General features: G+C 44.2%; 1 protein-coding gene across 3 annotated transcripts; it reads left to right on the top strand.

Annotated features, from left to right (window-relative positions):
* The first annotated feature begins 25,256 nt into the window (after positions 1–25,256).
* On the top strand, positions 25,257–67,333 carry CARD11 (caspase recruitment domain family member 11). Of its 3 annotated transcripts, none has more exons than XM_081338185.1 (25): positions 25,257–25,415; positions 37,161–37,376; positions 39,490–39,627; positions 40,677–40,999; positions 42,099–42,278; positions 43,854–44,006; positions 44,426–44,551; positions 44,880–45,074; positions 45,406–45,585; positions 46,089–46,140; positions 48,451–48,563; positions 50,455–50,555; positions 52,386–52,435; positions 53,011–53,122; positions 54,190–54,391; positions 54,751–54,877; positions 55,478–55,718; positions 56,266–56,353; positions 56,807–56,902; positions 57,050–57,182; positions 57,463–57,642; positions 59,737–59,861; positions 61,184–61,299; positions 65,370–66,319; positions 67,233–67,333. In XM_081338185.1, exons 2-24 carry the CDS (start codon positions 37,178–37,180, stop codon positions 65,572–65,574), a joined length of 3,435 nt encoding a protein of 1,144 aa, XP_081194311.1. In that variant the 5' UTR covers positions 25,257–25,415; positions 37,161–37,177; the 3' UTR covers positions 65,575–66,319; positions 67,233–67,333. The 3 variants fall into 3 exon arrangements, with proteins under 3 accessions (XP_081194311.1, XP_081194310.1, XP_081194312.1); XM_081338184.1 differs by having other exon boundaries at positions 40,674–40,999; XM_081338186.1 differs by lacking the exons at positions 25,257–25,415; positions 37,161–37,376 and adding an exon at positions 38,705–39,005 and having other exon boundaries at positions 40,674–40,999.
* Positions 67,334–71,371: the final 4,038 nt, after the last annotated feature.

Below are 71,371 nucleotides of genomic sequence, written 5' to 3'. Positions count from 1 at the left end.
TTCATGACCCATCCATTTCCTTCTAACACTAATGATGTTACCTAGTTGGGTACCTAGTTGGGTACCTAGTTGGGTACCTAGTTGTTACCTAGTTGAGGAGGAGAAGGACTTTGGGGTCCTTGATGCTCTCTGACCTCTGCTTTCTTGCAGACATTTCATGACCCAACTAAGTAACATCCTCAGTGCTACACAAGTACTAGCACTGAGGATGTTATGTAGTTTGGGTAAGGAAACGTCTACAAGAAAAACAGCCAAGCTCAGAGAGCGCCAAGGACCCCTCAGAGCAAGGAGGAGTTTATTAAATAAGAAGGCCTGCCCATCCCATTCTTCTAATCAGAGCTGATGGAAGCTGTCTTGTTCATTTACTTTTCCACTTTATAGAGTCACTCATCTCAACAAGGCAGGGAATAGAATCAAAATAAAATAAAAACAGTGACAGCCGTTGCAAAAGTTAAAAGATAAAGCAGCTGAGATAGTACAAACCAAAATCAACCAACATAATCAAGAAGTGGATTCCTGCATGTACTTGGAGTCCCAAGCCCGGGAACCGAACTAATGGTTTTGTACTGCTTTAAAATGTTGGTGCATTTAGACTAGTCTTTCCCAACCATAGCAAATTCCAGATGTTGGACTTCAACTCCCAGAATTCCGCAGCCCATAGGGCCCTGGATGAGAATTCTGGGTGTTGAACTCCACCCATTTAGAATTTGCCACCGTTGGGAAAAACTGACCTTGGTTCTCTCAGTGGTAATTTAACAAGGATGGGACAGGGAATCTAGCATTCTCTGAGCATTTAGGATCAATTACACCCATTGCTGGCCAAGAGCCATTGCGGGTGGGAGTTGTATTCTAGAACATCTGGAGATTTTGCAGCATTTGTCCAAGATTGAACGCCGGACTCTTTCCCAGCTCAGATACCTTTCTGCATGCTATGACAGTTCTCCCCAGATAAATAAGAAACCTCAGATTTTTTTTCAACATTGCCCAGGACCATAATAGAAATTTGATTTGATTAGACATTTCTTCAGTCATTTTTATTCTCTGCACTTCTAGGGATCCCCTGGCGGTGTTGCGGTGTCAAAATAAAGCAAATAAATAAAGGCCAGTAAGACTTCAGCAAATATAAATGGGTAGGATTTATTTTTTTTTAGTCTTCTTATGTCCCCTGATAGGACAAAGAAGCCTCGTCTGCTACCTACCTCTTCGAATAGACAGATAGACAGACAGGCAGATGATATAGATAGATGATAGATAGATAGATAGATAGATAGATAGATAGATAGATAGATAGATAGATAGATAGATAGATAGATAGATAGATAGATAGATAGATAGATAATAGGGATTATATGAGGTTTTGTCCTTTGTTTTTTTTCTTTTTTTAATTTAAATTTTGACAACATTTTTATCTAGTTTTGTTCTGTGTTCATTTTTTTTTCTTTTCGATTTTGGGTTTTAATCTTTTCAATAAATTAAACTAAAATAGCTAAAAACCAACAGAGAGAGAGAGAGACAGAGAGATTGGCTTTACTGACTCCGCTTTAATATCACCACCCTTAAGAGCTTTGTTTAAAAAAAGAAAAAGAAAGCTCAGATTTTTGCTAGAGATGTAAGAGACCCAAAGTATTAAATCTGAGGTGGGAATTTTGCCCATAGAGCTGGTTGTCATATGGCAGTTATACAATGCAACAGCACACATTCCAGCCTTGAACAGATGGTGTGAGTCTTACCCTGAATGAATCAGATATACCTGGCAATACCTTAACAAATGTGAGAGAGGTCTATGAATTTATTTATTGAGATGGATGGGGAATGTTTGCCGAGTCTTGCCGCGCCAAGAAAGTTTTTTCTCCTTGCATTGCATTAGAAGGAGGGGAGGGGAAAAAATCTAAGCAAGTGTGGAATTTATTTTGTGCAACACAATTGAAAACCTTTTTCAAAAGCACAGGTAGGTTGATCTTTCAGCTTCAGTTTCTTTGTGTTGATGATGAATGGATGAGAGAGAGAGAGAGAGAGAGAGAGACAGACAGACAGACAGACAGACAGAGACAGAGAGAGTAGGAGAAGAGGAGACAGTCTGGGGATGGAGTCAAGAGAGAACTCAGCTCAGAACTGTTACATGTATACAAACGTTCCAGGTCCAGCCCCGCCTCCCCCCAACTGGCTGAGGAATTCTGGGAGTTGAAGTCCACAGTCTTAAAGGTGCCAAGGTTGGATATATCTGATCTAAAGTCCTTCTTCAAAAACTCTTCCAGGATTCATATCAAATCCAATCTTCTTTTCTTTGCTGGCAATCCAATCTTCTTTTCTTTGCTGGCAGCTGGAAAGATACGTCCTTTATTCAAGCTAACAAGGTTCTAGACGTTTTCTCTCTCTCTCTCTCTCTCTCTCTCTCTCTCTCTCTCTCTCTCTCTCTCTCTCTCTCTCTCTCTCTCTCTCTCTCTCTCTGAAAGATGCTTTCCTGCAATTTAGCTGTAATATTCAGGTTAAATCCCAAGAATGCATGTACAGTAATTGTTCAGTGATTTGGGATGCTGAAACATCACTTTATCTACGCCGCTGGGTTCTTCTGCTAAAAATGATTTCTCAGCTCGGGCTTTGATAGGGTGGGCAGCCAATGACAATAACACAATTCACTGTCTGTCTTATCTGGTGGGAAGAATCTAATCTTTCTTTCATCAAGGGGGATTCATAAAGCAGGGAACCAGTGGACTGGGGGACTTGGGTGTGGAACAGATATTTTAAAAAGGAATCCAATTACCCTTGCAGACAACATGTGGCCCATCTCAATTCCATTTTCTGCAGACTCTTTTGGTGGGTAACATGAGAACTCTACATATGTTCTTCTGGTAGCTAACGAGCATTCCCTGTAGATTCTTTGAGCTTTCACTCTCATTACCCATGACCCTTGACCCCAAGTTGGTTTGAAGGGATAGAAGTTGGAGGTCCAAACAAGTTGGGTACGGCGAAAAGCCACATTTAGATTTAGTGTTTTGTTTGATCCTAGCCTCTACGGTTTAATCAACTAGGTTTAAACAAGTGACGGCTTAACATACAGGGTGAAGAGGCCTGGGATTCTTATCCTAGTTCTATAATCCCTTGACCATCATTGAATGGCGGTGATTTGCCAATCAGTAAATCATGGGGCTAGAAAAATTTCAATTCTTCTCCCCCAGTCAGAGTTTAACCCTCGACCTTCGGCATTACAACAGATTAGAGGATCTGATATCTTAAGTCTGCAGACACTAGAAGGCATCTCTCTCTCTCTTTCTCCAAGTAATGAGCAGTGTTCTCCTATCTCATAGCCATTCCTTTTGCTCCCTGGTTCCCAAAGCAACACTGGGTATGATGGAACACGAATTAAATTGCTTTATAATGAATGGTCCAAAGAGCAGATAAACTCTGCAGAATGGTGTTCAACAGACTTTATTGGTCAAGCTTCCTAGGCAGACTTACTTTTGCTGATAAGATCCTCCAACGTGGCACATCTGTCCATCCTGGCAGTGTAAAAGATTGAAGGTAAATTCACCCCATATTGTCTTGGAGCGAAGAAGCGTCCTTGCATGCATTCGTGAAGAGATGTAGAACAAAGACAAAACCCAGAAGTCCTGCCATAGAACTTAAAACTCCACCCACTTAACTAGGTAAGCATGGTATTCACCAAACTGTCAGACTACAATTCCCATGAGGCATCTCTTGAGGAAATAACGTTCAACCCTGTAAATGCTGAATGCACTAACACAGTTCTTACTTCCTAAACTAGATATAAAATGGAGCAGCTGAAAGTGTACTGGTCCAACCCACTGGGCCCTTTGAAGAACTCCAGATCTTATTCTATCTTCATTCTCCATCAACGTCACTGCTTTGGGTGTAGTAAAAGTCTCCATTTCACGTCGGAACATCAGAATAACAGAGTTTGAGGTCTTCTAGTCCAACCTTCTCCTTGAGCAGGAGATCCTATACTATTCCGATCAAATGACTGTCTAATCTCTTCTTAAAAACCTCCTTGGTGGCAAGCTGTTCTTCTGGTTAATTGTCCTCACTGTCAAGAAGTTTCTCCTTAGTTCTAGGTTGCTTCTCTCCTTGATTAGTTTCCACCCCTTGCTTCTTTTCCTGCCTTTTGGTGCTTTGGAGAATAGGTTGACCCTTGTCTTCTCGGTGACAACATATTTTCTATATATATTCAAAATATTCATACATTTCTTTTCCCTTCAGTGTCACCCTTAGCTTTGTTTCCTCTTGTTTACCCAAGCTTTCTTTTTTGCTTTCTTTCTTGCTTTCTTTCCTTCCTTCCTTCCTCCTTTCCTTCCCCTCCCTTTCTCCTTTCCTTTCCTTTCTTTTTTCCATGAGCAAATTGAGGAAGACTAGTCATTATGGATCTCAGAAATTGTAAAAGGTGAGGATTCTGTGGCTGAATACATTACCTTGGCAAAGTTACTAACGAGAAAATTGAACCTGTACCTTGTGAGCATTTGTCTACAACTGGCCAAACTCCCCTGCTCCAGCTTTACACAGGGAATCAGTCAAGAACAGAAGATCTAAATGAAGATCTTCTGTTCTTGACTGATTGGGGGACTGGAGGCTAAAACATATCGGGAACGGTTGCTGGAACTGGGTATGTGTAGTTTAATGAAGAGAAGGGTGAGGGGTGACATGATAGCAGCCTTCCAGTATCTCAGGGGCTGCCCCAAAGAAGAGGGAGTCAAGCTATTCTCCAAAGCACCAGAAGGCAGGACAAGAAGCAACGGATGGAAAGTAGTCAAGGAGAGAAGCAACCTGGAACTAAGGAGAAACTTCCTGACAGTTAGAACAATTAACCAGTGGAACAACCTGCCTCCAGAAGCGGTGAATGCTCCAACACTGGAAGTTTTTAAGAAGAGACTGACCAGCCACTTGTCTGAAATGGTATAGGGTTTCCTGCCTCAGCAAGGGGTTGGACTAGATGACCTCCAAGGTCCCTTCCAACTTCTTCTTCTTCTTCTTCTTCTTCTTCTTCTTCTTCTTCTTCTTCTTCTTCTTCTTCTTCTTCTTCTTCTTCTTCTTCTTCTTCTTCTTCCTATTATTATTATTATTATTATTATTATTATTATTATTATTATTATTATTATTATTATTATTATTATTATTATTATTATTATTATTATTATTATTATTATTAAGCAGAAACATGTCCAAAGCAAGAAATATTGCAAGAGTCCTCTCTTCCCTTTCAGCCTTGGCTCAATACGAGGCTAAGGCTGGTAAATTATTTATCCCCTGGTCATAAAGTGGGCCAAGAGTTGAGCTTCCGTGACTTATTTTTCAACACCTTGCAATGTGGAAAGTTAGTTTCCCTCACTTTCTGTTTTTGGAAAATCTCCACTGGGGTTTCAGAGAGAGACAAATATTGGTTTTATTTAGCATGTTTACGTTAAATGCTGCTGGTGCCCAAGTACATATTGGCAGAACTGGGCGTACTCTCAGACAGCTTTGTGCCTCCTGGAAGTGGAAAGGTTACATCGGCAAACACGATACGGATTCCTTCCTGTTAATTACCAACACCTGCTGTGGAAATCACTTTTCTTAAAAATCGAGCATTTTGGCACCCAGTTGGTGCCTGGCGGAACAGAGAGGTCTTAAGGCAGAGTTTCCCAAGAGTCGGGTATATGACGAGTCCAGTATTTTCCAAAGCACCAGAAGGCAGGACAAGAAACAACGGATGGAAACATATCAAGGAGAGAAGCAACCTAGAACTAAGGAGAAACTTCCTAACAGTGAGGACAATTAACCGGTGGAACAACCTGCCTCCAGAAGCGGTGAATGCTCCAACCCTGGAAGTTTTTAAGAAGAGACTGGACAGCCATTTGTCTGAAATGGTATAGGGTTTCCTGCCTGAGCAGGGGGTTGGACTAGATGACCTCCAAGGTCCCTTCCAGCTCTGCTCTGTGTGGAGACTTTCTCATGCAACATACAGCAGATGAGTTTAAAGCAAGATTTCCCAAACTTGGCAACTTTAAGACGGGTGGACATCAACTCCCAGAATTCTAAGCTAGCTGGGAATTCTGGGGCTTGAAGTCCACCCGTCTTAAAGTTGCCAAGGACCCTTTCCTTCTTGCTTAGAAGAGCAGGACAACTCTCGTAAGCTATTGTTGAGTCTTCATGGAGAGGAGGTCAAGGCTGTGGGCTAGTAAGAAGGCATTGTCAAAATGGGTGAGACGGATTGAGATGAAATGGATTTCAAGAATTCCAGAAATGGGATTGTTTCTCCTTTGGAATCCCTTTCCCTAATTCATGAGGAGAGTGGAGATCTTCCAATTTTCTAACAGGCTGCCTAGGATGGCAGCAAGCAGGCAAGTCTCTTTGCTGCTAAAGAGGAAGTTTACATGAAGGTCTTCAAGCCCATGTAATGGTCTTCAGAACCCTTGTCAATCTGGGATCCATCTACTTCACTTATGGGTAGTCCTCAACCATCCATTTAGCAACCATTTGAAGTTCCAAGGACAATCCCATTAAAGTGCTCCACCAACATCCAACTGGTGATGGCCTTCCTGCATTGGGATTCATTGTGTAGGTCCATGAATCACCATAAACCATGGCTTGTTTCAGCCCTACGTAAGACACTGTGGCTGAGTTCACACCTCTAGCAAGACCCAAATCAAGCTACGTTAGGATTTAACCCATCCTTTGCCTTCCTATGGCTGAATTAGATCTTCCTTTGCCCTTAGAAGCCCAGATGGATCATCAGTATGAAACACGTTGCTTAAAATAAATGTTTTCTGTATTTTACACTTTTTACATCTTTACAGCACTCTGGAATCCTCCGTCATTTTAAAGCACCATTGTGTTTGACAGCTAAGTGCATTAGTGCATGCTTTTATGGGAACTGGATTCCTCCCCCCCCCCTTTTTTTTAGTAAAGTAATTATTTTCTCCTGTACTTCCTAAGAATTATTCTGCAGATGTTAACATAATTCTATAGTTTCAGCCTGCACATATTTTCAGTCTGAGTTCGCCCTGAGGGCACAGACCTACCTTAAGAGTAGCACTGCATGGCTAAACAGGAAATACTGACTAAATGGAGTTAAAATAGCTCCAAAATAAATATGAAGGAAGGAACTGGGATCAGACCCAACAGAATGCCTTGGCAACTTAACACAAGTCCATAGCTAGACATTTGGCAATTTGGCAGATACCAATCTAGAGTTGTCTGCAGGATATGGGCACCAACTCATGATGGCAAGATTAAAGCTCCATCTGTGTGTGTGAGAGAGAGTGTTTCTACTTTGTCTTTGTGTGTTGCCTCGTCCCATCCTCCTACCTTGACCTTTTGACCCCTTCCTGCAGATATATTTGAGTCTGCAAATTTGAGCAGCCACTGACTCGTGTCCATATATAGCTCTAATCTCATCCTCCAGCTCGACATTTTCATTCCTATGGAACATTTTAAGGAGTTGCCCTGGAACGGTTCCAGCTCAAACTTTGGGGATGATTGATGGGAAAAGCTTAAAACAGGGATACATTTTCGGCAAGAAGTGGAAGCAAAGCAATTCTTCTCCATCCTCAGCCCATCTGCCTGAGCAAACATGATCGATCAGCGTGTTTCCTACACCACCCCAAACCCCATCAGATGGCACTGTTGGGCTGCTCACTATCGGGCAGTGTCAACGGCGCCGATTTCTACCACAAAAGCTAGATTGCAGCATTTTCCACCACCACCCCTGCGTAGAGCGCTAAAGCAAGGAGGCTGTTAAATAAACAATGACAACAAAGATGTCGGGACATCAGCTATGGGAATATTTGCAAACCTGCAAACCAACCAACTGCAGTTTTCTAACAGCCCTCCTGGAACTATTCACATCTATAGAGTTTCTGTGTGCTTGAGCACTTGTGCTGGCTAATGGACTTCCCAACCAGGATGTGCAGAGAAAACATGCTCTTTTTCTGCTTACGTGCAATCCAGGCCATGTAAAGTAGATCGAAGCTGTCCAAGCCCTGATTCCCCACCAGATCCCTCCTTAGAGCACGGTTTGCCAACCCCAGGTGACTTGAAGATCTGTGGACTTCGACTCCCAGAATTCTCCAACCAGCCGTGCTAGGTGATGTTAGAGGATTATGCCGTCAGGTTAGTATGTTAGCTAGGCAAAAATGGTGACTTACGATATGAAAGAGTGATTCCGTCGATACTAAAATTTTCATTGAATGAGAACCTGAGATTTATCTTGGGTCAAGGAATACAAGGAAGGAGAGTGGAAGGAAGGAAGGAAGGAAATGGGGAGATGGGGAGGAAGGAAAGTAGGAGAGCAGATGGATGGATGGATGGATGGATGGATGGATGGATGGATGGATGAAGGGATAAAATAAGAAATAAGGAAGGAGATAAGATGATGGGAAGGGAGGGAGGGAGGGAAGTAGGAGAGGATGGATGGAAGGAAGGAAGATGAAATGAGAGAAAGGAAGGAAGGGAAGGAAGGAAGGAAGGAAGGACTTCCCTACATTTAGTTAAAAGGTAAAGGTTCCCCCACACATGCGTGATAGTCATTTCCGACTCTAGTGGCCGGTGCTCATCTCTGTTTCAAAGCCGAAGAGCCAGCGCTTGTCCGAGGACGTCTCCGTGGTCATGTGGCCGGCATGTCTAGATGCCAAAGGCGCACGGAACGCTGTTACCTTCCCACCGGAGCGGTCCCTATTTTTCTACTTGCATTTTTACGTGCTTTCGAACTGCTAGGTTGGCAGAAGCTGGGACGCGTAACAGGCGCTCACTCTGCTACGCGGCACTCGGGATTCGACCCGCCAAACTGCCGACCTTCTGATCGACAATCTCAGCGTCCTAACCCACTGAGCCACCGCGTCCCTTACATTTAGTTATTCCCAGCTAAGTATTCCTTCACCCTATCTTCATCTCCCAGTCAGAATTAGATGAACTACTTATAGGGAGAGGGACATATTTCCTGATGTTTAATGTTTCATATTCTCTGTGTGGACATTTGCACAAGAAAACAGAGGAAAGAGGAAGATGATGCTGGATACAGTCAAAAACAACAGATGGTGTCTAGGTGTCTAGCAGGAGCCCCACTCCCTGCATTTTGGCTTCACTTGAAGATAAATTTCTGACTCCCCAGTGGACAATCTTGGTGGAGAAATAGAAATGAACCATTAATCCACTGCTAACGGTGACTTATTTCTCCTCAGCCAGCCCTGTTCCTTATTTATTATCTAGTCATTTCTTCTAATTTAAAGATCTTAAAACATTGTGGATGGACCTCTTGAAATATTCAAAAGCTTTTTAGAAGTATCAGTTTTGGAAGGAGTTGCAGTAAGTTGACCTGGATACGGCTGTGAAGGAGTCTACTCTGCGTGGGTTTGTGTGGTGTCCATTTCCTCCTCACTTCCAAGATTTATTAGCCTGTGGTGAAAGGATGAAAAAAAAATATTAGCAGCTGAACTGAGGCAGGTTGAAAGAGCACTGGGATTAATCAGGACCAAAGATCTGTCAAAGCTCTTTTTCTCTTGCTCTTTCTCTTCCTTCTCCTTCTCCTTCACCAGCAATCCTTCTTCTTCTCCACCACCATTCTTTCTCCTTCTCCTTATCTTTCTCCTTCTCTTTCTCCTCCTCCTCCACCATCATTCCTTGTCCTTCTCCTCCACCATCTTTTCTTCCCCTCCTCCTCCTCCTCCTCCACCATCATTCCTTCTCCTTCCCCTTCTACTCCATCATTCCTTCTACCTCTACTTCACCACCATTCTTCCTCCTTCTCCTGGTATCCTTACACCAGAGACTGAAAAATATACCAGCCCGGTCCAGTTGGAAGACATGTGCCTGGAATCTCAGGTGAAATTATTCATTTAACAACTGTGACAAAAAGGTCATAACATTGGGCATAATTTACTTAAAAACCACTTTGCTTAGCAGTGGAAATTCTGGTCCCAGTGGCGGTTATAAATTGAGGATTACCTTTATGGCATTAACCTAGCTCTTTGTTTCTTGTAATTGGTAGGTTGCTTTTTTTTTACCAGACTGGACCTCGTAGGATTTGCAAGTCCAAATATTTCATCGTGTAAGTTCATCGTCTAAGATGGCGCATTTTATATCGTTTTCCTACTTTGTAAAGCTCTACATCCTTTAATTGGGGACAACTTGCTTCTCAAGCCAAAGATTTTCAGCTAACGAATGTAGCTCGCTAATCACCAGCGTGCACCCATAACCAAGTGATGGGGACTGTCAAATGTCAGAGCTGCAAAGCCATGTTGTTTCGAAAAATATCCAGAGCGGAGATGAACAGAACTGACGACGCTTCTGTTTATTCAGGATTGTCTTTGAGCTGTGGTCTTAATGAGCTCCCTGAGTTTAAAACCACTGTGTCTGTGTGCGCGTACAGCTGCGTCTTAGTTAAATGTTTGGCTGGCATTACTTATCGAGGGCTTAAAAACTCAATCTAGCAAATTTCAAGCAGCAGGGGGTGAAAAAATGCACACGCCTCAGAGTGATAAAACCGGGGACGCTGAAAATATGTTTCTCAAAAAGTAATATAACAGATTCGGTGCTCAGTTGCATATCAAACAGGCCCAGCCTTCCAGCAACTATTGTCTCGTAATCTGATCTGGCATCGATTCACGACATACAGAAAGCAGCCATATTGGGAGGCAAGCGGGCTTGCTCCGGAATGGATGTTCTTCTCCGAAAGAATTCCTGCAGAGACTTCAGTCCCAGAGGCCCGAGGATGTTCCAAGACTCTGCAGGAACTGCGCACAGCTCCCTCAAAGCATCTCCAGATGGATCCAATTGTGACGGTTGGTGTCTGCAGAAGGGGACGTGGTGTGATGGACTACAGTGGACTTGCTGTTTCCCAGGAAGAAGGGAGCACACACCCCAGAAAAGGGGCTAAAATGAGAGAAAGCACAGCCCAGAGCTGGATAGGAGACAGAGAAAGAGAGTTAGCATAGCCACTTCCTATCATCTCCCAGGGTATATCCATTGGGGTGAGAGTAATAAGGATTGAGTCTGGCAAGATTCTGTCTACTGGATGGGAAATAAAGCAAACCAAGATCTGAACCTGGACTATCGCGAAGGTGCTTTTTCAAAAGGCGACTGGACTTTCTCCGTTTTTCCTTGGAGACATTCTGACGCTCATCCAAGAAGCTTATTCAGTTCAGAGCTGAAAACAAGAAAGTCCAGTCGCCTTTTGGAAAAAGCACCTTTGGGACATGAGCTGGACGACTGAACCTCTCCATAGACATTGAACTTTGACTAGATTGTTCTATGGCAGACATGTCAAACACAAGGCCCGGGGGCCAGATCCGGCCCGCGAAGTGGTTTCATGTGGCCCGCGAAGCCATCCTGGAAACAGTGAGGGAGTGGCCCCCACTGCCTTGGCCCTGGCCCAGAGACCCTCCTCCCGCCAGAGACCCCCAGATCTGTCCCACTCCTGCCCAGGCCCCCATAGGCACCTTTGATGCGAAGGATGTAGAGCTGGCCACGCCCACCCAGTAGGCCACACGCACTCTAGCCACGCCCACTCAGTAGGCCACGCCCACCCTGGCCACACCCACCCGGCCCCCTGAGGGCAACTACAATGCTGATGTGGCCCTCAATGAAATTGAGTTTGACACCCCTGTTCTATGTCATTCTTGGGCTGGGCCTGATCTCAATGGATTTATTTTGGAACGATATGTCTAACACGAGCCCAGGATGGTCTTCTGGGAAAGACGAAGAATCGGGACTGCATGTTAAACTCCAGTTAAGCTGATGCATTGCTCACGTCTATACGGAGGGATCTAGTCAACTAACAGTCATCGCTAAATCAGTGCGAGATAAGAGTTTACAGAATTCAAGAGGGATTGGACTTACTTTTGTGGGAATGTAATGACTCCAGGCTAATTCCTTTCTTGACTCCACCTGCAAGCTCTGTCTCTGCTTCTCCTCCATGGATCAAGATTTCTCCCCCCCCCTTCTGTTCCACCTCGAAAATGTCATGTAATAAAACAAGCCTTTTTTCCCTTACAGCAATGCTCACTTCAAACACTGTTAAACGGTCGCGCCCCCAAATAACCTTGCAGTTGTGACTTATTAAAGAATCCTTTGAACTATAAAGTAAGGCACCACTCACTCAAGCAGATGCTACCTTGGGGAAACGTCTAATGGAAAACCCTAAGAATGTCCCCATCATTTGGAGAGAATCTTATCACAAGGCAACTGCCCAAACTGCAAAAAAAGATGCACCAATGCAATCTTGGTTTACAAGCTCTGGTTTAGCTTAAGACCAATCTGACAAGGATCGGATGATTTGGGGGTTTTTTGGGGGTTTTGTTTTAGATAAAACCTCCTGCGCTATGTGTACAATTTAGTCCGGGGATAAAAGAGAGAACAACAGTCTGCAGGATGAATAAAATATGTGAATGCTCTATTCTAGGACAGTAAGGTTTTTTTTTCAGAGCACTTCGCAACATGACATGTAGCTACATGTTTTATTTAAATGGGCTTTTTAATGCCACATTGCGAAGTTTGATTGCGGCGATGTCGTTTATCCTGTGAGTAGCACAGTAAAAGTAATGGGAATTTTGACTCAGGATTTTCACGGTGCGGAATCTGATTCATGCAAAAATAACACAGAGTAATTCTGAGTTTTGTCCTTCATAACAACATGTTCAATGTCTCTGGCAAACCGCTCTCTCCATCTTTAGTTTCTCCTGAGGCTTGGCACAGCTGCCTCACAAAACCAGAGCAACAAAGCATCCCACAATCATGGGCCATGAAGCAGCAAACGGGCAAATAAAATTTGCAGAACACGCACGTTCGAAGAGGCAACGGACATCCTGCCAACATGGAAGGCAAAGAAGACTTCATCCATCAAAAGAGATCTGGGGTCTTCAGAGCACAGTGTGGGAAGCGGCTTCACAAATTGCCTGCATTTCTCAGCATGCCTTTGCAAGCGATTAACAGAATAACAGAGTTGGAAGGGAGCTTGGAGGGATTCTAGTCCACCCCCCCATTGTCCAATCTCTTCTTAAAATCCTCCAGTGTTGGAGCACCCACAACATCTGGAAGCCAGTGTCTATGGAGATGCTCAGTCATCCAGGTCAGACCTGAAGAAGCTTCTTGGATGAGAAACAAAATGTCTTCAAAGGAGAAAAAATAAAGTCCAGTTGCCTTTTGAAAAAGCCTTTGGGACATCTGGAGGCAAGCTGTTCCACTGATTAGTTGTTCTCCCTGTCAGGAAATTTCTCCTTAGTTCTAGGTTGCTTCTCTCCTTGATTGGTTTCCATTCATTGCTTCTTGTCCTGCCTTTGGGCGCTTTGGAGAATAGCTTGACTCCCTCTTCTTTGGGGCAGCCCCTGAGAGATTGGATCACTGCTATCATGTCCCGCCTCGTCCTTCTCTTCATTAAACTAGACATACCCAATTCCAGCAACTGTTCCTTATATGTTTTAGCCTCCAGTCCCCTGATCACCTTTGTTGCTCTACTCTGTTGACTCCTGCGTCATGGATGGGTATGTGGAGGGACCAGAAAAATCTGTCTGGGGCCGGGCCAGACTGAGACTGGGTCCAGGCACCAGTTGCAGACACCATCGGCCACACAGAGAATGCAGTTGATGTTCAGCCCCTCCAAGTGCTTAACCTTGCTTTATTAAGTAAGCTGCCCTTGGCAGCTTCCGCACAATATGTTAAGCCACAAATACTGATGTGTTCATCTGATCTGCGTTTGCAAAAGCCTGGCCCAGTGACATTTGCATTCAGTGCATTGTGTGAACGAAGGCGGTCTCAACAGGCATCGCCGTTTACGCGAAGTTGCACCCCCAGCTTCTTTTAAAGACTCAAAAGAAGAGAGAGCTATATATATATAAAAAAACAGCCTTCTCCCCACCACCACCACACACACACACCGTCCTTCTCTGTTGCAAAAGCCTCGGACATCCATCCTGTAGAACATCCACCTGTTGGCATTCAGGCCCCGAGGCGGGCTGGCTGCTGTGGATTAGCAAGCGGTCTAAGTGAAGGCGATAAAGAATAAATCAAGGATGCTGCATTGCCGGAATGGGCTCCGTTCATTTATTTCTGAGGAGTTTGAGTTTAGCGTTAATTATTCATCAGGTTTGCCGTGCATCGGGAAAATGTGCCGTGGTGGGTTCTGTAAAAGGAAGGAGGGTGCTCCAGTGGGAACCGGCATGTCGCGACACGGAGGGTGGGTGGGTGGCATCTTTGCAAGGGGGGAGGAGAAGGTTTTCTGGGGGGAGGGTGAGATTTCTATATGGGAAACTGTTAAACCACCACGGCATCCACCCTCAAGAAGAGCAGCTCTGTAGACAGGGCTAAAGCAGAAGGGGGGGAAAAACCTGACGTATAGTTGGCTGAATAAATTACAGTGGGGTGTGGATTCTTGCACCGCGTTAAGTCATAAGCCACAGTTTAAAGTAAGCATCTTGTTGTGCATGGAACAAGCAAACCACATTTTACCTTTGCGTATTGTGTGAATCTGCCCGGCCATATCTCCAGGGTTTTTATTTGTTTTTTTTCTATATGGGTTGCTAAAGGTGGAATTGGTGGACTGGCCAAAGAAACATCCCTGATTTAAAAAAAAAAATCCAAATATCAAAACGAAGCAAAATCTAGCTGAGATTTTTCATAGAAATAGTAGCCTTCACCTGACAGGAACGGGATACCTATCTACCTTCCTGATTAGGTGAATTGGTACCCCACAAGATTCTCAGGGGAAGGAAGGAAGGAAGGAAGGAAGGAAGGAAGGAAGGAAGGAAGGAAGGAAGGAAGGAAGGAAGGAAGGAAGGAAGGAAGGAGGAGGAGGGAGGGAGGGAGGGAGGAAGAAAGAAAGAAAGAAAGAAAGAAAGAAAGAAAGAAAGAAAGAAAGAAAGAGGGAGGGAGGGAGGAAGGAAGGAAGAAAGAAAGAGGGAGGGAGGGAGGGAGGGAGGGAGGGAGGGAGGAAGGAAGGAAGGAAGGAAGGAAGGGGGAGGGAGGGAGGGAGGGAGGGAGGGAGGAAGGAAGGAAGAAAGAAAGAAAGAAAGAAAGAAAGAAAGAAAGAAAGAAAGAAAGAAAGAAAGAAAGAAAGAAAGAAAGAAAGAGGGAGGGAGGGAGGGAGGGAGGGAGGGAGGGAGGAAGGAAGGAAGGGAGGGAGGGAGGAAGGGAGGGAGGAAGGAAGGAGAGAGGGAGGGAGAGAGGAAGGAAGGAAGGAAACTAAAAAGGTCGCACATTGCTTCAGTTCCTTCTGCACTCCAACTTCACTGAGATTTAACCAACTTCTTAGGCTTAGCCCAAGCTCGCCTCCTTATGGGTCAAAGAAGCCAACATTTTGGATTGCCGGAGTCCCATCCGAAAGCCCAGGTTCCAAGAAAAGCAGGCGCATCCTGTCTCTTTCCCGGAAAGGACCCAAAGGGGAGCCGCTGGACGATCCTGCCGAGGAAATGAAATTGTTTACCAGCCCAGAAATATTTATTATAGCTAGACGGGAGCGTAGGAGTTCATGCACGCCTCAGAAAGATGAGGGATGAGGTCTCAAAACGGATAGTTTTCTCTCTCCCTGTGCCTGGAAATCCTCAAATGCAGCGTTGGCACTTTGGGGTTTTACGACAGGTTTAAATCAGAGCTTTTTAATGGCCTTTTTTCAATCCAGAGGTGTTATTTTCCTCCAGGCGTCTTCTTCATGCTCTCCAGAATGGTTAACAATTGGAATGGGCAGTTTGGACTCGTTCGGATTGCTAAATTTCCTTTTTCCCCCAATCTGGATTCTCTTTCTTTATCAGTCCTTTTGTGTTTTTATTGGCTTTATGGTCGAATTAATGTCTGTTGGCCAAGGTGGGGTCTTCTTTCCCGTGATAAGGTTGCAATTTCTCTGCTGCTTCTGCTTTTACAACCCAAAGGGGGGAGGGAAGGATTGGAGGCGACTGGGGTCTCTCAGCCCCCCTCCCCAAAAAAAATATCCTTTTCCAAGGGTCAAAGGAAAGATCTGTCTGCTTTCAAAAAAGAAAAGAAAAGAAAAGAAGAAGAAGAATCAGTTCATTGATGCTTCCTGTCTTTTGGACTCTCAAGAAGAGGCAAAAATTCTATTTTCTACTGCCGGATTTCTCCTCCTGGAGACTCTTGTCCTGAAGTCCAAAAAAAACCTGCACTTAATTAGCAAACATATTTGCTTTGGCCTGGGACTCCCTTCCTGCTCCAGAATGACAAGGCTAAAAACTTTTTTTGCATTCCACACCGGTTAAAAAGAAAAAAGAACCAAAGCGGATACAAAGGCAGAGTTGGATTTATAAACTCCCAAACAAATGAACGGGATTAACAATTAACAGGACAGTCATTTCAAGAGGATTGGCTTCAATTTACGACGGCAATGGAGCTTGCCAGTTACAGTCATACGTCAAGACAGTCATAAAGCGGGTCCTTGTGTGACCAGCCTGATTTGATTTGTGACCAACCGGATGTTTATTTTATTTTTATTTTTATTTTAATTCCATTTATATCTCGCCCTTTTCCGAAGACTCAGGGCGGCTTACAAGCTTAGCAGTAGCCTTCATTCTATGTATATGCCTGCTTATTAGGGCTTTCACACACACCCCAAGCGGCATTATTACAAAGTCAGCTTATTGCCCCCAACAATCTGGGTCCTCATTTTACCTACCTCGGAAGGATGGAAGGCTGAGTCAACCTTGAGCCTGGTGGGACTCGAACCTGCACTAATTGCAGGCAGCTGGTGTTACTTAAGGAGGCATTAGCCCACTGCTCCACCAAGGCTCTTATCCACTTTGTTCGGTGGCAACTATTTGTCTGGTTTTGGCATTGTGACACTTGTGGCCAGGAGGCATCCTTGAGGATCATGCGAAGTGAGAAGAACCCAGCCAGGCGGACAGACCTCGTTAAGCTAACCATAATGGCTTAGCATAATGAATAGACCCAACTCGGAGAGAGCCTGGTCTGATTCATCGACTGCTTTTATTTACATTCAACCTTTGGAAGTCCACTGGATATCAAGTGAAACCATTTATTTCAGCCATAAGGGCAGAAGACAACAACAACAACAAAAGAAGCCCACAAGGTGGAAAAGGAGAAGAGAAAGGGAGAAAGAGAGAGAAGTGGGGGGGGGGAAGATAAAGTGAAAAAACAGGAGGGAAAGAGAGAGAGGGAAAAAGAAAGAGAGAGAAGGAAAGAGAAAGTGAAAGAGCTTGGGGGAGAGAGAGAGAGAGAGAGAGAGAGAGAGAGAGAGAGAGAGAGAAAGAAAGAGAGAGAGAGAGAGAGAGAGAGAGAGAGAGAGAGAGATCTGGCCTGTTTCAACTCTGCCCCCCCCAAAAAAAAAACGAGAGAGGGAAAAAAAAGAGTATGAAAGAGATGGAAGGAAGGGGGGAAAAAAGGCCTGGAGAAGTGTGATCACACATTGCCGTCCCTCTGAAGGCTTTTGCCTTTGCTTCTAGACATAGCTGTCACTTCATCCCAGGCTCAAGAAGGAAAAAGCCCCTGCCTACAGCTCTTCCCTTTTTCTCTCTTTCTCTTTTCTTTCTCTTCCTTTCTCTCACTTTATTTTTTCTTTCTTTAGCTCTTTTTCTCTGTGTGTGTGTGCCTCCCTCTCATCATCCCATTGTCTATTTCTCTATTATCTGTCTCTCTTTCTTTCTCTTTCTTTCTCTCCTTCTCTTTTACTTTCTTTCTCTTTTGTTCTTTTTTTTCTCTCTCTCTCACCTCTCTCTCTCTCTATCATCTCTCTCTTTCTATCTCTCTTTTTCTGTGTCTTATCTCTGTTCTCTCATCTCTCTCATTGTCTATCTCTCTATCATCTCTTTCTCTTTCTTTCTTTCTTTCTTTCTTTCTCTCTCTCTCTCTGTCTGCCTCCCTCTCATCATCCCATTGTCTATTTCTCTATTATCTGTCTCTCTTTCTCTCTCTTTCTTTCTCTCCCTCTCTTTCACTTTCTTTCTCTTTTGTTCTTTTTTCTCTCTCTCTCACCTCTCTCTCTCTCTCTATCATCTCTCTCTTTCTATCTCTCTTTTTCTGTGTCTTATCTCTGTTCTCTCATCTCTCTCATTGTCTATCTCTCTATCATCTCTTTCTCTTTCTTTCTTTCTTTCTTTCTTTCTTTCTTTCTTTCTTTCTTTCTTTCTCTCTCTCTCTCTGTCTGCCTCCCTCTCATCATCCCATTGTCTATTTCTCTATTATCTGTCTCTCTTTCTCTCTCTTTCTTTCTCTCCCTCTCTTTCACTTTCTTTCTCTTTTGTTCTTTTTTCTCTCTCTCTCACCTCTCTCTCTCTCTCTATCATCTCTCTCTTTCTATCTCTCTTTTTCTGTGTCTTATCTCTGTTCTCTCATCTCTCTCATTGTCTATCTCTCTATCATCTCTTTCTCTTTCTTTCTTTCTTTCTTTCTTTCTTTCTTTCTTTCTTTCTCTCTCTCTCTCTGTCTGCCTCCCTCTCATCATCCCATTGTCTATTTCTCTATTATCTCTCTCTTTCTCTCTCTTTCTTTCTCTCCCTCTCTTTCACTTTCTTTCTCTTTTGTTCTTTTCTCTCTCTCTCTCTCATCTCTCTCTCTTTCTCTATCATCTCTCTCTTTCTCTCTCTCTTTTTCTGTGTCTGTCTCTGTTCTCTCATCTCTCTCATTGTCTATCCCTCTATCATCTCTTTCTCTTTCTTTCTTTCTTTCTTTCTTTCTTTCTTTCTTTCTTTCTTTCTTTCTTTCTTTCTTTCTTTCTTTCTTTCTTTCTTTCTTTCTTTCTCTCTCTCTCTCTCATCCCTTGTTAACACTTTGCTAGCAAATCTTCCCACCCCGTCTCTGTTTTTTCTCCCTTTTAGTTCCTCAGGAAACGATAGCAATCATAGCTCATCAAAAATAATAATAACAATAGTCAAATAATAATTGGGTTTTACAGGAGGATCAAACATTTGGCCCCGGTAGTCCAGCTGTCTTCTCCGACAATCTTCCCTGTCAGAGTTGCCGTTTTTTTTTATTTATTTTGGGAGGCAGGAAAACCAGTTACTGTTATCTTTCCTTTTTTAAGAGACCTGGCCGAGTCTTTTTCCTTGTCCTTTTTCTCCCTATTTTTTGCGCACTAAACCCAGCATTTCCCTTATGAGGAAGAAATCAAGTTTGCTTTGCTCCAATTGCTGCTTATGTTTGTTTTGCTTCACGGTGCCAGGTTTTTTTCTAGTGGGTCTCCAATTTCCAGGAAGTGCCCAATTTATTTGGCGTTCTACATCTTGTGTATCTTTGGGGCCAATTCATTTTTATCCCGTTGGGATTCTGACTCCATTTAGGATTATTTTTTTTAAGGTTTCGCGCAAGTAAATATTTGTGCAAAGGTTTGCCTTCTTTAATATATGTTTTATTTACAGATAAACTAGATTTAGCACCCCCAGCTCCTCAGATCTGTACCAATTGCCGAAGTGTTCTCCGCAAACCAGAACGAGGGCCTTAATCTGGGTGCTGAGTTCAACTGACATGCATTTATTCATTTGAGTCGTTACATTGATTTGCCATCGTTTGACATAAACCGAAAGGCTCAAACCTCATTGTTTAAGTGAATCCCTGCAGTTGGTAAGCGAATCACATCGTCCTTAAGCGAATCCAGCTTCCCCCATTGTCTTCGCTGGTTAGAAGCCAGATGGGACAGTGGGAAATGGTGATCACGTGACCCCGGGATGCTGCAACCCTCTTAAATAGATGCTAAGTTGCCAATTGCCCAGATTTGGATCACGTGACCATGGGGATGTTGCAATGGCCGTAAATTCAAGGACTGCTTCCTAAGTTATCTTTTCCAGAGCCCTTGTAACTTCAAGCAGTTCAACAGACGGTTGAAATCGGGCACTGCCTGCATTTTAGAAAACCCAGCAAATGTGTTTTACATTAATGGGTTAATAAACATCAGCCTCATTCAGTTAAATATGTCTAGTCTAGTGCAAAGAAGGACCAAGGTGGGGGGGGACATGATAGCAGTATTCCAGTATTTGAGGGGCTGCCCCAAAGAAGAAGGGGGTTCAACCTCTTCTCCAAAGCACCAGAAGGCAGGACAAGAAACAATGGATGGAAACCAATCAAGGAGAGAAGCCACCCAGAAATAAGGAGAAATTTCCTAACAGTGAGGACAATTAACCAGTGGAAAGACTTGACTCCAGAAGTTGTGGGTGCTCCATCACTGGAGGTTTTCATGAAGAGACCGAACAAGCATTTACCTGAAATGGTACGGTGGGGGTTGCACTAGAAGACCTCCAAGTTCCCTTCCAACTCTGTTATTCTGAATTTCTGGAATTATGAGCACCCCAAATCCCCATCCAGAAACAAAGAATCCTTATTTCTGTTTCTCCCCCCCCCCACAAAAAAAATAATAGAGGATGGAAAGAAGATATGCAAATCCTTTATAACCAAGAATTAAACAGGCTGACACGGCGCCTGTCATCTGCAAATGTAACACTCTTTACACATAATTCTCTTTATGTCCAGACCGTATTTGAAAAAGGTTAGGAAGTTGATGGGGGGAAAACAATCCACATCCTTGAATTTCAAGACCCCAAAAGTCGGCCTCTTGTTTATCTTCTCTTTCATTTATACAGCAGGCTATGTTTGTCTGGCTTTCCCTTCAATTTGCAAACTGCAAATTTATCATTTTTCTTGGTCAGCTACATTAACTCTTGAGAGGACAAAGTCAGCATGCAAATTTTTCAAGCGAATAATTTTGGGAAGAGTGGGGTGCTTCATCTCTTCCTCCTTGATGGATTGAGAGGATTGAATAACAGAGTCAGAAGGGACCTTGGAGGTCTTCTATTCCAACCCCACCCACCCCGCTCAAGCAGGAGACATTATGCCATTTCACACAAATGGCTATTTAATCTCTTCATGAATACCTCCAGTGATGGAGCACCCACAACTTCTGGAGGCAGGTTGTTCCACTGATCAGTTGTCCTCACTGTCAGGAAATTTCTCCTTTGTTCCAGGTTGCTTCTCTCCTTGATGAGTTTCCATCCGTTGCTTCTTGTCTTGTCCTTCTTGTCCTGGTGCTTTGGACAATAGGGTGACCCCTCTCTTCTTTGTGGCAGCCCCTCAAGTGCTGAATTCAACTGTCATATTCCCCCCTAATCTTTCTCTTCACAAGACTAGACATACACAGTTCCTGCAACCTTACATCATAACAACAGAATGACAGAGTTGGGAAGGGACCATGGAGATCCTTTACCTCTTCCCAGTTCTTGCCAGGTCTAAGTCCTTCATGAGGTCCTTCATGACCATAATAGATGATGATCTCAGGCCTTCCAACCATGTAAACAAGCTGTATAACTCCCGACTCTGTGCTTTTCCCCACCCCCTCTTTTTAATTACATGGAAATCTGATTACATTGATCTTTATTTAGGAGTCATTAAAATGCCCCAGGTCCTTTGCTTCCTGCATTCTTTTTTCTTAATCTTCTTCTCTTCCGTTTAAGCTCAGATTTCCAGGTCTACTGAAAGAGACTTTGCGTAGATCGACCTGCAATATATCGAGAGGAGTTTTTCAGCGTCTCCATCTCTCCATTCAACCTTTCCTCTGCCCCTCCCCTCCCCTCCCCCCCCCCTTTCAGCTCAGGTCAATAATTTTAATAGAGGTGACCGTTTGGAAGGGGTTAAGCCTTGCTGTTTCAGTTTGTTAGTAAGCTTTGGGAAGTTTAATGGGCTGCCCTCTGAAGTGTATAATTGGTGCTGATGGCAGGAAGCCAACTAGTTGTATATATATATATATTTTTTAAAAAAAAAAGGAAGGAAAAAAAAACTACTTCAAGGCCAACATGTTTTCCTCTTTATTTTATTTTATATTTTATTTTATTTGAGCTTCACTCCTTTCCGCTACAGCCCCGGGAAACCGCACCAGCTGAGTTTCAAAATATATTCTGCTCTTAGCTGTTTTGTTTTGTTTTTCACTGCTCTTGTATTCCTTGGGACGCCTCTTCATTTGATAGGTGTCCAGGATGCTTTGGAAAAACACCAGGAGCTGACTATAGAAAAGTAAACCAGGATGTTTGTGCAATTCTTGCAGGGGAATAATAAATGGTTCCAAGCAGTGAGGATGAGGAGGTCCTTATCTCTGGGCAGCCATACTCAAAGGGGCCACCGGGGAGCAGCAGAGGCACAGAAAATGGGAGTCCATTGCTGCCCTCCAGTGGTTGTTCAGATGTTTGCAGCCTGGGATAGACACAGACTTCAGAAACCTAGAAGCAGCCTGGACAACAGGCTGAAGAAGATCCAAGAAACGGATGCAAACAGCCATTAGAAATTATAGTGATTTACTGTGCAATTCTCTCCACCATCCCTTAGATACTCCCAGTATCCCTTGTCATCGCGGCCACCGGCCAGTGATGGAGTGGCGGGGAACATTGGGAGTTGGGATCCCGGGGAAATGTGAAAGGTTGACAAAGGTTGCGATGAAAGAGCAAAGCGAGGGCACTCAATTTCCTCCCGATCAATTCTCTTTGCTATCTGCCGCGTGGGGAATCGGCCCAGCCAAAACAAGAGAATATTAAAGGCTGACAAAATCTTATCAACCATGTCAGTCCAGGACCTTAATCCTCTAGCCAACAGCTCTGAAAAACATCCAGCCAGCTTCTCGGGAACCACTCCAGGGGAAAGCAAATTGGCATGGCTGGCCTCACCAGGCCCGGTCTGCTTTGTGTTGCAAAGGTCATATCTGCAAAGCATTGTCAAAACATTACAAAGAGATGGGCGCTGCGAATAGTGGTTTGTTTCAAAGAACTGGGCCCAGAAAGCCAAACCGCCATTGTATTGCCATGAAGTCAAGGTAAAGACGGGGCTTCCCTAAAGTCCCATTCAAACCCACCCCCCTCCCTTTCTCCTTTAACACAAAGCTCTGGTGTTCTTTTGTCGAGAACAAAAGCTGGGAGATACAAATACTGTCGGGGAGCAGGGGGGGGAACTGATTAACTGGATGGCAAACACTGACAGGGTTGATCTCTAAGCAGCTGAGAAGTGGAATCAGGCACCGGGCAATCCGCTGAACTTATTCAAACAGCTAAAAGGTAGGAAACATAGAGGTAGTCCTTGACTTAGGACCAGAACTGAACCACAAGTTTCAGCTAAACATTCGTTGAATGAGTTTGGCCCCATTTTGCGACCTTTCTTGCCACAGTCGATAAGTGAATCACGGCAGTGAATACGTTAGTTATACGGTCGTTAAATGAATCTGGATTCCCCCGTTGTCAGAGGGTCTCAAAAGGGGATCATGTGACCCCCCACCAGGACTGTGCAACCGTCACAAATATGAGCCAGTTGCCAGGGCACCCGGATATTGATCACGTGACCCTGGGGATGGTGCAACGGTCCTAAGAATGGAAAAAAAAAACGGTCAGATGTGCTGTTGTAACTTCAAATGGTTACTCAACGAATTGCTTTACATCAGAGGCCACCTGTGTTTTGGTACGGAAGGGTAGCAGATGGCTTTGTTGGGATGACATTTTGTTGGTGCCAAGCGGGAGGCTGGGCTTGATGACCTCAAGGGCGCCTTTCAACTTTGCTGAGTGAGTAACTCCAAGCCATCAGCCACCATACCCCACCAATTCCCCACTGGCAGTTTTCACCCAGAAAATAGAGAAGAAGTGGTCCAAAGGACCAAATCTTATTAGAACATCAAGTGGGAGGGGGGGCGGTTTCTTGCTGGCTTCCCCAAAGATTTATTGACTTTGGCATCGTGGGAAATATGATTTTTGTTCTCGTTTCACATTTGTGTGGTTTTGTGCTGTCTGCCCTGCTAACTTCGTCAGCAGCAAACCGCTAATTAAATTCCATATTTATGATTGGAGAATAAAATCATTGGACCCGTTTGGAATAAATTTTTACAACTTTGCGCTCAGCCCGCTGACTCAGCAAGCGGAGACAATGCTTGACTTATAAGACTTCAGGGGAAACGTGAAGTGACAGGTCCAAAATCTCACCCTGTTTCTCTGCCATCTTCTTCTTCCCCGTCCCCCCACTTCTGGAAACCGACGATAAAGTGAGCATCCTCCTAGGTCCTCATTTAGTGACTACAGTTGGGACTGGCGTTAAGTGGTCACTAAGCAAAGCTGATTTGACTTCAACTTTCCTTTCCTTTACTACAACGATGAAAGTGGTCAGTCCAAGGATTAAGTCACCCAGTGACTTTTTCATCGCTACCGTCACTGCAGATGAGGCAGTCACTAAACAAAGGAGTGTGCTGTTATGCATAAGGTTCCGATACAGTCAGTCATCTCCATGGATTTGAAGCCTGTTGCTATTCCAAATAAAAATCATGCAGTTGGATTGCAAGCGCAACCCTCATCTTTTCTGAGAACCTTTTTATCATCAGAAATGAAAAAAAAGTCAGGTTTCTAGTCCTCATGATGATAAGAGAGCCGCAAAGAAGTGATTTGCAGCAAATATCTCACAATACAAAGCAGACTTTGAGAGCCAAGGAAGGGTGTGTGTGTGTGTGTCTCTCTTGTTAACATCTGATGCACTTCCTCTTTCTTTGTGATGAACAAAACACAGAGTGTGAAATATGCAAATAATAAACAAAAAACTGAGTGGAACTTTCTTGGGCAGAATTTTTGCTCAACTTCTGTTAGCATCCGATGTACGCTTGGAAACTTCTCATTCTGGGCAACAGGATGAGCCTCTTTTGCAAATGACTAGAGACCAATCAGGGACTGACTTTTAGGAGGCTCTGAAGTTGACCCACCGCTCAAGGACAGGGTTAGATAATGTTCCTTAATGTCCACCCAAGACTTGTGCAGAGAGCTCCTTTCCAGGGTAAACAGCAAAGTAGACATCAATCAAATTGTCCCATTCCCTCTCCCCATCAAAGTGTCTGCTGTCCCAGAGTCTTGCTTGGTTGGTCCTACCAGAAGACCTGCCAACGGGTTTCCGAGCCCTTTCATCATGGATCAGACGAAGGTTCTCAAAGCCTGAGTGGATTTAAGTTAGCTTGACCAATCCATCTGAGGTCTTCAACCTGTTCCTCCAAGTTTCTCCATTTAGTTTAAGATAGTCATCTTCCAGATGTCCTTCTTCTCAACCCACAACCCATTTGCAGCGGTTGGACCTTCCCCTTTGCTCCTTCTCCCTTAGAGGTGAGCAGAGGACTCCTACACAACACTTCCTTTCTGCTTCTCGCAGGAGGAACTGTGCTGAGAACCATCTCTGAGACGAAGAGAAGGGGAAGTGAGGCAGGCTGGGCCTTCCCTCCCTGCTATAAATAGGCCCCAGGTCTACGAAGGATCACGAGGTGGGTAGGCGGCTGTTTCCGGAATCATGCTGCATCGCTCTACGGTGCCCTGTGCCTTGGAGGGACACCCACAAGGCAGGAGGAAGGGCAGTAGTTGACAACTCTCACAGGAGAGATAAAGAGATCCGTGGAGCAGCTGGCAAAGGTGGTCTTCAACTGGTCCAGAAGCAGAAGCTGGTGGTCCTCAACTTACGGGACGCAGCAATCCCCAGACTTCCGGCAGAGTTTGAAGGTAGTGTCCTTGGGTTCTTGAGTTCCTCGAGTGGTTTCTCCCCAGTGGAGATTCTGGGGAAAACACTTGGTCCTCCCCACCCCTTTGTGTCTTGGTGAAGAGATGGGGTGACACAATCCTGGAGCCACTGAACACTGTCTGGATATTTTGAATTACCAACCAATAATTCTTTGACCTTGGGCATGTGTGCGGGGGGAAATGGGAATCAAAGTCACAAGTCCTCCTCTTCAGTCTTAGCAAGATGGGAAGTCCTTCAAACCTCCCCATGAAAGGCTGGAGAGATCTTGCTGATGTTGAAAGCTCAGCCCTTTTCCTGTCCAACAGGGATCCATTGCTCTCCATGAATCCGGTCCATTGGTGAGTAGTCACGGCCATAGACAAGGCGATCTTCCTTGGCAAAGAAACTGGGGTGGGCAGTCTTTATTAAGGTGACTTCTTAATGCAGACAGAAAGTCTCCTTCCAAAGAGTTGGTTGGGTCCAGGTCAAGGAATTAGGCAGGAGCAGGTCAAAATGTGCTGCCCTTTTCATATTAATTTCATCCACCTGCAGTCCCTTTTATTCAGTGTAGTTAATAGCTTGCTCTTCCTGTGCTTCACTTGTTTCCTTCACTTGCTTGATAAAATGCAATTGGGCCACAACTTTCAAAGTGGCTGTGATAGATGGAGATGGCACTTAAGAGGTTTGGGGTCTCCTGTAAGCTTTGGAGACCCCAAGCTGTTGACCTCTGCAGGAAAGATGGAGGGACACCACCCTTGAGGTTCTTGAGATGAATTTCTTCAAAGGGGTGTGTGTTTGTGACCTGGAATTGCAATGTGTACAATTCCTAAGGCACCTTTGATTTTTCTGAACATTACCAAGCTTTCTAGTTCTTGTTAGTCTGACTCCTAGTTGTGAGCTGGTTAGCTGACTTCACGAAGGGTTGACTTGCCTCCTTACCCCTTGACATTCCCATTTTAGCGGTGTGGAGTCCCCAAAGAGCTGCAGGATACAAGATGAGACCTGGGATATGCATGGATGTCTGCGGAGATTCTCAGTCATCCAGGTCATGGGTATCCCAAAGGTGCTTTTCCAAAAGGCAACTGGGCTTTGTTTTTCCTTGAAGGTGGACAACTGAAATCAGAACTGAAGACGCTTCTTGGAGGAGAAGCCAAAAATGCCTTCAAGGAAAAACGAAATCCAGTTGCCTTTTTGAAAAAAGCACCTTTGGGATATGCATGGGTGTAGTCCTCCAGATTGGAATACCTACGTCGGCCAGACGGACTTACTTACTCCAAGTGCCTCGGAAGGACACGAAAGTTTGTTTCTCCTACACGAAACAGACAGTGACATTATAAGTGGCTTGTGAGGTTTTTTTTTTTAAAAAAAGTATTTTAATTTATTAAATTTATATGCCACCCCTCTCACGAATTTCCCAAGAATTTCCCAAGAAAATAAGCTAAGAAATTAGCTGTGAGAAAGCAAAACCTCACCACCTCGGCATCTGGCAGAAAAACTCGGAGGACGAGAGGGGAAATTAATTAGTTCTGGAGTCTTGCTTCCATACCGAACAGTGTCCCTTTGGTTATTTTGTCAGAAAAATCCTTGCAGATTTCAAAAGCAATTTTTTCTCTATACCCTTTTCACCATTAGCATAATTCCCACTCACCCCCATCCTTTTGTATGACAACAGCAAGGTTGTGTGTATGTTTACATGTGCATAGATTAAAGCTCTTATTAAATGTAAACCTTTCATCTTCCTGTTTGCAACTCCTGAAGTCACTTTAAATTGAGGCACTCCATCTCTGCAGTGAGTTATTAAAATTATTATCCCATCAGTTTAATTTGCGTGCCCTGAGCTAATTTTAATCTTGAAAATACCCAGATCAGATCTGAAATCTTGATTCTCTTTATCTCTCTGCCTGAGTGTGCATTCTCATGTTATATTTTTCCCAGATGCTACTTTCCATCTTGCAATGTTTTTGACTTGGCTTCAGTTGAGTTGACTTGAGTTGACTTGAGTTGACGTGAGCTAAGTTGAATTGATCTGAGTTGATCTGACTGTCCATCAATACTAGCCATGACTTTGCTATGGCTAAACCAGTGTTTCTCAACCTTATGCCCTTTAAGATGGGTGGACCTCAACTCTCAAGGCTGGCTGGGGAATTCTGGGAGTTGAAGTCCAACCGTCTCAACAGGGACCAAGGTTGAGAAACACAGAGCTAAACTATTTTTCATTTTTTTTATTTTAATTCCATTTATATCCCGCCCTTCTCCGAAGACTCAGGGCGGCTTACAAGCTTAGCAGTAGCCTTCATTCTATGTATATGCCTGCTTATTAGGGCTTTCACACACACCCCCAAGCGGCATTATTACAAAGTCATCTTAATTGCCCCCAACAATCTGGGTCCTCATTTTACCTACCTCGGAAGGATGGAAGGCTGAGTCAACCTTGAGCCTGGTGGGACTTGAACCTGCACTAATTGCAGGCAGCTGGTGTTACTTAAGGAGGCATTAGCCCACTGCTCCACCAAGGCTCTACAGCTCCCAGCCATCACAGACAATGGCAAAGGATGCTAAAAGTGGTAGCTCAGCAAGATAGTGAGAGACACAGGTTCCCACAGTATGAGGTGCACATTCAACCAGTGTGGTCATAAACCATCATTCATGTTTAGAAGAGTTCTGTCTTAACTGGGCCAGGCTGAATTGAGGTTGAGTGACCCAGAGTTAAAACCACTTTTTTCCCCAGGCAAATCTGGGGATTTCAACTTGAATCTTAAGTAAAGAGAAGGCAGCGTTTTGTCACAGTGGAAGTCTTAGACTCAGGCGCTATGGCGGTGCCCTGTCAGTTGGCAGAGCCTTCTCATCACGGCAGGTGAAGGAATAGTCTGAAAATAGGACTTTCCAGTTGCATTATTGCTCGCTGCAGATTAGCAGAGAGGAAGCTGAGAGCAGAAAAAGGCTGGATCCATTTCCTCCTCTGTGCCGCACAATTTTCACCGAAGCCATTTTTTTTTCATTGCCTCTCTTCCTGTGGGCAAGGTGACAATTCTCCCTCTTCGGAAGGAAGTTAAACGTTAGGCCAGTTTTACAGGTGGGACTTAATCCTTTAGGATGGACAAAACCCTCTGAAGTCTATTGAACCCCTTTCCGGATCACGGCAGGAATTCTTTCCCTTTATTTTTACATGTCCTTTTCAAGTTTGCTTAATGTCTGGCGGGTTTATTTGGGGCACCGTTGTGCTATTAGGGAAGGGCAAGCTGCCCGGAGCACAAACCATGGAAAGTGGTGTCTGTTCGGAAAATGCCCGCACCAACACACATGGAGAGCTTTGATAGACATTATCCGCAGGGCTGTAAAGTGTTAAAACAACAACAACAACCCTAAAAGCTCCTTTGTGTTCAGCTCAATTCCCGGTCATTCATTAAGAGATGTATCCTAGTTTTCATAAGAATAGGGCCGAAGTGGCTTTTGCTCCTATTTTCCCAGTGGCTGTGATGTCCCCTAAGGTGGCCTGGCATTTCCACCTGCAAATACAAACCCGGTTTGATTCTTCTTGGCTTCTGAACCTTGGCAAGGTTAGAAATGTACTGCCATCTGCAGAGTCGGTGAAACAGGCTTGTTAGAATAGAATAGAATAGAATAGAATAGAATAGAATAGAATAGAATAGAATAGAATAGAATAGAATAGAATAGAATAGAATAGAATAGAATAGAATAGAATAGAATAGAATAGAATAGAATAATGGGAATAGAATAGAATAGAATAGAATAGAATAGAATAGAATAGAATAGAATAGAATAGAATAGAATAGAATAGAATGGAATGGAATGGAATGGAATGGAATGGAATGGAATGGAATGGAATGGAATGGAATGGAATGGAACGGAACGGAACGGAACGGAACGGAACGGAACAGAACAGAATAGAATAGAATAATGGGAATGGAATGGAATGGAATGGAATGGAATGGAATAGAATAGAATAGAATAGAATAGAATAGAATAGAATAGAATAGAATAGAATAGAATAGAATAGAATAGAATAGAATAGAATAGAATAGAATAGAATAGAATAGAATAATGGGAATAGAATAGAATAGAATAGAATAGAATAGAATAGAATAGAATAGAATAGAATAGAATAGAATAGAATAGAATAGAATAGAATGGAATGGAATGGAATGGAATGGAATGGAATGGAATGGAATGGAATGGAATGGAATGGAACGGAACGGAACGGAACGGAACGGAACAGAACAGAATAGAATAGAATAATGGGAATGGAATGGAATGGAATGGAATGGAATGGAATAGAATAGAATAGAATAGAATAGAATAGAATAGAATAGAATAGAATAGAATAGAATAGAATAGAATAGAATAGAATAGAATAGAATAGAATAATGGGAATAGAATAGAATAGAATAGAATAGAATAGAATAGAATAGAATAGAATAGAATAGAATAGAATAGAATGGAATGGAATGGAATGGAATGGAATGGAATGGAATGGAATGGAATGGAATGGAATGGAACGGAACAGAACAGAATAGAATAGAATAGAATAATGGGAATGGAATGGAATGGAATGGAATGGAATGGAATGGAATGGAATGGAATAGAATAGAATAGAATAGAATAGAATAGAATAGAATAGAATAGAATAGAATAGAATAGAATAGAATAGAATAGAATAGAATAGAATAGAATAGAATAGAATAGAATAGAATAGAGCTGGAAGGGACCTTGGAGGTCTTCTAGTCCAGCCCCCTGCTCAAGCAGGAGAACCTATACCATCCCAGACAGGTGAATATCCAGTCTCTTCTTATAAATCTCCAGTGATGGAGTGCCCACCATTTCTGGAGGGAATCTGTTCCACTGGTTGATTGTCCTCACTGTCAGGAAGTTTCTCCTTAATTCCAGGTTGCTTCTCTCCTTGATCAGCTTCCAACCATTGTTTCTCGTCTTCCCTCTGGTGCTTTGGAGAACAACCTGGCCCCCTCTGCCTTGTGGCAGCCCCTCAGATACTGGAATAACTGTTATCATGTCTCTCCTATTTCTTCTTTTCTTTAGACTAGCCAAACCCAAGTCCCGCAGCCGTTCTTCGTATGTTTTAGTCTCCGGGACTTTGATCATCTTAGGTTTTATAGTTTGCTGCCCTGCCATAAACCAAAACATACCTGCCTAAAGCATGAATTATGGCTGTATCTTTTCTTCCCAGGGATTGTAGCGGTGCCTATAGATTCAGAGCAGTTCTTTGGAAGCAGCATGTGCAGAAGCTGGGATGATCTCCTATATAGTAGTCCTCGGCTTACAACAGTTTGCTTAGTGGCCATCCATAGTTACAACGGCCATGAAAAAGGTGACTTGTGACCATTTTTCACACTTGTAACCGTTGCAGCATCCCCCATGGTCACGTGATTTATATTCGGATGATAGAGAATTGACTCATAGTTATGACGGTCACAGCATCCTGGGGGAGGGGTCACGTGGTCCCTTTTTGTGACCTTCTGACAAGCAAAGTCAAGGGGGACTTAACAACCGTGTTATCAACTTGATAACCGCACTGATTTGCGTAACAAACGTGGCCAAAAAAAGTGGGCCAAAACTCGCTTAAGAAATGTCTCACTGAGCAGCAGAAATGTGGGGCTACGTTGTGGTCGTAAAGCGAGGACTACCTGTATAGGCAGTGATGTGGGCATGGGTGGTGTGTGCTGCTCGTGTGCCCGGTGAATGGGATCCGTTGAGAATCGGACGATTAATGTCAGAAAGGAAATCCCTTTGCTAGTCACACTCAAAATCCAGGGCCGGCCCTCAGCTCTGGATTTTAGATTTTCTTGAGAAAATAAACAGGGGCACTTTCACTTCCCAAATATAAATTTAACTGCTCTTCTCACAACTGAAGAAGAAGGGAGCGTCAGCTGCTGCGTGGCTGAAATCTGAGGCAAAGTTGTTGTCCACCGTGTCTGAAATGTCTCATCTGTATTCCCGGGATGAAACGTTGGAGTTTGGTGCTTTTGTTTACAACAGCTCACACTGTCTTCCCTTCAAAGGTGGAACTTTCCGTATAGGGGTGAGGGGGGGTGGTGTCCTTGCGTTCATGAAGAATAGCCTCTCCAAGTAGATACCCTCCTCACGGTTTGTTGGCTGGCTGATGTGCAGATCTGGAGTATCCAGGCTGGACAAGGTTACCTCAGCCTTCCAGTCTTCCTTCCCTCCCTCCCTCCCTCTTTTCCTTCCTTCCTTCCTTCCCTCCCTCCCTTTCCCTTCCTTCCTTCCTTCCTTGCCTCTTTTCTTTCCTTCCTTCCCTCTTTTCCTCCCTCCCTTCCTTCCTCCCTCCCTCTCTCCCTTTTTTCCCTCCTTCCTTCCTTCCTCCCTCCCTCTCTCCCTTTTTTCCTTCCTTCCTTCCTTCCCTCCCTCCCTCCCTCTTTCCTTCCTTCCCTCTTTTCCTCCCTCCCTCTCTCTCTCCCTTTTTTCCCTCCTTCCTTCCTTCCTCTCCCTCTCTCCCTTTTTCCTTCCTTCCTTCCTTCCTTCCTTCCTTCCTTCCTCCCTCTCTCCCTTTTTTCCTCCCTCCCTCCCTCCCTCCCTTCTGATTTTGCCAGCCCCAGCCTTTCCCCTTCAGGGACACAGGCAGAACCACGACATCCTTCTAGCAGGTGTCCAACCTCCTCTCCTTCCCACTTGTAACACACACACACATCCCCCAAGTGAGGCGCCAGGCCCGGCTGGTCCGGCACCTCACACAGACCCTCTCGCTAGGATCCTGCCTCTGCCTGGTCCTTCAGAGTGGCATTCGTTTTCTCCCCTTTAGTGACCTTGAAACCCAAGCAAGGCGAAACTTGTAGATGGTTGTGTTCAGACAGCGGAAGGCTGAGTTTGACTTGTGGGTGACCGATTTGCACAGCAGCCCTCCTGCTTCCTTGTGACGAAAAGCAGATAACCAGGACTTGGGTGGCTGCCCAAACCTCCCTTTTTTTCATTCTCCTTTTTCAAAGCCTGCCTGAGATAAACTGGGGGTGTCATTTCCTGACATTTTACTCACTTCTTCCGTCAGCTTCATTTTGCTACGGTGGCCGCTTTCCTCTGGCAAAGGAGGAGCTTGTGAAGACTTCAGCAGACTTACGAATGGCTCCCCCAAACTTATCAATCCTCCAGAAGGGGCCGGCCCAAATCGGAGCATCCCAAAGTTTCCTCTTTACACCAGTCATTGAAAAAAACAGGCAGGTGTTTTGCAGAAAGAGACTTTGGTGCTCAGGATCTGGTGAGATCCTGTGTAATTAGGACTCCTCCGGATGCAAACTTTTCCTGCAAAATTAAGATTGCTTCGTAGAATAATCCTGTTGGGTGGGTGGATGGATGGGTGGGGGAAACAGTAAACTCGTTGCCGTTGCCACAATCTGAACCTTTCAAAACTCTGCACAGATAATAATAATAATAATAATAATAATAATAATAATAATAATAATAATAATAATAATAATAATAATAATAATAATAATAATAATAATAATAATAAGAATAAGAAGAAGAAGAAGAAGAAGAAGAAGAAGAAGAAGAAGAAGAAGAAGAAGAAGAAGAAGAAGAAGAAGAAGAAGAAGAAGAAGAAGAAGAAGAAGAAGAAGAAGAAGAAGAAGTTGGAAGGGACCTTGGAGGTCATCTAGTCCAACCCCCTGCTCAGGCAGGAAACCCTATACCATCTCAGACAAATGGCTGTCCAGTCTCTTCTTAAAAACCTCCAGTGTTGGAGCATTCACCGCTTCTGGTGGTAGGCTGTTCCACTGGTTTAATTGTTCTAACTGTCAGGAAGTTTCTCCTTAGTTCCAGGTTGCTTCTCTCCTTGACTAGTTTCCATCCGTGGCTTCTTGTCCTGCTTTCAGGTGCTTTGGAGAATAGCTTTGGAGATGAATCCGGGGCTTTGGTCCTGGTCAGCCCACCCGGATAACTCCACATCTGCAGTTGGGGAAATGGTGCCAGGAGGTTTCCATGACGCTCGGGCACTTGAGACAATGTCGTGTCATCCCTGAAGTGGCACTCAAATCAGAGCCTGCCAGAACAAGTGTGATAAAACCCATGTATTTTGTAGCTATTTAAAACTCTCAGCGGGGGGGGGGGGAGGTGTATTTTGCAAAAGAGAAGGAGAGAGGAGGGAGATGAAGACAAGCAAGAAATTGAAGCGGGATCAGACGGGATGAAGATCAACAGCGGAAGAACTGAGCTTTCCTTAAAGCCCCCAAATATCCGGTTGGCATCTTCACAAAGGCTTTGATTTCTCCTCTTAAAGTGCCGAATAACAACTTTGTGCGTGTTTTGATCATGTTGGCTATCCCCAGTTTGCAGGGCACGGGGGAAATTGAAAGACCACAGCAATTTAGCTAAGCAAACTCTGACAGAATCATCTCTCTGCTTCAATTTTTCTATATTTCTGCGTGATGTGCAAGTATTCGCTCTATTTTCCTTGTGCTTAAGGCAGGGGTAGGCAACCTTGGCTCTTTTATGACTCGTGGACTTCAACTCCCAGAATTCCTGAGCCAGCCATGGTGAGGGGAAAGGGAGAGGTTTCCGAGCTGAGCCATGCCGGCTCAGGAATTCTGGGAGTTGAAGTCCACGAGTCATAAAAGAGCCAAGGTTGCCTACCCCTGGCTTAAGGAATTCCCAGAGCCGCTCTCTTTATTTGCACCATACAGGTAGTCCTTGACTTAAAAACAGCTCATTTAGTGACTGTTCAAAGTTACAACGGTACTGAAAAAAGTGACCTAGGACCGTTTTTCACACTTACGACCGTCGCAGCCTCCCCCTGGTTCACAGGATCAAAATCCAGATGCTTGGCAACTGGTTCATATTTATGACGGCTTCAGGGTCCCCAGGGTCACGTGATCCAATGAGCTTCTAACCATGGGGAAGCAGATTCACGGAACAACTGCAGTGATTCACTTAGCGACAGCGGCAAGAAAGGTTGTCAAAGAGGGCCAAACCCACTGAACAACTGTCTTGCTTAGCAACAGAAATTTTGGGCTCAAATGTAGTCAGTCATAAGTCGAGGACTCCCTATGCACTCCCTTCTAGTGTTCAACCCCAAACATAGCATGGCGGCACCCAAGGAATTCTCCCATTCATATCCCCAATCTGGCATCGCAACATTTCTTTTACATTTACCCACGAATATATCAAACGACCAAGGAGACACTGAATCTATCTCGCCTTACTCTCTGCTCGGCACAGGCTTCTGCTAAGCCAACCCTTAGCTCCACGCCTGCATTATTTCTATCATCACAGCTTCCAGCAGCCAATATTCAACCCCCACCCCCACCCACCCACCCACCCCCGTGGATGCAAAACCTTCCATAATTCATCCTGTCTGTAAAGCCTCAAATGGGCCGTCCTTTTTTATAAGCCATGGTTTGCTGGATAAACAACAGATGGCTGGCTCTGCAGCCCCCTGTCGTTGGTTAACCCACGTTTGTGGCTAGGACAATATAGAAGCTGAGACCCGGTCAATTTTGCCTCGTTGTGGCATCGATCCAAATCAAACAGCAGTCCTGGGGGGTAAAAAAAAAATAGCTGTTAATAATTTGCAAAGATGTGCGGTGGGTTCTGTAAGATAACCGGCCGATGGTGGGGTGGGTTTTCTGCTGGAATGGATGTTCGCACCGGCGATGATTTCCCTGCTTGCGTTTCATTTATTTGTAACAACCACAGGGCCGGCGTGAGGCTGCTTAGCATCACCTCCCGGGGCTTATGACCACAGCTGCATCAACAGTGAATATATTTTCTTTGGCCCTCGGTGATCTTCCTTGCACTCCAGTCACTTATCTTCATGACTCCTTCTTCTCCTGTGTGTAAATGCCAACCTGGTGCTTGCTGCAAGCGTTAGTTGCTGGCCTGTTTTACTTCGGGGAGGTTTCCTGCACCTGTATATAGACCAGACTGTCAGAGCGACGCCAGGAAGAGTTGGCATGAGAGACAATTTAAGAGGAAGTTTTAATGTTCTAATATCTTTCTCACCTTCCCTACTACCCTCTCTTCTTAGTATCATGATTATGATTATTATTACTCTGTCGCCTTGCATGTGCACTGAGAGCTTCCGCACCAGAGATACGTTCCTTGTACATCTAATCATACTTGGCCAATAATTTCATTTCTCTTCTCTTCTCTTCTCTTCTCTTCTCTTCTCTTCTCTTCTCTTCTCTTACCTTACCTTACCTTACCTTACCTTACCTTACCTTACCTTCCTCTATTCTATTCTATTCTATTCTATTCTATTCTATTCTATTCTATTCTATTCTATTCTATTCTATTCTATTCTATTCTATTCTATTCTATTCTATTCTATTGCTAAGCACATTGATTTGTGCTTAGATTGTAAGCCACCCTGAGTCTTCTGAGAAGGGCGGGATATAAATGGGATTAAAATAAATATATATATATATATATTCTATTCTATTCTATTCTATTCTGTTCTATTCTATTCTATTCTATTCTATTCTATTCTATTCTATTCCATATTCTATTCTATTCTATTCTATTCTATTCTATTCTATTCTATTCTATTCCATTCCATTCCATTCCATTCCATTCCTTCTAGTCTATTCTTGCTAGCTTGATGTTTGCTGAAAACAAAGCAATTCCTTCTCTCTTCCTGTTGCTCCTGCTTTCTGGGCAGTGCAGAATTAGGACACAAACAGGCAGCCTTATTGTGTGTTGCACTGGGAACAAAGGTTTGGAAGCCATCCTTCAAAGACTAGCTTCATTCACAAAACCTGGATCTCTAAGCTATCCTGGCTTGTGGCATCAGTCTCCTGGCTTTGCACGCCACTTGTCCAAATACAAGATGTTCACCATGTTCTTCTGAGGCATACCGTTGATTTTCTAGGTTGTCTTTGTAAGCCTCCTGCAATGTAGGTTAGCCTTTTTCCTCCGTTAAGTGAAAAGCAAAAAAAAAAAGGGCTGTTTTTGAAAAAAAGAGGCGTGCGGTTGCTGTTTGGCGATGCAATTTTGAGAAAAAAGGGATGCGGTCTCTAAAAAGTGCACTTCAGATTATAGTTGAAAAACCGGTCGTAAAAAATTAATGAATGGCCATCCTTAATTGCAATCTAAAAATACTCGTTCAAAGGGAGAGAAAGAAGAAGAAAAAACTCATGCAAAGGGTGCCTTTTATTTTTCAAAAGGAAAGAGGATGTTGAATTTGGGAAGGAGATGGCTCTCTGCTGTGAGGTAAAGCATATCAGGGCTTCATTGGATGAAAACGCATAGAATAATAATAATAATAATAATAATAATAATAATAATAATAATAATAATAATAATAATAATAATAATTATTATTATTATTATTATTATTATTATTATTATTATTATTATTATTATTATTATTATTATTATTATTATTATTATTATTATTATTATTATTTGGAATGGACCTTGGAGGTCATCTAGTCCAACCCCCTGCTCAGGCAGGAAACCCTATACCGTTTCAGACAAATGGCTGGCCAGTCTCTTTTTAAAAACTTCCAGTGTTGGAGCATTCACCGCTTCTGGAGGCAAGGAGTTCCACTGGTTAATTGTTCTGACTGTCAGGAAGTTTCTCCTTAGTTCCAGGTTGCTTCTCTCCTTGACTAGAATCCATGCAAGTTTATGCCGTACGAAAACTTTGCCTAGTTGCCTCCCTTCAACTGGCAGCTTTCCAATTTGTGGGGGTTCATAAGCCTTCTTCTGGATAAGTCGTGGGATCTTTCTGGACCAAAACTGTCCTTCCTTGTCTCTTTTAGGGCAGAAGCGTAGAAAAATGGACGAGTGTCTTGAAACCCTGAAGGATGAAGAGGAAGCTCTATGGGAGAACGTCGAATGCAACCGTCATATGTTGACCCGGTACATCAACCCCGCCAAGCTGACCCCATACCTGCGCCAGTGCAAAGTCCTGGATGAACAGGATGAGGACGAGGTCCTCAACTCCCCGATGCTCCTCTCCAAAATTAACCGAGCTGGTAAGAGAGAGGAGCCATGACAGCACCTAATCAGGCACAATGACAAGACCGTTGTGTCACTGCTTTCCAAGAAAGATTGATCTGCTGATTTTGGGTGGACGTAGAGCTGTTGATGATCAAAGGTCTCTGGGAAAGAGTCCTTCTGATCCCATGAGGTCAGGGCTGGGCAATATTAAAAGGAAAGGGTGAGCTTCAAAAAAACAGTTGATGTAGAATCTATTGAATCTATTGAAAACATTGGAGAGCTGTAAAGGTAAAGGTTCCCCCGCACGTGCGTGCTAGTCGTTTCCGACTCTAGGGGCCGGTGCTCATCTCCGTTTCAAAGCCGAAGAGCCGGCACTTGTCCGAGGACATCTCTGTGGTCATGTGGCCGGCATGACTAGACGCCAAAGGTGCACAGAACGCTGTTACCTTCCCACTGGAGTGGTCCCTGTTTTTCTACTTGCATTTTTACGTGCTTTCGGACTGCTAGGTTGGCAGAAGCTGGGACGAGTAACAGGCGCTCACTCTGGATTCAACCCGTCAAACTGCCGACCTTCTGATCGACAAGCTCAGCGTCCTAACCCACTGAGCCACACCGCGTCCCTTTGGAGAACTGTAGACATTGTCTAACAAATATTTATAGATCAGCCAATCAGAATAGATTTGGAAAGGACCTTGGAGGTCTTCTAGCCCAGCCCCCTGTTCAAGCAGGAGAACCTATACACCATTTCAGACAAGTGATTGTCCAGCCTCTTCTGTAAAACCTGCAGTGATCAAGCGCCTACAACTTCGGAAGGCCAGCTGTTCCACTGGTTAATTGCTCTCACTGTTAGGAAATTTCTCCTCATTTTTAGGTTGGATCTGTCCTTAACAAGCTTCCAACCATTACTTCTTGTCTTGCACTCTGGTGCTTTGGAAAATTACTTGCCCAGTCCATGGGCAGGACTGGAATTCACAGCCCCCGGTATCTAGCCTAGTGCCTTTGACCACTATCAATAGCTCAGGGTTGGACTGTGCGGTGCTTCCTGTGCTTGGTGTTTTTTCTTGCAGATGTTTCATGTCCCAAGTAGGCAACATCATCAGTGCTAGAAGGGATAGTAAACAAGGAGCAAGCCCCCCCCCTCCCTTCTAGCACTGCTGGTGTTACCTAGTTGGGCCATGAAATGTCTGCATGAAAACAGCCGAGCTCAGAAAGCACCAAGGACCCCACAATCCTCCTCCTCCTCCTCCACCTCCTCCTCCTCCTCCTCCTCCTCCTCCTCCTCCAACCCCACTCCCTTCTAGCACCGCTGATGTTACCTAGTTGGGCCATGAAATGTCTGCATGAAAACAACCAAGCACAGAGAGCAGCAAGGGCCCCACCATTCCCCTCCTCCTCCTCCTCCTCCTCCTCCTCCTCCTCCTCCTCCTCCTCCTCCCTGCAAATCCTACTCCCTTCTACCACCAAGGATGTTACTTATTTGGGCAATGAAATATCTGCAAGCCAAGAGCACCAAATAACCATTCTGCCAAACCAGTTATCTCCAGAAATATTAGCAGTACAATGTATAAAGTTGTAATCTTAACCAACCAGAAATCAAGTTGGAGAGATTGAGCTACACGGAGTAAGAGTTTCAGACTGCTGCACCAGCCTTCCTTGGAGATACGGTACTTACTCACTCTTTAGCTAAGCCTTTAAAGGTCAATTAGTTTATCATTCAGGTTTTATTACAATTGCCTTTATTTTATCCTTGGAAACTGTAAAATCCACCTTAAATGTTAATTTTTAGCAGAAGGACAGCATATCAATTTAGTGTTTAAACAAATGGTATTAAATTCAAGAAGGTTTGTATGCAGAGCATCAGTTTTGCTAAATGTTATGTATAAGGCTTGTTCTCTCTTGCCTTGATATTCTGCAGAATTATTTTTTTTTTAAAAAATGGCGTATTCTTTTTAGTTGTTTTGATTGGTGCCTGGAAAAGGTAATTTCACAACCTGCATTTCAAATACTTTTTTCCCCCCATGTGTTATACAGCGACAATCCTTCTTCTTGTGTCACTTCGGCCTCTTCTTATCCCATTTGTAATTTCAGTTTCAAATTGAAACTCTCTATTTTAATATAACCAGATCAATGTTTGGCCTTGCTATATAGGTCGTTTGCTGGACATCCTTCATACCAAGGGGGAGAGAGGCTATGTAGTTTTCTTAGAGAGCCTGGAATTTTACTATCCTGAACTCTACAAATTAGTGACGGGGAAGGAACCCACACGGCGTTTTTCCACTATCGTTGGTAAGTGGGGGGCATTTTGGTGGGATACTGTTGTTCCATACCAAGCAATATAGGGGAAATCCTTTATCAATCCTTTCTTGGTTATTTTTTGCTTGGAACAGAGTCCAGGAAGAAAATTACTAGAAAAGTAGGGTACTGGTCTATGGAAACTCTCACTCATCTAGGTCGTGATTGTCCCAAAGTTGCTTTTTCAAGAGGCAACTGGACCATCTTGTTTTTCCTTGAAGGCGTTTCGCTTCTCATCCAAGAAGTTTCTTCAGCTCTGACCGGATGGTGGAGAATGGAAGGCCTCCACTTGGCAGTGAAATTGGCCTCAAGGACTGTCTAAAAGGAGGCAGATGACCAGCTGCCTGCAAGGAATATAAACCCTTCCATTCCCTGCCATCCAGTCAGAGCTGAAGAAGCTTTTTGGATGAGAAGCGAAACGTCTTCAAAGGAAAAAAAGAAAGAAAGGAAGTTCAGTCGCCTCCTGAAAAAGCACCTTTGGGACAGTAGGAGACTAGGTTTCCAAGACGTCACGCAGGTAAATCCTCAACGTTCAACCACAGCTGGGACAAGTGTTTCCACTGCTAAGCGAAGCGATTGTTAAGTGAGTCCCATCCAATTTGACAACATTTTTGCCACCGTCGTTAAGCGAATCCAGCTCCCCTCCATTGACTTTGCTTGTTGGAAGCCAGCTGGGAAGGTTAACAGACGGTGATCACATGGCCCCAGGATGCCACAACAGTCATCAGTGCAAGGACCCATTGCAAGTTCCTTTTTTTCAGTGCCACGGTGACTTTGAATGACCACTAAAAGAATGGGCATAAATGGAGGACTACCTGTATTTGCACACCTTAAAAAGAAGATCAGACTATTTCAATTAAGGGCCTCCCTTCAGCTTAACCCTGTTCAGTCTGGGCTGATCTAGATCTGTTGGTCTACAGTTTTTTGGACCAGGGTATTTGGCCCCATCTCAGCCAACTCAACGCTTTCTGCTGCTCACCTCCATTAACTTGTTGTGGTTGCTTATGTGGTGTTCTTGTTTTTCTCTGTTCTCATCTCAGTAGAAGAGGGACACGAGGGTCTCACTCACTTTCTGATGAATGAGATCATCAAGCTGCAGCAGCAAGTCAAGACCAAGGACGCCCAGCGCTGTGAACTCTTGGCCAAATCTCGCCAGATGGAAGATGAGAGGAAGCAGCTGAAACTCAACAAGATTGAGCTGCTGACGTTCCAGGAGAGATACAACAAAATGAAAGAAGAGAGGAACAATTACAACGACGAGCTGATCAAAGTAAAGGATGAGAACTACAACTTGGCCATGAGGTACGCCCAGCTCAGCGAAGAGAAGAACATGGCCGTGATGAGAAGCCGAGACCTTCAGCTCCAGGTGAGAGGAAGTTCTTGAGAACATTGTGTCTCCCCTTTTGCATTAGGTGATCATTTCATTTGTGGTCTTTAGTCCATGTTTTTAACAAATCGCCACCAGTGGATTCATATATCAACCCCAAACAAACAAAGCATGTTGTGATCCTTGAATGAATGGGTTGAGGTCAGGTTTGAGGGCATCATGTAGGAGACAGTGGCAAGAAACCTGTGGCTCCCCAGATTTATGATGATGGTGGTGGTGGTGATGATGATGATGGTGATGATGTTATCCATTCATTCCTGTCTGACTCTTGGCAATTCTATTGGCCAGGTCTCTTCGCATCTTCTCTCCTTCACTATTTTTTTTGAGTTGTTCTCCCCTCTGGCTGGTGTCAGCTTTGATAGTGTCCAGCTAACATGTCCTTCCACGGACTGGTTTCCTTTTACTGCTCACTCTTCCAAACATAATTGTTTTCTCCAGTGAATTCCCCCATATGACATGGCCATAATAAGTGACTCCAGATCCAACACAATCCCAGATCAACATAACCAATGGTTAGTGATCTTGAGAAATAGTGTTCAACAGCGACTGGATAGAATAGGTTGTTCTAGACTAGAAAAAAATATTTTTTTAACAACTTGTGGACACCCAGATGGCTTGGATTTCAGCTGCTGGGAATTCTGAGAATTGTCACCTCCGTGCTTCTGGAATATACCAGATTATGAAAGTTGACCTGGATAACTCTATGATGAAAAGCTTCATCTAGCTACTAATGGTATGCTCAGGGAATCTCTCCTGCATTCTTTAGCCGTTGAGTGATGCCTGAAATGGCTTTAAATTGACTCTGTTGTTTCTCCCGCTTGCTCTTCGCTAACAAAACTGTTGTCGGAGTCATTATTTCTGTCTCTGCAATATGTCTTATAGAAAATTAACCAGAGTCCTTCATTCTGGTTTGAAAGCGCCCAGGGTTGCCTGGGGAATTTGATCTGGAGACCATCTCAACAGATGGAATCGAGATTGTTTATGACACCATATGGAGCAAGGATTTCTTCTGAAGACAGGGCGCACCTGGTGATGGATACCTCTTTGTTTATCTTGGCTCTCTGTGGGGCTCACTTAGATTGATAAGCTGAAACATAAGTTGAATAAAGTGGAGGAAGAATGCAAGCTGGAGAGGAACCAGTCTCTGAAACTCAAAAACGATATCGAAAACCGGCCGAAGAAGGAACAGGTTTTGGAGCTGGAACACGAGAACGAGGTGTTGAAGACCAAAATTCAGGAGCTGCAGTCTATAATCCAGGTGAGTAAAAAAAAAATTTCTGGCTAACATGTGATTATCTAGGATATATCTTTGCAACCTAGGGTGGGCAAATGCAGGAACTGGGAAGGATGGTCAACCCCAACCCTAACCTTGATTTCTGCTGCTTGCAAGCTACGGTTGACCTGAATGCAGAGTTTTGCAAGAACTGGAAAGCTGGACAAGAATAGGAGACAACTAGACAACTTGCTTGGCAGGATTCACAGATTCTTCTTAAGGAAAAGAGATGGTCACATGCAGACACACACACCCCGCTGAGCTAGAAACAATTCCCCCCACTCATCTGAGGGTCCAGAAGTTCAGTGGCATCCCTGTTCTGCCATATTGTCACCGACAAGCCTGTTCTGTACCAGCCTGCTACCGGCCCTGCAGCAAAAGCAGGGACAACCCCTTTACAAACGGCAAGAGGCTGGAATAAAGCCTGCCAAATTTATTAACATAAAACAGAGCAAGACAAGACACCAACCATGAAACAGGAGCTATGAAACAGGAACTATCCAAGCGGTTGCCTTCAGCAAACCAGCCCTCCCACACATTCCCCTTAAATACAGTTCAGGGCATGGCCTCTCTCTGCCTCCTTCCGAGGAGCCCCATTGCCTTCCTCTGTTTACTCCTGATTGACTGCCTCCTGCGTCGGGCGTCCTTGAACAGGGCCAGCTGTGGGTCATCTTCATCCACGCTGTCAGGCTCACACAGCTGGGTCTCCGTCGTGACCAGGTGGGAGGGGCCCGGCTGAGGGCTCTGCGGAGCCTCAAGGCCATCATCAGCAAGCTCTTCAACACCCCCCTCCTCCTCCTCTGAGTCGTCCGACCCAACTGCCGAACCCACAGGCTGACCCTGAATCACAACAAAGCCTTTTCACTCTCCCTTCTGCCAGATGTCAGTCTTCCCAGGAGGTGCTTTGAAAATAATAATTTGGAAGATGGAAAGTGTTGAATTTAATCTCTGGCTGGATATAAAGCAGCAGAGAAATAAAGCAGGAACTAATTGGAGCAGACGTAGAAGGTCACCCGTGGGGGCCATAAAGGATGGGACGTTGTAACTTTAGAGGTTCCCTTGAGAGTAAGTCCCGCCTTCCTATTTAAAGATTGGATAGGTCTTCTGGACCTGTCTGTCTTCTGGAACCAGCTGGTCATCAACTGGGTTGGATCCAATTCCTATACATCTATGGAGATTCTCCATCATCCAAGGTCATGGTTGCCCCAAAGATGCTTTTCCAAAAGGCAACTGGACTTCCCTGGTTGTTGTTGTTTTTTTCTTTGAAAACATTTCGCTTCTCATCCAAGAAGCTTCTTCAGTTCCTTCAGAAGAAGAAGAAGGTTCTTGGATGAAAAGTGAAATGTTTTCAAAGAAGAGAAAAAATCCAAGAAAGTCTAGCTCAAGTGGCTTTTGGTTAAAGAGTGTCCACTTAAGGACGGATCCTGAAGGAGATCCAATATTCCAAGCTGGCAAAGATGGTGTGGTTGTTGCCGAGCCTAACTTTCTCTTTTTAATCTGTCCACATCACTCTTTTCTCTTCTGACTCAATCTCTACCTGTTCCTACTTCCTTACCACAGGCTGGGAAGCCAAGATTGCCAGATTCTGACAAAGCCATTTTGGATATCCTAGAACACGACCGCAAAGAAGCTCTTGAGGATCGCCAAGAGTTGGTCAATAAGATCTTTAATCTCCAGGAAGAGATCCGTCATGCAGAAGACCTCCGGGATAAGGTAAAATAGAAACCAAGAAGGAGAAGGATCAAAGAATGACAAACAGAAATTCAAGATTGTCCTTGATCTACCTAATTTAAAGTCTCATTCTGCTTATCTAGGTACTCCTTTGATTAATATTGTTTGGCTTATTTGGTTACACAAAAATCATCTGCATAACAGTATGAGCCAACTCTGGGTCTTACGTGCACATACAGTAGGATTCCTCTGCACAGGAGCGTCTTCTCCAACTTTAGGATTTAGAATGCTTTGAAGGTCATAACCCATAGATTCAAAGTAACATCTTCTCAAACCCTCCTCCCTTTTCCAAGCAGTCACAGTGAAGCTGTCGCTTGCAGAGTGGAGTTCTGAGTTTGGGGACAGGCTGGGTCTTGACTGACGTCCTTGATGGACCACCATCTTCATATATTTCCTTGTAGTACCTTGAAGAGAAACAAGAATTGGAGTTAAAGTGCTCAACTCTGGGGAAAGACTGTGAGATGTACAAGCATCGCATGAATACGGTCATGCTACAGCTGGAAGAGGTGGAGAAGGAGAGAGACCAGGTGCTTGAAAATATGGTACCTGAGGTAGCAGATGCTGGGGAGATGTGGGTGGTGGGACCCCATTGATTATATTTTATTATATTTCATTCACTAGAACACTCGTTAGCAGGTAATGTCTTTAAATGTACACATACAAAACATATCAAAGAGCAAAATGCAACAAATCCCAAATATTAAAATGATTAGTGCATGTAGCCCTGGGATGGCATGTAGTTGGTTCAAACCATTTTATGGACGGAGGGGTTCCCATCTGAAGGAAATGATGATCTTGAGTCCTTCAGCAGCTTTTTTGTGGTGTTGAACTCTTGGTGTTGTTTTCCCTCTGGAGGCATTCCACTCCCGGGACGAGGCCCAAATACAGTATTCCCAATGCCTAATTGAGAAGGACAAACACCGGAAACAGATTCGGGAACTGGAGGAAAAAAACAATGACCTGAGGATCGAAATGGTCCGGAAGGAAGCGACCATCATCAACTTGGAATGCAAACTCAGACGACTCTCAAAGGACAACGGTTATGACCAGGTAGCTTCCTCCACTGCTGTTGGGTTGTGTGTCCCAAGTCAGAAGAGGTCCAGTGACGGTTGAGAAGGTTAAAGGCCCAGGTCTTGATCTGTGTCCTAGACGAAGTCAACTAATCAGTGGAATGACTTGCCTCCAGACGTTGTGGGTGCTCCATCACTGGAGGTTTTCAAGAAAAGACTGGACAACCATTTGTCTGGGACAATATAGGTTCTTCTGCTTGAGCAGGGGCTTAGATTAGAAGACCTTCAAGGTCCCTTCCAACCCTATTATTCTATGTTCTATTTTCTAGATGGAACTTGCCAGTTTTTAAAACCCATCTTCTTTCTTCCAGAGTTTACCACGGAATTTGCCATTCACTGTGATTTCTCAGATGCTGGAAACCTCTAGACCCAGAACCAATGGCCAAGAGGCAGATGACTCCTCAACTTCTGAAGAGTCCCCTGAAGACAGCAAATTCTTCCCCTTGGATCCACCCCAGTTTAGAAGAAGGTTAAACATTAAGGGCTTTCAGGTAGGATCCATACGGGGCTAGGTGGCTGGGGGCAATCTTTGGCTTAGACACTCAGTCCTTACACATGGTTCAAATGGGTTTCCTGCAGAAGATCAGACTGCATGGTCTGGATACCACTTTCCAACTCTACAAGTAATCCTCAACTTATAACCATTTGTTTAACTCCTGCCTTAGACTTGAAGACTTCCAACGTCCCCTCCAGCCCTATGATTCTAACCTCTAGGTCCTCAGTGGCCCTTAGTCAGATTTCATGCGGTCTTTGAAGGTCTCCTTAAGAGTTTTGTAAATTCTACCATATCGATTCCTCCTAAATCGTGTTTGCTTGATGTTTTGTTCTTAAACTCATAACTGTGCAATTACTTTGCCAACACGCCAGTGTGATCTTAGACCATTGACGCTTCAGTTCTGGAGGAGAGGCACTGTGGATGAAGTGTGGAAGACATTTGGCCTATGGGAATGTCAACATACATCCCCGTTTCAGTTTGATTTCTGCTCTCTTTCAGCCTCCAAGAACAAAATCCCCCATCGGTACAAATCGGACATCTGATCTCCAAGGTCAGAGGAACAAAAACTCACGTTCTTGCATTTGTTGGCTTTTCAGAGGTCTCCTTAACACTTAACACTTCTTACCTTTGTTCCAAACTAACAGTTTCCAGTTTCCCAAAAGGTTTTTTTTTAATAATAATAATCATCATCATCATCCTTCCTCTTCCTGATAGTAAACACTTTCAAGCAGCACTTGAAATGGACAAGTGATTGGGATCCCGTATTTAGTTCCTATTCTTCTAGCTGGAAGGTTCCCATCAAAGCTGTAGATGGCCAAAGTTCAGGTCTTCCTCCCTTATGGGTATTTGAGACTCTTCCGTTGCACTTATAATAATCTTGCAGCTGAAAACAATCTTCCATAGGTCTTTCTAGCTTATCTATTCATGCAATCATATAGATAGTGGTCTCCAACCTTCTGGGCACCAGGGACCAGTTCCACGGAGAGAGGTTTTTCCGTGGACTGGAGGGGCCGTGGTTTTGTGTGCTGCCTGCATTTTGCAGATGGGGCTTTGCTTGTTGATGCGAGTTGCTGGCATGCTATTGGCCTGGTACTGGTCCACGGACCGGGGGTTGGGGACCCCTGATCTAGATGGATCTTCTCCAGAAAGATCTGTCCCCACACAGTCCTTCAGGTCTTCCAACGGTGCCCCATCACCACTGTAGCCGTCTCCATTCTTCTTGCTTTCGTCTGTCCTCTTCTTCTCTTTCCTTCCACCTTTCCGAGCATGAGAAGCTTCTCCCGAGAGTTGGTTCTTCACCTAAGGTGTCCAGAGCAGGATAATTTGAGCCGGCTTATTTGTGACAACTCGCGGGTGATTTGTTCAATGAGCCAATTGTTTTCTTGGCCTCCCTGGTTTTCTCCAACACCAAAAAACAAAGCAAAAGTTAAATAAAGTTAAACCTTTGGGGAAGATCTTACAATCTCGATTGAGTTACTGGGCAACAAGGAGAGAATCCTACAAAATACCAGCCATGTTTTTGATGCCTGAAAGAGGCTGCTGATAAACAGATTAAAGGCTTTATAAGAGGAGAAGGCAAGCAGAGCTAAAGAGCATCAGAAATAACTTCGGCAAAGGAGGCTTCATTTTCAGTGAATTCCACAAGGACTTGTATCTTGTGGCTCGGATGCGTCTCAAATCAAATCCTCCATCTCTGAATTTAAAAAAAGGAGGAAAAAAAAGAGGTAGATAAGAAAACGGGAGAGATTTCCTTGGTGATAGGAAAACATCAAAAAAGCAAGGGTGAGGGCCCCACTTACAGGTGGTCCTTGACTTACGACCATAATGAGCCCATGGGGATGCTGCAATGGTCATAAGTATGAAAAACAGTCCTTGGGGGAGGAGCTGGATTCGCTTAACGACGGTGGCAAAAATGTTGTAACATTGGCTGTGGCTCACTTAAACACCACTTCGTTTAGCAATGGAAATTCTTGCCCCAGCTGTGGTTGAATGTTGAGGATTACGTGTGTGACGTCTCGGAAACCTAGTCTCCTACTGTCCCAAAGGTGCTTTTTCGAGAGGCAACTGGCCTTTTTTTTTTTTTTGAAGACGTTTCACTTCTCATCCAAGAAGCTTCTTCAGCTCTGACTGGAGGGCGGAGGATGGAAAGATTTATACTCCTTGCAGACAGCCGGTCATTTGCATCCTTCTAGAGCAGGGGTGTCAAACTGCCGGCCCGCGGGCCGGACGCGTCGCAACAAAACCGCGCCCACCCCATTGCTGGCAATGGGGAAAAAGCTCCGATACGTCACGCGACGTCATGTGACGTTGCGAGTTTGACATGCCTGCTCTAGAGAGTCATTGAGGCCACTTTACCTGTGTCCTCCGGGTCACCTGAGTGGTGCAAATGGAGCCTTCTTGGCTACAGGATGTTTTCTGCCCTGGGTCCCTTCACCATTGAAGACAGGTAGAGGCTGTTGGGGATGAGTCTGTCTGTATCTCAACACTACTCAGGTGTCCCTGAGGACACAGGTAAACCTCCATATGGCCTCAATGACTCTCTAAAAGGATGCAAATGACCGGCTGTCTGCAAAGAGTATAAATCCTTCCATTCCCCACCATCCAGTCAGAGCTGAAGAAGCTTCTTGGAGGAGAAGCAAAAGGTCTTCAAAGGAAAAAAACAAGAAAGTTCAGTTGCCTCTCGAAAAAGCATCTTTGGGACAACTATATCCTGGATGATGGAGAGTCAGACAACCAACTAGAAGCAGGTATTGCAAGTCTTGTTCGCACAAAATGTTCCGTATGGCACAACTTAAGGCCAACGGCTCCGTTGCTTGTATTTCTCTCTGACTCTACCCACTTTTGTCGTTTGATGATCCAGCCATTCAAGGCCATAATGAAGAGAAGATTGAGACCAGCCACAGGCACCCTGAAGTGTCATCTCAACCCATATCCATCGACAGCTCCACGGGCAGCTGCGAAGTTAGCAAAATTGTAAGGAATTTGATCTTGACTCGTTACCCAGTTATGGGCTTCCTTCTTCCTTCGTTTGCAACTCCAGAAATGGAAGGGTTCTTTTTTCCAACTTGCTGTGTAACTTCTTGAATATGCTTTTTTTCCCCCTGCATGAATGTTAATAGTTTGCTCTGTTTAACACACACACACCACACACACACACACACACACACACACACACACACACACACAATTGCTATCACCTTTCCAAATGCTAATTTGTACTTCCCTGAAGATATTCCCAGTTTTGTTTCCCTATGGAAACAGAGGTTCACAAGTTAAAAAAAAAACCAGCAAAGTTTTTGTTAGCTGGTTGAAACTGCAAAGGTTGGATTTTGAGCCTGCTTTATATCAACTTTCTGGATGGATGAAAGATCTTGTGAATTCTTCTTGTAAGCACCACCACCAAAGCTTTTGGGGAATCTATTACTGTTGTACGAAAGACATATTTGTCTACACTCATGGGGACAACTAGCTCCGTCTTTCTGCAAGAGCTCACGCATGTTTGCAGACCAAAAGATTAGTGTCAGCGGCAGGAGGGACACTTAAAATCACTCCCCGAAGTCTCGGTCCAGAAAAATCTATTTCTATGAATCAGCTCCACTCAGATTGCCTGCAGATTGGATGACAACTGAGGCCTCTACAAATATCGCACAGTTACCCATATATTTCTCTCCACAGCACTTTTAATTATACATGCCCCACATTTGCTTTTTTGTATTTTCCAATTGATTTCTTTTTCTCCCAGGGAGCCTTTCTTGGTGTGTGTTGTGATTGCTCAAATTGTTTTGATAGACTTGTTCCATTTCTTCATCTGTTTGTAATGTTTGACAGCCTTGTCTGTTTGTTTTCCCTGCTTGGTGCTGCTGTAAGCTGTCTTAAGCTGCCTCTCTTGTAGACGGCGGAGCCTTGCAATCCTATTAAATAAATATAAATTAAAATAATCTCCCCCGTGTTCCAGGACGAACCTGAGAAACTGATTTCATGGCTTAAATTGAAGTCATTGGGGGAGAAGGAGGAAGGGAGGAAAAAACGCCCATTAGTTATTATGTAAATCACTGCTCGGAGATGAATAGACTGCCATATTCCACCTAACAGATACCATATCACTAGCTTGCCATTACTGCTGGAAAAGAATCACAAAAGGAAGCTGCTGAAATATTCAGCTCTGCTTAATGTGCAAACTGCACACAACTTGGTTGCAGTGGAAATAGCTACCGTATCACTTTACGTTTGGGCTCCTTGCAGATATATTTAGAATTCATTTATTGCATCCGTGTTCCTCCATACATTCATGCCCATGTTCACGGACCCCCTTTCGCTCCATATGATTGCTTCCCTACTTCCCTTATAAAATGGGTTATCAGCTTTTCATTATAGCCACCCTCCTAAATTCTATTCCTAATTCTGAATAGAATTAAAGGACTCGGTGGATGGAAACCATAACAGTGGGACACGACTGTCGGGCTCCCAGAAACCAAGAAAGGCACACTGCAATTCGTGTGAGCAGGTTTCTTTATTGCTCGTCACCTTCAGGCAGAAACCTTACCAAAATAAAACGTACCATTGCCCCATGGGAGCCACGGAGGAGGAGCGGTCTTTACCCACTTTCTCCCACACAAACTATCTCATCTGGGCTGTCTCTTGCTCCACTGGAATACAGCCCCTCCCTTCCCTCCCTCCTGGGAATCCAGACCACATTCCATGACAACAACAGAATGGAGTGTTAAAGCTAGTAGACGCAGAGGTATGATTTGTTTACAAGCAAGCGTCTTTTCCGCTGAGGCAGGAAACTCGCCAAGATGGGCGTGATTGCACCATGGATGACTTGCCTTTGTTTCTTTCCTTGGCCTTTCCTTCGGAAACCCAGCAAACCCTGAGATATCGCTGCGCCAGCATTATGTCCACCACTCCGGAGCCTCCAGGGAATGATTCCATTCTCCGAAGGAACAAAGATGTCCCTCACTCAAGGTAAATGTCCCTTGGCCAACTAGGAAGAAAGGTAGGTTTGTTTGCGGGTCACCATTATATATGGGGGTTCTCTCACCTTTCTTTTTCTTACCTCTGTACAGTCTCTTCTCCGCGTACCGTCATTCTGCTTTTGAATCATGGTCTCTTTCCAGGGTTCTCTGTAAAACTGATAGACTCCAGGTCAAATACTGGGTTACATACATAAACCAGCCAGATTTATCCCCCAGGCAGACAATTGTTGAGCCCAATTTCCCTGGATCCTTTCTCCGGCTCAATCCCTACCTCCAGAAACGATCTCGGTCTGATTGAGGAGAAACTCAGATGCGAGATGACATTGTGGCATTTCTCCACTCTGCCCTGAAGGCAATTACAACCTTTTTCAATTCCATTACCTTGAGCCAATTTAAAATCCCTGCAGCCGGTGTTAAACTTTCTTTTTTTTTTAAAAAAAAAAAGGGGGGGGGGAAATTAAAAATCAGAGAATTCAATCACAAGTATCTTAGGTGACGTTTTATCACCAGGAGGATAACACAGGAGAGGGTTACCATGCTCGGCCCATTCCAGCCAGTAGGTAACTACGGTGTGGTGTCAAAGGTGTGTAGGGATTGCAAGTTTTAATCATCCCAAATGAAAATATGCTGTGGAAACTGCTTTTCCCCCCGATCGTGCAAGAGGAAAACATTTCTTATATGATTTTATTGATGGCATAACGTGATCCAAGGCAAGCGTTATCATTTATTCAACATTCTCCTACCTCTGTCGAGCGTTCCTTGATCTGATTTACTGGGACAATTTTAAGGGCCGAATTAGACCTTTCTTACAAGTGCAGGTAACATTCATCTGATGTTTGGAAATAAAAAAAGCAGCCAGTTTCAGGTGGCCGTGACTGGAAGAGGGCACTGAATGTGTTGGTATATAATCCTCAATTCCTACGGTGGAGAAGAGATCCATCTTCTCTGTTATGATCCCTGCAGGAGCCATTCCAAGTACAAAAAGTGAACCCAGAAAGATTTATATACATTCCTTCTCCTTGGCTGCTCCTCTCCTTCCAATCACAGCCTCCAGAAGCTTCTTTTCTTTTCAAAAATTGGGAGCGTTGTGTGTAACATGTAGTTCGCTCCTGCCCCCAACATCCTGAAGGAAGTAGCATTTTTTTTCTAGGTGGTGTCCATTCTTCTCTTGCAATGCTAGAAAATATAGTGCAGGTGCTAACATTAGCAAAAGGACACAGACCATGCACACAAACACACACACACACACACACACACACACACACACACACCCTTGTGGCAGAGGCCCACAGAAGGAATGTGGAAGAAAATGTTCAAATGGGTTTGCTTGCATTTGGTAAAGCAATCAGTGCCATTTTACTGTTACAATCACCTGAAAACCCTTCTCATTTTGAATAATAATAGTAGTAATAACAGCAACGTAGCTCCAAAATAATATTAGGGCCATCTGTGCAGCAGATTGTCATATTTCAAAGGCAAGAGCTGGAAATGATAAGAATAGCCGAATCTTCTTCTTCGGAGAGCATCATGACTCCTTCCCAGGGCCTGATGTCTCCTTCTCTTTGGAAAGATTTTGTGGTCCAGTTGTGTCCCAGTCACGGTGTCATCTTTTCCAATCTTGTCTCCTTCCCTTCACCTACCCATCTGTCTCTCTTGGCACCTGCTCCCTCTTCCCTGGCCACTTCTGGCCACCACTTCCTATATCAGAGATGTTCTGATTCCAAGATTTGGGCTACCTGCTGAGGGATATTAAGATGTCCAAACGAGAGATCATGGAGAGAAAGAGAGAGAGAAAGCAATATGTATTTCTTTATTCCAGTTTGACCGAAGATGATGACAGCTTTGGCTGTGATGCTCTGGAGTTAGAAGGTAAGAAATTTGGAAGATGTTCTTCTTTTTCAAGACCAGCATTCTGAGAAACATCATCTGACAGACAGAGATGATCTTCTTACTTCGACCTCCCGGTACTTTATGTAGAACCTCTGCTTGAAAGGCGGCTCAGCCCTACTCCAGTTGAAAGATAAAGACCTATTAGAAGAATAACAAATTGTCCATCCACAGTTCCTACCTGGACTGAGTAGGCAGGCTGTTCCTGGTCACTTAGGACATCTTCACGTAGGCTTTTTGGCAACAGTAGAATACTAGTGTGCCAACTGCTTTCTTCCAGAAGGTCTTTCAACTTCTGAACTCAGTCAAGGTCAGTCAGAAGTTGCTGCTATCCAGAAAAGTCCATAAGAAGGTCACCAGGAGACAATCTGATCTGGAAAGTCTCCTTACCATTTATTTCTCAACCCAAAGATAATCCATCCAGACAAATACTTCGAGTCCTGTCTATATTCCAACCCAATTTTATTCCTGTTGCCCTTTCTTTAAGAGGGATATATTTTTTTCCTTCCATATCCATCCGTTTTGTGAATTTATTTATTCCACACTTCCTTTTTCAGATGACGTTCCTGACAGGTATTCCTCACTCCCTTCTTCCTCATCCTCCCACCATTCCGAAGGGCTGGACCTGGAACAAGTCAATTCCATTTTCAGGAAATTCTCTCTGGAAAGGTACGCTGGAGAAGGTTGGCTGGAGGTGCAACCGCTGTTACTTCTAGTCTGCTTTAGATACTCGGCAACATGGAATTGTAACACGGCTTTTTCTTGGATTATACCATTGCTGGGGGGGGGATTACTATAGAATGCCCTGGAAGGGCTGTCACGTAGGGATTGTGGTACCCCTCCTGATATCATCAATGGTAGCATCCAGAAAAACCGTTCTTTCATTCTTCTGAAGAATAAATCAGTTGACATAAATTCATGTTAGATCAGAAAGATAGAGAGAAATAAAGCTTGGAGGGTAGAGAACTGGAATGATTTGCAAGTTCCTGGTGCTGGTATTCAAGCTAACTTTTGAAAGGTCATAAAGCTTTTTTTTTTTTTGCACACTCTAGATATTTCAGAAGTCTATTGCCATTGTTTCATTTCCTGCTTTATGTATCCTGAGCCTGAGTTCCTATTAATACTGTGCCAAGCTCTACTTGCGATTTCGCCAACTTTTTTTGTTCCTACCTCAAGTTCCAGCTACTTAGGAAGTTCTTAGGAATTTCTCTTGTGGCACTTTTTGAAGCAAAAAGACCCATGACTGGAGGTGACCCAAAGAGCAGCAGCTGGTGTAGTTTCCAGTCCCACATCTTTCTAAATCTCCTACTGCCTCTCTTGACTTTGGCAAAAGAATCTCAGATGCAACTTGGTTAGACGAGAGGCATCATTGCAGTCAAGAATGAAACTGTTAACGTAGCAGATGGATTGTAGGTTGCCTGTGAAGAAGCCATAGCCTTCATCCATAGCTACGTTCCAGAATTTAAAGCCTTGAATTTCTCCTCCTGAATGAACAAATACTTGGCTAATCCCTTGATGGACTTGCCAGGCATCTGAGATACGTGGATGCAACTGTTCTTTTTAGCCTGGGAACCGCTGCTTCCCCCCTCGCCAATCTCAGCCCTTTCTCCGGGTGATGACTGAGAAGCCAAGAAGAACTTATTTATTTATTTATTTATTTTAATTCTATTCATATCCCGCCCTTCTCCGAAGACTCAGGGCGGCTTACAAGCTTAGCCCCTCTTTTGTTGACACAGGCCCTTCCGTCCCTCGGTGACTTCGGTTGGACGCCTCCACAATGTCTTCCACGCCGTCCATCAAGTAGTCGTCAACGGGGACACTCTGAGCTCAGAGATCAGTTTGCTGGGAGGGAACATCAAAGGAAGCTTTGTCCATTCTGTGAAGGTCAACTCCACAGCAGAGAAAGCTGGCCTCCGGGAAGGGTATCAACTGCTTCTGGTGAGGCCTCCATATCTTCTAGTCATTCCCACAAACATCCCTAAGGATGGCCATTTCTTTCAAGTGAACTCTTCTTATTTTTCTTCCTTGCTTGCTGTAACCAAGGTCTGTGTTGCCTGGGGCAGAGTTTTTAACTTTAAAAAAAAAACAAAAAAAAAACACCACCTTTAAAGGAAGGTTCATATTGGAGGCATCAGCCGTCTCTTCATTCTATTCCCTTCAAGAAGAAGAAAAATCTATACAACCAAATCACATTATGCTGTTATTGAAGACCAGGGTGGGTGGAGATGATAGCTGTGTAATTTAGTAAGTAGAATTAATTGCCTGGAGGGAGAATAAAGCTGTGTTGCTATCAACAGGTGGAGGGCTGCATCCGAGGAGAAAATATGAGTGTTCCCCTGGAGACTTGCACAAAAGAAGAAATTCACTGGACAATTCAGAGATGTAGTGGACCAGTTACATTGCATTGCAAACCAAATCATGAAGGTGAGATACCGTGCTTTTAAACCTTCGGACAAGTAGCCTATTTATCTTGAGGATCTGGGGGCCGGATAAAGGGACGGGAAAATTGGTCTTTGAAAGCCAAAATGATCCATTACAATTTTTTTAAAAAATAAAAATAAAACCAAGTTCTTGTTTATTTTCATGATCACCCCTAAAAGTTGGAGATGCGGAGTTGGTAGTAGAGATGGTTTCCAGAGTTGATCCCTCTGCCCCAAATTCAGAACTGTGCAATGGGGAATTTGATGTTTCCTAGAACTAAGGAGAAATTTTTTGTACAGTGACGACAATTAATCAGTGGAACAGTTTGCCTCCAGAATGAGTGCTCCAAGACTGGAAGTTTTTAAGTAGAGATTGGACACTATAGGGTCTCCTGCTTGAGCAGGGAGTTGGACTAGAAGACCTCCGAGGTCCCTTCCAGCTCTGTTATTCTGATGTTGAGTTGACAAGATGGATGGGCACTATTGTACCAGTGGAACAATCACAATAAGAATTCAATCCTGGCAATTTTAAGATGGAGATGCTCCTACCCAACATGGGGGAATCCAAGGACCAAGGAGCTTCCTCATTTCATGGAACCTCTAGGTTATCGAAAGCTGCTTTCGGAAATGGAAGAAGGTCTGATCACCTCCGGAGACTCCTTCTACATCCGGCTGAACCTCAGCATCTCCAGCCACCTGGACTGCTGCTCACTCTCAGTGAAATGTGACGAAATCTTGCACGTCCTTGACACCATGTACCAGGGGAAATGTGAGTGGTTTTGTGCCAGAGTCCATCCTGTCACCAACAAAGATGAGGAGACGGGAACGGTCCCCAATTACAGCAGGTGAGTGTCCCCACCCGGGCACAGGGGAGCTCCAAAGGGCAGGGGGTGCACATGGGATAGGGGCTCAAAACTCAAGATACCAGCCACGAGGACATGTTACGGGAAGCTGGTATGCTGCAACCCCCCCAAACACCAGCCTCCAAGATTGTCTCCGTGGCTTTCTTCGGGTGCCAATGAGACGAGGCTGAAGCCAAGACTCGTGCAGGTGATGTGACCCACATAGGAAAAGGGAAAGGCTTGCCTTGCATGTTTGTGGTGGCCACCTTCACTTTTTGGACCTCCTTGTGGTTGCCTTGTTGCCTCCATGACAATGAGGTTCTCCTTGCAGATTTCTTAAGGTACTCCAAGAGTTTAAATTTGGGCAAATATTGTCCATCCCACGGCACTGTAGGCAGGCTAGTTCTTCTTTCTTTATAATAGGGCTGCCTGGAGCTTGGTCCAAGCTGCTTGGCCATTCAAAGGGAGGAAGAAGGGCGCCAACTGAGGGTGGTCATGCTGGATGCCTTCCTTGGCACCACCTCTGATCCTTCCCAACTCTCCTTTACAGAGCCCAGCAGCTGCTCCTAGTAAAACTCCAGCGACTTATGAACAGAGGAAGCAAAGAAGATACAGACAGTGTCTATGGGATGTCACGAGTAAGTTCTCCCTGGCTTGGGATGGTTGTCCTCTTCACCCATCATTCTTCCATCCCTTTGTTTTTGTCTCGTGGGTCATTCCCATCCATTCTAAAAGAGGTATTATGTTTACATTCATTATGGGTGGTGGACGTTGCTCTCATCAAGTCAACTTTCTCCATCTTGAGGGCCTCCAAATATGGCGATCCCCTCTTCTCAACATTCCTACTTCTACATCCCATAAATTCATTTTGGCGTTATGGGATTCTGACCTACATATCATCTTCTTCTTCTTCTTCTTCTTCTTCTTCTTCTTCTTCTTCTTCTTCTTCTTCTTCTTCTTCTTCTTCTTCTTCTTCTTCTTCTTCTTCTTCTTCCACCTTCTTCCTTCTCCTTCCTCCTGCTTCCTCCTCTTCTTCCTTCTTCCTTCTTCCCTCTTCCTTCTTCCTTCCTCCTTCTTTCTGTTGCTCTTAGACTACGCTGCAACCAGACGAACTTGCATCTCCCAGTGAATCCAAAACAAGCCCTCGTCTCTCCAGAGCCAGTTTCCTTTTGGGCCAGATCTTGCAGGTAACAACAACTACAACAATCGGGGACCCCAGAGTCAAATTAAAAGAGCAGGTCTAGCTCTCTGATTGCCAGCCTTACTAGGTCCAGACCAGACAGGAAAGACAGCCTTGACTCACCCCTTGACCCAACCTGAATCTCCACTTCCAGTTTGTCAGCAGGTCCGAAAACAAATACAAGCGCATGAATAGCAGTGAACGGGTCCGCATCGTCACTTCGAAAGACAGCCGGGTGAAATCGGAACTGCCTACGGTGACAAAGGCTCTCCTGGAAAGATTTGAAGGTACAGTGGTTTGGGGGTGAAGTGGAGGGAACCTCTTTTTCTTAGTTAGCAAAGCTGAAGGACTAATTGCCCAATGAGGTTGTCCCTTAACACCTTGAACCTGGTCTGGAACCATGCCAGCAGGGTGATCCCAGGGGTTTTCTAACCAAGTTGTCTTCATTCATCAAGGTAACATCCGATCTCTGGTTCTCCGATGTTCGTTTGATGGAACCAGCCTCTCGTTGGGCTGCCCGCTCATTCTAGGATGGCTTACAGTGGCATAAAAATCTTCTTCCTGCAGAGTTTGATTCCGTGACCGAGATCAATAAGAGCTTCAGTCTGATCCCGTACAGCTTGGTGAAGCCCACCCACTGTGACTGCCGGCGTCCCGTCCTCTTCAGCCCCACAATGCTTGCCAAGACCTTGGTCCAAAAGCTTCTCAACTCTGGAGGAGCCCTGGAGTTCAACTTATGCAAACCAGGTAATCCTGGGGTCCTTGTCTAAAGCCAATCTGTCTCCATCTAACCCGATGTTTCCCAAACCTGGCAACTTTAAGGTATGTAAACTCCCAGAATTCCCCAGAAATCAGAAGCATATTTTTTCTAGTTTTCATTTTTGCTTCTTTCTTTTCCCCTTTTGCTTTCCTCCCTCCCTCCCTCCCTCCCTTCCTTCCCTTCCTTTCTTCCCAACTCATGCAAACCAGGTAAACCTGGGGTTGGACTAGAAGACCTCCAAGCTTCCATTCAGCTCTGTTCTGATTGATTAATTGTGGTTAAGTAATAAATTGTCCATGCCAACTGATCCGAGGGAGACAGCAAGGGGTGTGCATTTGTTACGTCTCCCTGTCGTGAAAGGGGCCAAATACAGTCTTCAGACTGGGAAGGAGCTTGTGAACTGGCCATTATCTCCCTGTTTTCTTTCTGAAAGTCCCAGAAACACATTTTTTTTTCCTGCCTGCTGCTAAGGAGAGGCCGCTGAAAAGAAAAGCCTTTGCTTTGATCCAATTCCTGTGTGATTACTGCCTTTTTATACGTTGCCGTTTATCCAGCCCCTTTGCAGGCCTTGTACGCCTCTTTGTTGAAACGCTGTCTCTCCAAAGAATCTTGACACCACAACAGGGGCTAGCAATTACACAGACATCGTTTCTTCTTCCCAACCTGTCCCGGCGTACCTTCTTCCTCGAAATAGGTCATACTTAAGTTCACCAGATTTAACTAGCTCCAGGATAAACACCTTCTCCGCCAGCTAAAGCCTTCGGCTGCCGAATCCAAGGATAATAGGCATGGCGATGGTTTCTCCTGTGTGTTTGTCAACGGAGTCCTATTTCTGCCACTTGTGGCCGGGCCTGTCTCCCCTCCTCTACCCCTATGGTTGCAGGGGACCCTTTCTTGGTAGGGATGGGGGGAAACAGTGACCCACATGCCCTCTGACTCCAAAACAGCTCTAATTTCATTCTTGCAATGGGGAAGGCACTGGAAATATCACTTGGGAGACATGGTGTCAGGCCTGCCCCAATCTGATCCCTTAGGCAAGAGAGACCCTCGACTCCATGGGGTTGAAGCGAAAGGTGTTGTTGGCTGCAGTAAAGCCAGGCTAGCTCTGAATTTCACACGCTCAAAAGATACAGAAAGGCTTCCCCACATCCCCCTGGTTTTAATTTTTCAAAAATTAAGTCCAGCTGCCCATAGGACAGTCTCAAAGCAACCCAGATTTGCTCCCTTAGGTTTTGTTTTTTTAATTTTTTAGTGCAAAAATGAGGGGGGAAAGGAATTTTTGATTGATGGTTTTAATGATTAGACAGGACAGATTATAAAAAGGAGAGAGTTATGATGTAATTTTAGAGAGAAAGGTTAGGGTATAATCGTCCTTATAACTGTGTGAAGAATATTGGAAGCTGCTTGTTTATATCTTAAAATCTTTCTCTTTTTTTCTCTTTTCTTTTTTTTTTTTCTTAATTGCACTTGTAGCTTTTTCTGTTATTTCTCTCTTTTCCAACTTGGCTTATATTAGGTCTTATTATTGTTCTTAAAACTTTTAATAAAGATATATAGATGAGAGAGAGAGAGAAAGAGAGAGAGATTGATGGGTGGATGGAGGGAGGGAGATACAGATAGATGAATGGATGAGTGAATGGATGGACGGACAGATAGACAGACAGATCTGGGCTTGCAAGATTTCTTTCACCAATACAGGAAGTCCTTGACTTACAACAGCTCATGTAGTGACTGAAGTTACAACAGCACTGAAAAAGGTGACCTATGTCCATTTTTCACACTTATGACCATTGCAGCATCCCCAGGCTCACGTGACCAAAATTCAGGCACTTGGCAGCTGACTCATATTTATGACGCTTGTGGTGTGTCCTGGGGGGGGGGAATCACGTGATCCCCTTTTTACGGCCTTCTGACAAGCAGAGCCAACGTGGGAAGCCGGTGAGGACGAAGCCAGGACATGAACTCCGGAATGTCCATTCAGTTGGGTGACTCTTCGTCCCGGCGTCCACCCTGTGCCATTCCAGCTTTCTCTTTAACCTCGTTTTTTTTTTCATTTGTTTGTTTCGCTCCTTCTCTCCCAGACATCATAACCAAGGAGGAATTCTTCAGGAGGCACTCGACGGAGACAATAATCTATTCGCGAGAAAAAAACCCACACACTTACGAATGTATTTTCCCAGCAAATATTGGGGCCGTTGCTGCCAAGGTACGGTTTCCAGTCCTTTTGCAACATAAATGCAATAGGCACAGCTGGCATGAAATAGAAGGAAAGAACATGTATTCCTCCCCACCCCCACCCCCCTTTTCTTGGTGCAAAAATCATCACGGGCTTGCTTTATTTATTTATTTATTTATTTATTTATTTATTTATTTATTTATTTATTTATTTATTTATTATATTTTTATACCGCCCTTCTCCCGAAGGACTCAGGGCGGTGTAGAGGGCAATAAATATAAAAAACGAAATTCCAAAGTTAAAAAAACAATTAAATATTATGCCCGAATATAAAACAGTAATTAAAAGACATATTAAAACCCCAACCCTAACCCATCAAACCAGGTCGGATTGCTCGAATAAATAAGTTTTTAGATCCCGCCGGAAGAAGAGGAGGTCGGGGGCCATCCGGAGCTCAGCCGGCAAGCGGTTCCACAGGTCTGGCGCGCCCACAGAGAACGCCCTCCCCCTGGGGGCCGCCAATCGACATTCTTTGATCGGAGGCACCCTGAGGTGTATTGTATATTTCCCCCCAGACCGCAGCTGGCCTTGCTTCCATAATCTTGTCAAAGCTATCAGTTTCCCCAGACCGGTGTGAGGGGGTGGGGTGAGGGCGAGGTGGGGGGGCTGGGGAGGGGGTGTCATAAATTGAAGACTACCTGTAACAAGATCAGAATAACAGAGTTGGAAGGGACCTTTGAGGTCATCTAGTCCAACCCCCTGTTCAAGCAGGAGGACCTATTCCATTTCAGACCAATGGCTGTCCAGTCTCTTCTTGAAAACCTCCAGTGATGGAGCACCCACAACTTCTGGAGGCAGGTGGTTCCACTGGTTCATTGTTCTCAGTGAGAGGAAATTTCTCTCTTAGTTCCAGGTTGCGTCTCTCCTTGATTAGCTCCCACCCGTTGCTTCTTGTCCTGCCTTCAGGGGCTTTGGAGGATAGGCTGACAAGGGAGAAATACTTTCCCACGTCTGCTCACCTTACAAAAAAGACAGAGCTAGTATTCCTGGCAATGCCTCTTGTCTGGCCTACCTCGCAGGAGGATGAAAAGAAGTTCTTGCTGGTGCTACAGCAAGGCGGGAACAGGAGTGGTTTCTAAAATCCCTGGGAATCTGGAGCGCAATAATCTGCCCTTGATGAAAACCAGCCGTGTCAGATGCGCAATCAAGGGCTTCCAATTTGTCTGATCCTGTTCGAGATGGTGTGTGTGTGTGTGTGTGTGTGTGTGTGTGTGTGTGTGTGTCTAAATCTGCCCCCACCCCCCAACCGATGTGCTTAACCAAAGTCCTCTCCCTGACTTTTGTGTTGACAGAACAAACACTGCCTGCTCGAACTCGGCATCAGCTGCACAAAAGATTTAATCAAAGCCAAGATATATCCCATTGTTCTCTTTATTAAAGTCTCCGAGAAAAATATCAAGAAATTCAGGTACGTCTCGGTCACGCCACAAGGAAGGATGGGCGAGAGGAAAGAAATAGAGGGATGCTTTGCCCGCTGCAGAAATGCGGAGCGGGCAAAACAGCTGCACAAATGAAAAGGGTCCTTACCAAGGCAATCGCTACCTAGTCCTAGTGTACTTTGGCACCTATGTCTTGGAGATGCTTCTGTCTCTTTTTTTTTCCCCTAGGAATTGCACATCTGAACCTGTTTGCTTCAAAGTTCTTTCTTTCTGTTTGGGAGTAAAAAATAAATAAATGATGAGATGGAGATTTTGTGGAGGAAGGCAAAAGGAATTAAAATAAAATCCACACAACCCTTGTTGCAACTGATGATTTAAAATCAGGGTTGGCCATTGGTGCCAATTCTGGGAAATCAGGCCCTTTGTGTGTTGTGGCTGGCAGAGCTATAAGCGCAAACACATCTGGAAAGCACAGAGTAGACAAGGCTGCCATATGTTTCCCGGCCCTCCAGATGTTAAGCCTGGCTTGGATGACCCCAGAATCAAAATCTGGCAAGCGATTGCTTTTCTACCTGTTGGTATAAATTTGCATGATAACCGTTCAAATGAAATTACAAGGCAGGAAAAAAAACCTTGTTGAGAAAACAAAAGCTAGATTCCATTTGTTTGTTTGTATCTGCCTTCATTACTTTTACAAATATTTATTAAGCTTGTTCTATTCTATTCTATTCTATTCTATTCTGTTCTATTCTATTCTATTCTATTCTATTCTATTCTATTCTATTCTATTCTATTCTATTCTATTCTATGCTACGCTACTCTACTCTACTCTACTCTACTCTACTCTACTCTACTCTATCATTATTCTATTCTATTCTATTCTATTCTGTTCTGTTCTGTTCTGTTCTATTCTGTTCTATTCTGTTCTATTCCTATTCTACTGCAATATCATTTTATTAGAAAACTAGACAAAAGTTCCTATGAACTGAACTGATGTGATTTGAAAACAGAGCAAAATTTAATTCTGTGATTTGATGATTGCACATACGGCTAGTCCGTGACTTACGACTGTTGGTTTAACAATGGCTCACGGTTATGACAGCGTAGGACCTGCAGTCACACTTGAGACCATCACACCGCCGGCTCTCACAGTCATGTGATCGCAATTCAGATGCTTGGCAACTGGCTCGCAGTTACAACTGCTGCAATGCCCTGCGGTCATGTGATTGCAAGTTGTGACCATTTTTGCCAGTTTCTAGCAAAAAAACATCCCTTGGGGACGCTGGATTCACTCAATGATCAAGTGATTCATTTAACAACTGAGTGGTCCACTTAACAGCCATGGTGACTCAGTTAACGGCTTCTGTAAAAACGCCGTAAAATCGGGTCCGACTTGATTCACAATTGCAAGGACTTATCATGGGAACTTCTGTCCCAACTGTGGCCATAACTCAAGGGCTTCCCTTTATCCATCTTTCCTCTCTTTACTGGCCTTCTGTAAATCTGGATCTTCTTCCTCCTTGCCCGGGTTTACTTTCCCCCCCCCCCACCGAAATGGTCAGTCGTAATAAAATTTTATGTTGTAAAACAATGAATTGGATAAGTAGAAAGAGACTTGAACTCTCCAATTTCAGGAAACAAATGGAAGTGTCTCCAGAACATGACAATGAAAACCAGCCAAAGTGTAAACATAATAGAAAATCAATAGCAAATTATTACTCAGTCATGCTCTACCCCACGGAAGATTGAAAGGATCTGTAAGTTATCTGTAAATAAACACTGGAGAACCATAAACAATACTACGTGGTGGACACGTTTAGTTATATTGCATTTCTTCTTGGCAACGGAGGCGCTCAGGGTTAGCAAGCCATGAATTGCAGCAGCCTTTTCACTTCAGCCTCAGAAATACAGCATTTGAGCGATCAAATTCAGGCACGGCTATTTTGTTTAGTTCATTAGCTCTAGCATCGATGCTGGTTGCCCGAAAACTAAACATCGATTCATGCCCTGTTTGCATGTTAAAAGGTTTTTAAGAGGAGGCAACTGTCTACAGGTAGGCCTTGACTTACAATCGTTCATTTAGTGGCTATTCCAAGTGACGAAGCACTTTAAAAAAAAGGGGTGTGTGCTTAGGACCGTTTTTTACACTTAATGACCATTGCAGTATCCCTGGATCCAATTCCAGATGCTTGGCAACTGGCTCGCCTTTATGACCATTGCCAAGTCCCGGGGTCCTCTTTTTGTGACCTCCTGACAAGCAAAGTCAATGGGGGAAGCCGGAATCACTTAGTAACTTAACAATTGCAGTGATTCATTTAACAATCGTGGCAGGAAACATCGCAAAATTGGAGCAAAACTCCCGTAACACCTGTCTTGCTTAATTTTGGGCTGAGTTGTAGCCATAAGTCTAGAACTACCGGTAATGTTCAGGAAAATAACGTTTGAAAAATACAGATGTCTTTTGTTATTGGTACTTTGTTTGTAGTTATGTTAAAGGGGAGTTAAAGCACATTATGAATTTGGTTAATTGTATATTATGCATAATTTTTATTTAGAATATGAGTATTGTAACTATAATCCTGTATTTAGCTCTGGGAAGTGGGGGGGGAAGTGGGTGGGTTTGGGGTGGGAGGGATTTGGGGATATATTGTAAAATTTTGTTTTTGTAAAACTCTTTAATTAAAAAAAAAGAAAAATACAGATGTCTAAGACATCTTGGGAGAGAACGAAGGATTTTTAAGGAAAATCCGATTCATGGGTGAAGCCTTCCTTGGCTGAAATGGATGGCTGGTCGCTGTCTTGGGGGCTCCCACTCTTGAAATTACTATTCCCGATCCAGGGAAAGTTCACAGTGATTATGTCAGAAATTAATGAGACATAAATCAGTTGGAGCTAATTGTCTCATCGATTTTAGTCATATATCTTCTCGACCCTCTTTTCTCTAAACTTGAACCTTTTAATCTAAGAATGGCTGAGCAACAATTCCCTTCACACTGCACTTCCCCCTTTTCTGGGGAAGCACCTTCAGTCAAATTCATAAGGTACAAGAAATGGTGACTGCAAGAGGGAAAGCATGGGGCTTGGAAAAAAAGAAAAGGAAATGTATCCCGTGCTCCATCGTTTTCTTTTGGGGGGAGAAACAGAAATAAGGGATTCTTTGTTTCGGGATGGAGTCTTGGGGTACCCATAAATACTGCCCAGATTTCAATAACTCCAGAATTTCAGAATAATAGAGCTGGTTAATTGTTCTCACTGTCAGGAAATTTCTCCTTAGTTCCTTGATTAGTTTCCATCCGTTGCTTCTTGTCCTGCCTTCAGGTGCTTGGGAGAATAGGTTGCCCCCCCCTCTTCTTTGGGGCAGCCCCTCAAATATTGGAAGACCCCCGTCATGTCACCCCCCTAAGCTTCTTTTCATTAAACTAGCCATACTCAATTCCAGCAACCATTATATACCTCAATCTACATTTCAGATTCTAAGGTAACACTCATAGATGACCAGCTGTTCCACATTTCCCTTCGAAATGGAGCATTATGTATCTATCTATCTATCTATCTATCTATCTATCTATCTATCTATCTATCTATCTATCTATCTATCTGTCTGTCTGTCTTGTCTGTATCTATCTATCTTGTCTATCTATGTCTTGTTTGTCTGTCTGTCTATCTATCTATCTATCTTGTCTCTATCTATATCTATCTATCTATCTATCTATCTATCTATCTATCTATCTATCTATCTATCTATGTCTTGTTTGTCTGTCTGTCTATCTATCTATCTATCTATCTATCTATCATCTATCTATCTATCATCTATCTATCTATCTATCTATCTATCTATCTATCATCTACTTTATTTACTTATTTATATCCTGCCTTTATTATTCTTATAACTAACTCTAGGCAGCCAACATACCTAATACTACTTCCTCTTCCTCCTACGCTGTGAGGTGGGCTAAGCCGAAAAAGAGAGAGAGGGACTGGTATTTTTCAATGTTCTGATGAGCAGCAAAGGTAGGTGGATGTTTCTGTTTGCTTATGTTTGCCTGCATGCACATCTGGTTAACAGCTGTTTTGGGGGTGGGGCTCTTCTGTCACGTAGAAAGCTGCTACCGAAACCAGACGTGGAGGAGGAATTACTGAGGACCTGTCGTCAGAACGAGAAGGAACTGGAGGGCTTACCCTGCCTTTACGCCTCGTTGGAGATGGATTCGTGGAGCAGCATTGAAGATCTTCTTCGGATCATCAAGGATAAAGTCTGGGAAGAGCAGCAGAAAACCTTCTGGGTTGATGAAGAGCAGTTGTGAAGCACAGATCCCACTGGTGATCTGGGATCCCGCTAGCAACCTAACGAAGCCGAGAGGAGAAGACCTCGGGGAAGGCTGCCGTCTTTCTTCTTACTTCATCAGATGTCTGAGAGTCTCAGCAGCAAGTAGAAGGTTGAGGGTGAGAGAAAGTCATGAGAAACCAAGGATGGAAGGCTTGGACCATGACATTTCCAAGGGATCCTTTAGAATATGGAAGTGGATTGTCTCCCAGGGAGCTTGGCTCCGTTCTCTAGTGTCCACCATTTCTGGAACACGGAAGGTCAGATGTTTCCAAAGAGACATTTTGAAGCATAAACCTGGTCTGAAGATGGATGGTGGGAGGTCAAGGGGAAACATTTTTGATAGTCATTGCCCAGAGTTGCTCTGTGAGTGAGATGGGTGGTTCCTAAATTTGATAAATGAATAAATAAAAATACATAAATATCAGCCGGGAATGGCCTCAACGTTCCTCATGGCCATCTCTTGGAGAGATGGGTCCTATTGTCCTCAGATCCACCAAAATGTGTGTCTCGGCCTGCTTCATAGCAAAGAGCGTCTTTCATCTCTTTTCCCCACTCTATTCCTTCTTTCTTCTCCTGCCCTCTCTTTAAGTCATCCCACCCAAGGAGAAGGGGCCGCCATGCCTCTAAGCCACTGTTTCTCAACTTGGCAACTTAAAGATGGACGGACTTCAACTCCCAGAATTCCTCAGGCAACCATGCAATGTCGGGATACTGCAACAGTTGTAAGTACGGAGACCGGTTGTAAGCCATCTATTTTCAGTGTCGTTGTAACTTCAGATAGTCGCTACTCGGAAATGGGTGGACTTCAACTCCCCCGTGTGCTGGCTGGAGAATTCTGGGAGTTGAAGTCCACCCATCTTAAAATTGCTAAGGTTGAGAAAGGTTGCTTTGGATAAATGGGGCACAAAATTTAACTGGCTGGAGACCTCTGGGAGTTGAAGTCCACCCATCTTCAAGTAGCCAGAGTTGCTACTGCTCTAAGTAGTTGGCAGATAATGGCAACGGGCGAAAGTCGGAGGCTACGAAAAGAAGGAGCGGTGCAAATAAGTTGCATTCAATCATTACCAGACGTTTACCAAGAGGAGAAGCTTCCGAATGCCGCTAAACAATTAATCAAAACTGAGATTTAAATTATTTTTTTAAAAAATTAATTAAATTAAAAACCAAGAACAATTAATCAATGGAAGGGAGGAAGGGAGAGGGAGAGCCAACCTGGAAATGAGGAGGAATTTCCTAATAGTGAGAACTATTAAGCAGTGGAACAGCTTGCTTCCCAGGCTGGTGGGTGCTCCTTCACTGGAAGATTTCATGAAAAGATTGGAGAGCCATTTGTTCAGGATGGAATAAGGACTCCTGTCTTGGGCAGGGGTTGGTCTAGAAGACCTCTAAGGTCCCTTCCAACCCTATGATTCTGTGTTCTAAGCATATTTGCAATTTGCCCGAGCTCTGAGTCCACCGAGGAGCGATGTCCTTAGCCATCTGGAGCAGGAAAGTCCAAACGGTCCCGCCAGGCGTTTCCAGGTGCCCCTGGGTCTCAATGGGGGCTCGCATGGGGCGAAAATAAATAGAGGTTGCACAGCTGTGCTAGCAGATTGTGTCCTCTGCCTGCCGTCACTGAGCGTTTTTCATATCCAGCCCTTTGAAGAACGGAGATTGCCGAAGGCTCTGGAGCTGGCTGTGGCCACAGGTCCCCAAATCCGACATCTTCAATTACCGGTAAGTGGCATTTTTTCCCCTGGCCTTGTCACTTGACATCTATTTTTCCTGCAAAGACATTGATGAGCACCTGAAAATCTTCTCTCTCTCTCTCTCTCTCTCTCTCTCTCTCTCTCTCTCTCTCTCTCTCTCTCTCTCTCTCTCTCTCTCCCTCCCTCCCTCCCTCTCTCTTTCTCTCCCTCTCCCTCCCTCTCTCTCCCCCCTCTCTCTCCCTCTTTCTTTCTTTCTCTCTCTTTTCTTTCTCTCTCTCTCTCTCTTTCTTTCTCTTTCTTTCTCTCTCTTTCTCTCTCTCTTTTTTTCTCCATGTCTCCATGGATCTATGAGATATTGCAGATGCTCTCATATCTATCTACTCATTGCATTGATTGCAATGGGATGCGGAGGGGAGGGGAATATTTTTCTGAGCAATTAAGCCAAAAGATGGCCGGAGGTGGTGGGGAGGGAAGGGATAAAGCTTCTTCTGGATAAAACTGAGCCCGGAGTCATGAAAAAAGACAACCAGACCAGGATTTCTGAAGGGAAACCTGGCCTGGAATGTAATAGATCACCAGTAAATGGGGGGGGGGGCCCTGGATTTTAAGATGGGTTGGGCTCCTTCCTAAAAGAGAACAACAACAACAACAAAAGCAAATGAGAGGGTTTTTTCCCTTCCCCCCCCCCCGATCGTCTTTTACTCTGCGGTTCAAATGTTTTACAGCAGAGAAAAAGCAGCAAAAGAATTTTGTTGCCTGCGAAGGATTTTCAACTATTTCACAGTGTCTGGTTTTTCTTTTTCAGCCAAGGTATGGAAGTCTACCTTGTAAATTAGCTTCATTCCCCCACCTCTGCTACAATATCCAGCTTGCTGTAGTAGGGAAGGCAGCGTGGAAAGTTTGGGGGGGGGAGTGAAGAAACAGCAGAGTTCTGTCCCCCCCCCCTTTCCAGGGATTTAAAATGGAGATTAACCCCGTTGATTGTAAATGCCTCAGTAGCCTTCTTAGCTATTTCTCTGGGCAGATTCTGTTGGGTGCTGACCAGGATCTTTAAGCTGCTAGAATGTGTTACAATAACCACTCAGTAGAATAAACTAGTGGTCCTTGCCAACATTATTAGAAAAAAGACGCCAGGGAAGCATCACAAACGTTATTGTCTGGGATAAACGCTCCAGAAAAGGCAAATGCATCTCCTTGTAGGAAAGATGGTGCAGCTTGAGATCATCAGAGGTGTGAACTTACCGATATCTCCTTCTGTTCACACATCTGGATGGACATCTACCAGGAGGGTCATTTCTAGGGATATAGGGTCCATTTTCTCTCTGAGATCACGTGATTTGTTGAGTTTCGTTCACCCCAATACACATTCCCACCTAATTCTCTTTTAGAAACAAGCCTGCAGTAGCTGCTTCATTGGTGTGTGAGATCTGGTGCGGGTTCTCCCGTGCATCAGTCACACTGAGGCCTTAGGAAGAGTTCAAAGAAGAGCAACACAGAAGATAAAGGGATCTGGAGGTTCAATCCTATGAAGAACGGCTAGGGGAACTAGATGTATTTAGCTTAACAAGGAGAAGATGGAGAGGAGATATCACAGCAGTCTTCCAATATTTGAAGAGTTCTCACAGGGAAGGAGGAGGAGGAGGAGGAGGAGGAGGAGGAGGAGGAGGAGGAGAAAGAAGAAGAAAGAAGAGAAGAAGAAGAAGAAGAAGAAGAAGAAGAAGAAGAAGAAGAAGAAGAAGAAGAAGAAGAAGAAGAAGAAGAAGAAGGTTGGAAAGGACCTTGGAGATCTTCTAGTCCAACCCTACACCATTTCAGACAAATGGTTGTCCGATCTCTTCTTAAAAATTTCTTGTGTTGGAGCTGAGGCAGGTTGCTAATTTATCCTCCATAGCACTTGTGGGCAGGACATGACTCAATGAGTGGAAGCTCATCAGAAGGAGATCCAGGCTGGAAATAAGAAGGAATTTCCTGACCGTGAGAACAATTAATCAATGGAACGGCTTGCCTCATTGAGTTGTGGTTGCTCCATCACTGGGGATTTTCAAGAAAAGATTGGACAACTCATTTGTCTGAGATGGTAGGAGGACCCACCTGCCTTGGGCAGGAAATTGGACTAGAAGACCTTGAAGGTCCCTTCCAGCCCTATGATTCTAATCCAGATCTTCAGGCTGATGTACAGGAAGACAAACATTCATGGGAGAGTGGATGGAAGCCTTTAAAACGGGTCGATGGTGTGTGATCAGGAACCCACCCCTTGACTGAGTCCAGGGGTAAGTTACGGAGTTGACTGCCTCCAAGGCAGCTCTTAATAGCCTTGATCTAAGCCACGAGTTTAGTCAATCAACTGTTAAAATCAAAACACTTAAAACCTAATCAAGACAAGCTAAATCCTTTAATTGGATGGCAATCCTCGGAGAGAACGCTCAACGGCTCCTATGTCAGCAATGTTTTAAACCAACGTTTGGAGTCTTGACTCTTCAGTATTTCAACGCAAGCTGCTGAGGATCTCCATCTATCGGCTGAGTACTGTGTCCCTTTATCGAAGCGATGGTTAAATGGAATGCCATCAGAAAGGGAGGACCTTCTGCTTCAACCTCCAAGGGAGAGACTTTGGGTTTTCAGTTTGGGGATTTAGACCTCTTGCTGTTCAAGGAAGGGTAGGTTGGGGCTTGTATGTCTGCCCCCAAGAGCTTCTCCAACCCCTTAGCAAAGACTTGAGAAGTTTGTCCCATCTTTCCTTGATGTGTCCACATCAGAAGTGGACATCCACGCATGTGGAGCAATGCCTCTCAACCTTGGCAGGTTGAGTATTTCTCCGCCTTCTTCCATGGGGAATTCTGGAAGTTGAAGTCCACACATCTTAAAGCCACCAAGGTTGAGAGGCACTGGTCTAGAGAAAAGGAGAAATGATCCATTGGGTGAGCCACCTCCACTGAAATGGTGCTTCTAGAGGAAGATCTGACCCACACAAAGCTTTAACCATTCCCCCTAGCAACATTCTTAGTTTTAGCATCTCCAGAAGGCCATTTTAGAGAGGAATGACACCCCCCCCACACACACACACAAAGCAATAGCCACAAAGTAACATAGTGGTTTGAAATTCTCCCTTTGGGGTGGGGATTTGGCTCCCCTACAGCCACTGGAATAGGGGTCCCATCCTTTGCCTATAAGCTTGTTTTTAAAAATCACAACTTACAGGAGAAGGAGTTAAAAGAGGAATCAGCCTAGAATCCCTACATAGTCGCAAGTGAACTAAGTCCAATCTCCCTTGAATTCAGTTCTCTCTTATCTAACTCCAAGCAGATGCTAACCCTTAGGTGAGAAGGTCCCTGTACATAGGTGTTATAGCAATAAATCACTTTAATTGGATCTTCATGCACGGACCTGATCTTTCCCACCTGACAAACTGTCATGTGAATGAAAGAACACTGGATGCTGGTCAGCATTAAGTAAGCGCTGCATTTCAAAACCTACAATTATTTTTATTATTTTTTGACATGAGGGTTCACAGGAGGGGGTCAAAAATGTCAAGAGGTCAGCCACCGCTACGCATTCAAAATCCTGCCCCTTTTTTTTGCAGGCAACGGGGCACATATTCAAAATGGGGATTCGATTCCATGCTGGTGGTCAACATTTTAAGTTTTTTACCTCTCCCACCCCCAAACCCCTCAGACCCCTTCGGTGTTGCAGATCCAAGCAGACAAACACAGTGATTCTGAAGCAAGCTGGAACAATTGCAGGTTGAGGTTAGGACCAGGTCAGGCAGCCGAACACGTCTATGGCTGCAGGCGTTGTTCATGTTATTATTTTTAATTTATAAGGATGTTAACCTTTCCTGCAAGAAAGATGCTTATTCCACGACAATATATTATGTGTTGTGTCAGCAGAAGCAAACGTGAGTCTTTTTTCATCCCTCCACTCATTTATTATTGTTGTTGTTATCATTATTATTATTATTAATAATAATAATAATAATTTCACAGTTCTAGAGGCACCACTGTAGCTTCAGCGAGTGGCTTGTGCAAAATCTGCACAGGTTCAAGAAGATTTCTCTAATCCGGAGTTGCCCAATCAACATATATATAT

Source organism: Vipera berus (assembly GCF_964194415.1).
Source record: "Vipera berus genome assembly, chromosome: 13".
NCBI lineage: Eukaryota > Metazoa > Chordata > Lepidosauria > Squamata > Viperidae > Vipera > Vipera berus.
Note: the sequence above shows the minus strand (reverse complement) of the source record. Positions and strands in the feature narration are given on the sequence as shown.

Coding starts and splice junctions, on each gene's coding strand:
- CARD11 (XM_081338184.1), top strand. CDS start 37,178: ATGGACGAGTGTCTTGAAACCCTGAAGGATGAAGAGGAAGCTCTATGG. Junction 50,556..52,385: donor AAAGATGTCCCTCACTCAAG/GTAAATGTCCCT, acceptor TCTTTATTCCAG/TTTGACCGAAGATGATGACA. Junction 53,123..54,189: donor AGGAAATTCTCTCTGGAAAG/GTACGCTGGAGA, acceptor TTGTTGACACAG/GCCCTTCCGTCCCTCGGTGA.